Source organism: Pogona vitticeps, chromosome 1 (genome assembly GCF_051106095.1).
Source record: "Pogona vitticeps strain Pit_001003342236 chromosome 1, PviZW2.1, whole genome shotgun sequence".
Lineage (NCBI taxonomy): Eukaryota > Metazoa > Chordata > Lepidosauria > Squamata > Agamidae > Pogona > Pogona vitticeps.
The window spans coordinates 342,715,556-342,787,644 of NC_135783.1; positions in this window are offsets into that span (position 1 = coordinate 342,715,556).

Below are 72,089 nucleotides of genomic sequence, written 5' to 3' on the forward strand. Positions count from 1 at the left end.
GGTCCATGGTCAGTAGATTTCATTCTAACCTCTTCTCTGACGTAGGAACTTATAAGCATTAGCACCTGATCGTGTACAAAAAAATGCAAGGGCATCTGATTTGTGGTGGTGCTGCGGGTTAAACTGTAAAGCCTCTGGACTGCAAGGTTGAAAGATCAGTGTCAATCCATGTCCCAGCTCCTGCCAACCTAGCAGTTCGAAAGCATGTAAAAATGTGAGTAGATAAATAGGTACCACCACGGTGTGAAGGTAACGGCGTTCTGCATCTAGACACACTGGCCACATGACCACGGAAACTGTCTACGAACAAAAGCTGGCTGTATGGCTTGGAAACAGGGATGAGCACCGCCCCCTAGAGTCATGCCCAGTGTGGTGTAGTGGATACAGTGATGGACTCTCGAGAACAGAGTTTGAATCCCCTCTCAGCCTTGAAAAACCCACTAAAGGCGTGAGACTGATAAAACCATTCCTTAAATATTTCACTTATTGGGGTGAGATATTCTAATAAGTCTATTAGGGTCACTAATAAGTCAGTTCTGACTTGACCGCACATAACACACAAACAAGATTATGCTGAGGACAAAAATAGCTATTCCACAGCTGGAATGGTGTGTGTGATTAGCTGGGGCTGCTGTTGGACAAGAATCCCTTCCATTGTGAAAGAGAGGTAACAGGTGTTGATAGAGCAGATGCTTTTCCTATGCAAGGTCCCCGATCCAATTCTGGTTACATCTCCAGTAAAAACTATCTGGTCGCAGGTGGCAGGAAATATCTTTGAGGCCCTGGAGATGCACTGCTCATCAGTTAGTAGTAGTAGTAGGCATCCTTCAGTCTCGAGAGACTATGGTAGCGTGCTCTTTACAAAGGTCTTGGGACAACGTCTAGTGTGGCTGAGAAGGCCAATACGAGAGTGACAATCTCTTCCACATTGAAGACAAATACAATCTGTCCCCTGTCCAGCTCCCTGATTTTGCTGGTTTCGGGACTGCCTCTTTGCCTTGGCCTGCTGTACAAGTGTCTCTTCAAATTGGGAGAGGCCATGCTGCACCGCCTGCCTCCAGGCTGAACACTCAGATGTCAGGGTTTCTCATCTGTTGAGGTCCATTCTTAAGGCCTTCAGATCCCGCTTGCAGATATCCTTGTATCGCAGCTGTGGTCTCCCTCTGGGGCGATTTCCCTGTACTAATTCTCCATACAGGAGATCTTTTGGAATCTGACCATCAGCCATTCTCACGACGTGCCCAAGCCAACGTAGACAGCGCTGTTTCAGTAATGTAGACATGCAAAAAATGCTCATCAGGTAGGGTATGATCAAACAGTGGGAAACATGTGTGTCGGATTGCACCAGAAAGGTCACTTTTCAAGGAGCCATCTCTCTTACAGTGACCTTTTGGTCTGTTGTGGAATCACCCGAGCCTGATCCCCCAAACGTCACAGCCCTACAGCTGGATTTTAAAAAGTCCAGTGTTGGCATGGATTGGGTTCAAGCTGGGGCACAATTGTACATTGCACCGGACCACTTCAAATGCTGTCCAAAATGTCATCTATTTCTATGTGTGATCACATCCTTCATCTCTCCAGACCCTTTTCAGAATGCTTCTGGCCATTGTTGATTTGAGCTTTAAGAGATTTGCCCCTGCATGTCTGAAAGAAGAAGTCAGCAGGAAGCCTATACGTACAGCCGTAAACATGGAATACAACTTTTGCATACTTACTTGGGTGTAGACATGCATAGGGTTGCCTTGCCTATTTCACCTTTTGCTACTGGGCCTGTGATAGCCCCAATTCTATTGTCTGGATTTCAAACCAGTGACCAGATTTCTGGTCTGTGCCAATATCTTGTGTGTTTATTCATACATTATTTTATTCTTCTGCACAGCAGATACCATATGGCGTCATATATGCAAAACAGTCAAAATTTGAAGAGCTGAATTCTGGTGCTAGTGGAGCTTCCAGATCTTTTTAAAAGGTAGGTCAACATAGAATACTTATTAGTAATCTCTTCTATAGGTTATGGATGCATGGATAATTACAGTGAGCCAATGCTTGTAGTATTTGCTTTCAACCATCTTTGAATACAGGGGAGCACATTTACTGTGTGAGATGGATAGTAACTGGCAGGACTGTGTGCAGAAGATCCCTTACCTGCTTTGTATCTGTGTAAACAATGGACATACAGATCAGGGCAGATTAACATGAACTGGCGGCCCATTCGGAAAAATACAACCTGCAAAAGGTCAATGAACTGTATTCGCGAAGGCTTTCACGGCCGGGATCTAATGGTTGTTGTGGGTTTTTCGGGCTTCTTGGCCGTGTTCTGAAAGTGGTTCTTCCTAACGTTTCACCAATCTCTGTGGCCGGCATCTTCAGAGGACAGCAAACTGTTGTTTTGTAATTTGTTGTTTTATTTTATTGTATTTTATCTTTGTTGTTGGCCGCCTAGAGTAGTCCACCGTGACTAGATAGGCGGGATATAAATTAAAAAAAAACAAAAAACTGTGCAGTTTGCTGTCCTCTGAAGATGCCGGCCACAGAGACTGGCGAAACATTAGGAAGAACCACTTTCAGAACACGGCCAAGAAGCCCGAAAAACCCACAACAACCATTAGGTCAATGAACTCTTGCTCAGCCACAAGGGCCAGAGATCATTTCACAACAAAAAAAAAAGACCAGCTAACGACACCCATCAACCACAGTGATAGATAATCTCTCCCTCTCCCCCTCTCCCCCCTCCCTCATCAAAACAAAAACATGCTAATCACCCTATCTCCTGAAAAAAGACAAAAAGCCGTTCCCACAACTATAAATACTATCCAACAAACACCAACAGAGCATGGACAGAGTTCCTACTCCAGTCCTCTGAAGATGCCGGCCACAGAGACTGGCGAAACGTCAGGAAGAACAACCTTCAGAACACGGCCAAAGAACCCAAAAACCCACAACAACCATTAATCCTGTACTGTTAGGAGGCATTTTGACATGCGACATTACTGTATCTCTTTGTTTCCAGATCTCTGTTTTAAAAAAAGAAATATAGACACCTATGATTTGGGGAAGTTCTGCAGTGTCTAATTATGTGACCCACCCACTCCAAGCACGAGAGTCATCTTTCCACAACTACATACAAATACATTCATAATAGTACCATATTTCAGCAAAACTGAGAACGTTTGAACAAGCTATAGAAGCAGACTCACTTCTTATAACCAAGTCTCATCAGAGCTAGACAAAGAACCACATTTACCCACCAAGGTGAAGGAATTCCTGTTATAAGTCTGTTTCTTAAAGAGACAAGTCCTGTGCCCTACAAACAATTTAGGAAAGGCCACAGCCAATGGGGTGAGATAAAACTAATGAAATGTGCTTGAAACCCTTCATGTGGGAACAAATTCCCACACCTTCATGTCATTAAGGTGTCAAGGAACAATGGTAGACACTTAGCCCGTTCCAAGTTTTGCACCTGCTCAAGGCATTAGGACAGACAGCTGAAATATGTGAGAGGGTGGGAACAAAAATTGAATGAGGAGGGGAACAATAGTAGAACATGAACATTTCTTGACACCTGGGAGGGGCAATTGACAGCATTAAAGGTAAAAGTTCCCCTTGACATTTAGTCCAGTCACGTCCGACTCTAGGGGGCGGTGCTCTTCCCCATCTCCAAGCCGTAGAGCCAGCGTTTGTCCTTAGACAGTTTCCATGGTCACATGGCCAGCGGGACAAGACACAGAACGACATTACCTTCCCACCGGGGTGGTACCTATTTATCTATTCGCATTTTTACATGATTCTGAACTGCTAGGTTGGCAGGAGCTGGGACAAGTGACAGGAGCTCATTCTGTTGCGTGAATTCGATCTTACAATGGCTGGTCTTCCGACCTTGCAGCACAGAGGCTTCTGCGGTTTAACCCGCAGCGCCACCGCGTTCCCTCAGATAGGCATAAAGACAGTCAGAGAAGCAATTCAGACCCTGTGGTTACTTTGATATCCTTCCAGACAGAAAGAGACACTGAGCTGGAAATTTGGTTAGGTTCAAAGCACCTCGCCTAGGGATGAAGACTGATTGTCTGCTAAAAAAAGGCTCTTTCCCACAATGCTGTACTCCAGGTTTGGTCTGAGACAACCTAAGCCTTTAATAGTAATAATAATATGGTGTCAAGTCAGTTCTGACTTATGGTGAACCCTTTTCAGGCTTTTCCAGCTAGAAAATTCTCAGAAGTAGTAGTTTGCTGTTCACTTCTTTTTGGGGCACCCTGGAACTCTGCAGCATGCCCAAGTTCTGGTTCTTCTGGAATGTTCTGTGGCAAATTCAACTCCCAACCTCTGGCTCCACAGCCAGGTACCTAAATGACTGTGCTATCTAGCCACCTAAGTCTTTAGTGCTCTTTGATCCAATGGGGAGAAAGCTGTCCATACTTCCTTCTGACTGCTCAGGGTGGTGGGGCGTGCATAATAAATATGTACAGTCATAGCGGTTAGCCAAACTGCACAGGTAAATTTAGCTAAATGGTATGGGTGAATTATTAATAGCAAAACTGGATTCTTGTTGAATGTGAACAAAAACATCAGTAATTAGGCTGTGAGGCTGGAAAAGGAAGGGAAGAATGGTCTAAAATGATTTTCTTATTACAATTTTCTCCTGAGCGATTAAAAAAGATATTATCGCTGAATCGGATTTTCAGAAGCCAGAAAAACACCCTCTCCATCTCTCTCTCTCTCTCTCTGTCTTTCCTTTCTCTGCCTCTCTCCCTCAGAGATGGCCATCATTTTTTATAGAATAGTGTGGGAGTGAAAAATGAATCTATTGTTTTATCAATGCTAGTTCAGCATCACAAGCAACTGAAAGATAAGCCCCTATTATCTGGCCACGTGTAACTAATATTGTCATTATTCCATTTCTCTTCCAAAATTGAGGAAAAATGAAAAGCAAACAAGCATACTAGACAATTTAATGTAATTTCAAGTTATGGCAATTTCCCCTTTTCATCCATACTCATATTTATCAAAAAGCTAGTGCTGCAAGTAGCTAGAATAATTGAAGCAGGGCTAAGAAATGCACACTGTGCAAGATATTTGGAATGTAATCGTTGCCTTCCTTCAAGCATTTGCTGTGTGGTATGCATTTGGCTATTCCTTATTTTCCTGGTGGTGGTGGTAGCAGAAAATGTGAGATCGTTTTGTCTGAGTTACAATAGTTCTATTAAAGTCACTAAGGCTATGATGACATAGGCATATAGCTTTCATTTTGGACTGCAGGTGTCATGGCAATCCATTCCTGCCTCCCAGAACCAAGCCGGTCCACTCACCAAGATCCTTGTAGTGCAAATTTCCTAAGGCAGCAACATTGCACCAATTGCCCTAGTAGTCCCACCGGCACTGGCGTGCTTCTCTTCACAGCTCCGGGGAGGAGACAGAAAGATGAATCTCCCCACTCAGCTGCTGAGTGGTTGACTGAGGAGAGACGTTTCATTTCGTTTAGTCGTTTAGTAGTGTCCGACTCTTCGTGACCCCATGGACCAGAGCACGCCAGGCCCTCCTATCTTCCACTGCTTCCCGTAGTTGTGTCAATTTCATGTTGGTTGCTTCGCAGACACTGTCCAACCATCTCATCCTCTGTCGTCCCCTTCTCCTCTTGCCCTCACACTTTCCCAACATCAGGGTCTTTTCCAGAGAGTCTTCTCTTCTCATCATATGGCCAAAGTACTGGAGCCTCAGCTTCAGGATCTGTCCTTCCAGTGAGCACTCAGGGTTGATTTCCTTTAGAATTGATAGGTTTGTTCTCCTTGCAGTCCAGGGGACTCTCAAGAGCCTCCCCCAGCACCACAATTCAAAGGCATCAGTTCTTCGGCGGTCTGCTTTCTTTATGGTCCAGCTCTCACTTCCATACATCACAACAGGAAAAATCATAGCTTTGACTATTCGGACTTTTTTTGGCAAGGTGATGTCTCTGCTTTTTAAGATGCTGTCGAGGTTTGTCATCGCTTTCCTCCCAAGAAGCAGGTGTTTTTTAATTTCAAAATTAAAGGAGAGACACATATTTGCAATCCTGGCAAAGCAACCCTTTTGGGTGTGACCAGATGTGCACCTTTCTCATGGTCTGACTGCACCGTAAGTGAGCATCTTGGCAGAAAATTAAGGATAGGAAAGTCAAGATTGGCTGCCTCAACACCGTAAGATAGCCAGACAAGGAATCTCCAACCCCCCATCTCAAGCCAAAAATAAGGATTTTCCCCTTCATTGCCTAGGCTCTCCAGGAGAGGCCGTCCCTCAGCCCTGCCATCTTCAGAGGCTTACTCAGCAAAGATCTGAGAGAGGGATGATTTCTCTGTGGCTGCTTGCAGGCTTTGGAACCCTGTGCCAAGCGATGAAGCTTCCTTCCACAAAAGCTCACAATGAAAAATATTAAAAAGCTAGTCTTTAAAGTGCCACCACATTTTTGTCTTTTGTTACTTTTTATTTTATTTTCACTTACAGTCGGTTATGCGGACTCCATATCCATCAGCCACTGCTCATCCTAGCATATATGCAGAGGGGCCAATGGGGTAATAACAAGAGCCATGCTCACACGGGGATCGCTCTACTGATGTGGGGCTGCTTAAAATCGAATAATCTTCCATCAGCAGTTCTACTTCAGTCACAGCAACAAGGCTGAGACAGTCCTCAAGACAACAGGGCGTCCATTTGTCCCCCTTTTGGCAGATTTAAATTAAAAAGGTGATATCAGAGCTGTAAATGTGTCGGCCACTGTGACTTCTGTTATAACCTTGTAGACTGAATCCGCCTTTAAAATCGTTAACAGGACTGTTGAGGCACAATGGTTCCAAATGCGAGATCAAGACGTACTCTCCTCCCCCAGTCATTAACTCCTTTGCACTTTTAAACAGGCCATTAATTATACCTCTTTGCATCCTATTATTCTTCCACCGGATTTGCTGGGCTTTCTGACCCTTCTGCTTATTTATTTTCCTTAATGGGGACCTTGTCAAAAGTCTTTTGAGAACTCAGATAAGTTACACACCCACCGGTTCCTTTCAACCAGCTATTTAATGAACTGGTATAATGATTCTTAAGAAAACAGCTAAAGAGACAAGCAATTTCTTTCTTTTGCCGGAGCTGCGCCAACTCAACCTATCACTTCCTAATTATTACACTACAGCACTACTCTTGTCCTTTTCAAATTATACTTGTTTCCTACATGTGGAAGTTTAAAACAAGTCCAGGCCACTGTGTCTCTCCAGATAATGTTGAGAGACCAGATCCAAATATTCTTCACCATTAGCTCTTCTGGCTGAGGCTGATGGGAGTTGTAGGCAACATCTGGAGGGCTGTACTTTGCTTGCCTTCCATGGGATGACTGCTCTTTCTAAAGGAGGACATCTTAGTCCAGACAGTTATCTGCACTTCAGCAGTTCATCTGGCTCTGGAGCCTGAGGCTGGGAGTTCAATTCCCCACTATGACTCCTTGACAAAGACTTGACTTGATGATCCATAGGAGGCGGGACAGAGAGTCTCTCAGCTCAGCTGATCAGTGGTTAGTTGCACAGGGAGGTGAAGAAGCATTGGCTGGGCTCCTGCCAGGATTGGTGTGACGATAATGATGACGAAGGAGTGTTGTGCCATGTGGAGCCTGGCGAGTGGACCTGGCTGGTTCTGGGAGGGGCAATTGAGTATTGGGATACAAATATGAAGTGCTTATGTCTAATCAGGAGTATTTGTACGATTCTTAGGTGACTACAGGGCAGAGTAAAGAGCCACTTTTCAATCTCAGGGTGGAGCAACACCACAAGGGATCCTTCTTATTGCATTTGGTGTTCCCAGAGTTATAAAGGGAAATGGTTTGAATTGAGGAAAGGGGAATTTGAAAGTAACACAGTAGACTGGGCTGTTCATACCAAAGGAGAAGGTGAGTTGCAATTAAACCCTTCAATAAAGCCAAAGAACTTTTCCCATTTATTTTAATTTGAATTATGAGCTGTAATAATCTGTACTTTTTGTATCTCATTATGTGAACACAGTATTCTGCTTTTCATACTTTATTGGTCGTTATTTGTTCACTTACGTCAGACCTTTTGATGAGCAACTTTTGAGCCCCACAAAATCCTTGCCTCCAGACAAGAGCAAAAGGGACAGCTATTTTTTTTCCTGTCAAGTACCTCAACATTTTGCACAAACTGCTTGCACAAAACTAGCATCCTTTTCTTTGAAGAAGCAAAGCATACACAGAAACAGTAGACACAGCATGACTTAAAATCCATGATTTGTTTAGAAGCCTGTCAGAGTGTCTCTCCTTAAGATTCTCCATCCCAGGCCACCCACTTATCCAGGCTTTACAGCCGCATGTGGTCCTCTCAAGGAAGACTCAGAGAATGACTGCTAGGAACAGGGCTTTCTTGATGGTGGCCACGATGTTATGGGATACATTACCTACTGATATACACCAGGCTCCCTCCCTCTTAGCGTTGAGGAAACAAGTATAAGTTGAGCTTTTCAAAGAGGCCTTCAGAAACAACCTCTCCCTTTGACACTCTCGCAGATCCATAAGTCTGAGTTTGAATTTTGTTTGCCATTGCTTTCAGGGCTTTTTTTTTTTGGAGGGGGGGAATGTTGGCTTTTATTATTATTGTGCTGTGTGGTTGGTGGGTGAGTAGGTTTTTTAAATCGTTGTTAGCCATCCAGAGTAGTGGCTTGCCACTAGATGGGAGAAGTATGAATCAAGAAGTCAATAAGTCAGTCGGTCACTCAGTCAGTCAGTCAGCCAGCCAACCAACCAACCAACCAACCAACCAACCAACCAACCAACCAACCAACCAACCAACCAACCAACCAACCAACCAACCAACCAACCAACCAACCAACCAACCAACCAACCAACCAACCAACCAACCAACCAACCAACCAACCAACCAACCAACCAACCAACCAACCAAAGATTTACATCCCAGTGGATCGAGTGCAAGATTATGACTCAGAAGACCTGAGTTCTAATTCCAGCTTGGCCGTGCAAACTCATTGGGGATTGACAAAGGCAAACAACTTCTTGAACACCTCACATACATCAAAATCCTACTACAGTCTCCAGAAGTTGGAAGTTACCTGATCCTGATAGCAAATCACATGGCAACATTTATCTTGTGTCATTTCCGGCTGCCTTGTCCTATGGAATCACAATCTTGTGATCCTGTCAGCTAATCTCTTTTCAAAAATAAAATGAAAATACATTTCATTTCTCCATTAAGCCTGTTATTTTGCATTCTTGGAGCGCTGGAAGGCTATCTTACTTTTTCATTTAGTTAACTGATCTATTTTTTTTTTAAAGTCTTTGGCCCTACTTTGTACAAAGTCACAGAGTGTCTAAAACAAAAGTACTCCAAGCCCTTGATGCTAACAGATATGAACTTTGTGATGAAAATTCACTTCAGACATAATTAGCACCAGACACATTAGACACGTCAAACAATGAGTGCTGTTTGTCATACATGGTTAAACAGATCAGTTGTAGATGCTATAACTAATTTTAAACCATGGAAACAGGCAGGCTGTTGACAATCTATAGTAATTGATTCATCATTTATTAAAATGTCCATTAATCACTGAGAAGCTTCACACACAGGGCAGCTGACTGAAGCAGTTACAATGCCTCCATTGAAACCCTCTGAATAAACATGAACAAGAGCAAAGACTGGTGGGCATAATCTCAGACCCAGACTTGCCCTTTTATAAAGTGGATGAATCTAAGTCTTTGTGGGGAGGGGAGGAAAGTTAAGCATTCCAGAAATCTGGATATTTTCAATGTAAACTAGTTTCTTCTGATATGGACTTGCTGTAATAAAACCTCACATTGCCCCAAAGGATAATGGACTGAAAAGAGAAGTAATAGCAGAGCTCATGTGTACATATGTAGGACTTTGTTGTTGTTGTTTAGTCGTTAAGTCGTGTCTGACTCTTCGTGACCCCATGGACCAGAGCACGCTAGGCCATCCTGTCTTTCACTGCCTCCTGGAGTTGGGTCAAATTCATGTTGGTTGCTTCGATGACCCTGTCCAACCATCTCCTCCTCTGTCATCCCCTTCTCCTCTTGCCTTCACACTTTTCCAAACATCAGGGTCTTTTCCAGGGAGTTTTCTCTTCTCATGAGATGGCCAGAGTACTGGAGCCTCAGCTTCAGGATCTGTCCTTCCAGGGAGCACTCAGGGTTGATTTCCTTCAAAATGGATAGGTTTGTTCTCCTTGCAGTCCAGGGGACTCTCAAGAGTCTCCACCAGCACCACAATTCAAAAGCATCAATTCTTTGGCAGTCAGCCTTCTTTATGCTTCAGCTCTCACTTCTGTACATCACTACAGGAAAAACCATAGCTTTGACTATGCAAACTTTGTCAGCAATATAATATCTTTGCTTTTTAAGATGCTGTCTAGGTTTGTCATCACTTTCCTCCCAAGAAGCAGGCGTCTTTTAATTTTGTGGCTGCTGTCCGCAGTGATCATGGAGCCCAAGAAAGGTAAATCTGTCACTATCTCTGTATCTTCCCCTTCTATTTGCCACGAGGTGATGGGACCAGTAGCCATGATCTTAGTTTTTTTGATGTTGAGATTCAGACCATTTTTGGTGCTACCCTCTTCCACCCTCATAAAGAGGTTCTTTAATTCCTCCTCACTTTCTGCCATCAGAGTAGTATCATCTGCATATCAGAGGTTGTTGATCTTTCTTCTGACAATCTTAATTCCAGTTTGGGATTCCTCCAGTCCAGCCTTCCGCATGATGTATTCTGCATATAAGTTAAATAAGCAGGGAGACAATATACAGCCTTGTCCTACTCCTCTCCCAATTTTGAACCAATCAGTTGTTCCATATCGAGTTCTAACTGTTGCTTCCTGTCCCACATATAGGTTTCTCAGGAGATGGATAAGGTGGTCAGGCACTCCCATGTAGGACTTCTGATATACAAAACAGATATATGTACTAGCACCAAAATTTGGATTTGGAATTTTAAACATTCAGAATTTCCAGATATTCTGGAACTCCACTCTATGAATATGAATACCATGTAGTCATTATTTTCATCTTTGAAAAAAAAACACAAACAGGCAACATATTTTTAAAGAATTTTCCAGTGTCCTCTGGCAATACTTACTCCCTGTATTGGGCTGGGATTTCCCCTCCAGAAATACATCAAGACATGCTGGGAAATAATGAATGAAATAAAGTAATAGAGCACCAGACCCACCCACTCCATGGACACCAACCCCTCAGATAGTTCATTACCATGAGATGCCATGTGGAACTTCCAGTGACCAGTCTGAGGGAGTGAGAGCGATAACACCTGATTCCCCATCACACCCGAGACTTGTGACACTAACGGGTTTTGTGACACCAGGGAGGGAAAATGGCTATTTGGGCCCAATTTGGACATTGTCACTTAGGGGTGTATTCACTTTTGTTGCTAGCGGTTTAGACATTAATGGCTGTGTGTTGCGCTATTTTGAGGGAACAGCATATTTACACTGTTATACAAGTTGTATACACAGTGCTTTACATTGTAGCCAAGTGTCATTTCTTCAGTCTTGTCACATGAAAAGATATACTAAAATATTTATGAAATATGAGGGGGTGTACTCACTTCTGTGATATATTGTATATTATCTTATAAAATTGTTCTAAAACTGTTTCCATAGATTTTCATGGTGAATCAGATGGGCATGCATAGCAGTCAGTGTTCTTAAATAATGCAAGTTCATTGCACTGACATTTCTGGACATTTGAAAATAGAGTCAGATATCCTTATCCAAGGGATTAGTATCCATGGAATCACTTATCCGAGTACTGAAAATATTAAAAATATTAAAAGAAAAAATTCAGAATTTTTTTTCATATGTATTACCAGAAACAGGCCACTAGAGGAGCTAGAGACTTTGCTATGAATACATGTTAGTGATGAAAAAATAGCATGGTCTCTGGCACCCTCTAGTGGCCAGATCTGGTAATACATTTGAAAATAAGTTCCTATTTCCTTTTCCTTTTGCCATGCTGTACACATAGTGTTTGATATTATCCATGGATTTCGGTTCCCATGGGTGGGGGTTGGGGCTTGGAACCAATCCCCAGTGGATATGCGGGTCCTACTGTACCTTTTGGTATATTGTTGTAGGCATCCTTAGTCTCGAGAGAATATGGTAAGGTGCTCTGAATAGGGGTCTTGGAACAGCATCTAGTGTGGCTGAGAAGGCCAATTTGAGAGTGACAATCCCTTCTGCACTGAAGACAAATACAATCTGTCCCCTGTCCAGCTCCCTGATTTTGCTTCTTTCAGGATGGCCTCTTTGCCTCGGCTTGTTGAACAAGTATCTCTTCAAAATGGGAGAGGCCATGATGCACTGCCTGCCTCCAGGCTGAACGGTCAGATGTCAAGGTTTCCCATCTGTTGAGGTCCATTCCTAAGGCCCTCAGATCCCACTTGCAGATGTCCTTGTATCACAGCTGTAGTCTTCCTCTGGGGCGATTTCCCTGCACTAATTCTCCATATAGGGCAGTGGTCCCCAACCTTGGGCCTCCAGATGTTCTTGGACTTCAACTCCCAGAAATCCTGGCCAGCAGAGGTGGTGGTGAAGGCTTCTGGGAGCTGTAGTCCAAGAACATCTGGAGGCCCAAGGTTGGGGACCACTGATATAGGAGATCTTTCAGAATCCAGCCACCAGCCATTCTCACAACATGCCCAAGATGTTGCTGATTCAGTAATGTATACATGCTACAAATTCCAGCTTGTTCTAGGACTACTCTGTTTGGAACTTTGTCCTGCCAGGTGATACAAAAATGCGTCAGAGACAACGCATATGAAACGTTCTAGGACTACTCTCCTGACATGCACAAAGGGTCCAGGACTCACTGCTGTACAGGAGTGTACTCAGGACACAAGCCCTATAGACCTGGATCTTGGTATATGCCATCAGCTTCTCATTAAGTCATACTCTCTTTGTGAGTACAGAGAACATGGTAGCTGCTTTGCCAATGTGTTTATCCAGCTCAACATGTAGAGAGAAACTCTGAGAGATCATACACAAAATCATGAAGAACCTCCAATTCTTGTGTGGAGTTGGGGGAGGTGATTCCACACCCTGGCCCATGACTTGTGTTTTCTTCAGGCTGATTGTTAGTCCAAAGTCTTGGCAGGCCTCGCTAAAACGATTCATAAGTTGTTGGAGCTCTTCAGCAGAATGGGCAACAACAGTTGCATCATCGGTGAAGAGGAAGTCCCGCATGCATTTCAGTTGAACTTTGGTCTTCGCTCTCTTTTGACATAGAACTAAGGATTTCACATCTCACCCTCTAAGTCACTATATAATAGGAACTTTCTAAAATCAATCAAGTTCTAGGATTTTGCTGATGATCTTGTAAGAAGTGTTCTCACACTGTATCTAACCATGTTGCAATATCAATCTGATTTCAGTGCATATTTTTTAAATAATGAATGCTGCCCATTGGATATTGAGACGCATGGTGACGACAGCCTCCCTCCCATTAATTCCTACCTTCATTTGCCCCCAAAAGTTTTGATATGAAGTTTCTGTTCAGCAAAGGTAGTTCTGTCTAGATAGTTTAGAGATTTGGCTGCAGAGATAGAGGTTGCAAGTTTGATTGTCCCATTGTGTCTCCTACAAATAGAGCCAAGCTGTGTGGCCTTGGGCAAACTGCACAGTTCTAGGGGTCTCCCAGAAAAAGGGAGTGGGAAATTACTCCTGACTATTCTTTACATGGAAAATCCTGAAAAGGGTTGCTATAAATCAGAATTGACTTGATGGCATGTGATGATTATTATTTAGTATAGGTCAGTCCTAGAGAAATCAAACCCAAACTTTCATTAGAATCTAAAAATAACCAATCTGAAACTATTCTACTTTGAATACATAATAAGAAGGTGAGACTTACTGGAAAAGACAATAAAGTTAGGAAAAGTTGAAGACAGTAGGATAAGAGGAATATGTGACATGTAATGGATTAACTTAATCAAGATTGCCTCAACAAAGACGTGCATAGGGACATTTTTAGAAATCATGAATTCATTGGGTTGCCAAAAATCAGAAGCAGTTTGAGGTGCTGTAACACACACAAAGTTTTCTCTTTCTCCCCTTGCCTTCTGTGGGTAACCTCTTTCCATGTATGTACATGTTACTATTTCTTTGCCTCTTGGAATCGCCCCCACACTTTGCCATAGCTGCTTTAGCAGTATGAGAAGCTTTTCCAAGTCTTTAAGGAATTTGCAAGCTGATCATGTACCATATGCCTTTGAAACGGGTAGGAAAAAAAAATACAAAGACAAAGACGGAATGTGATAAAATTTTATTTAATGCATTGGCATGAAGTGTAAATACATATTGCATACAGATATTAAAGTTCCCTGGCTCTGATATGAAATAATTACCCTGGGGAAACTCAGTGTAAAATAAGGCCTGTATAGCCATTCAAATATGCATGATGCTATTCGGGTGACCTCTACTTAATATGAAAGGTCAGCTCCTGGGGAGAAAAGTGAATGTTTGCTTAGCAGCTATATTTTTTCATCTAGAAACAGGAGGCGCTAATGTTTAAAAGAAACAAACTGGACTGCACTTTGGCCGGTATATTGCCCCCACTTATTTCATTGTGGGATGGCACAGATTCTTCTCTTGTTCCCGTAATGTCAAGAAACACTGTTTCCAAAATTTTACCTTGCTCTTTAATATCCCAGGTTGTAGAGTGCCCCCCCTCCAGATTAGTGTCGACACTGGACAGGGATGTAATTTTCTTTAGAAAAAAATTATTTGTTAAGGGTGAAAAATTAAAAGTCTTCTCTCCTGGACAAAGTGCAGAGCATTTGTGTCTATGTTTACTGCTTAGGAATATTTTTTGCAAAATAATTCATAGAATAATTTTTTTGCATGTGTTTTGTGCAAAATGCAATGGGTTTATGTGTGTGTGTCAAATCCGAAATCTTTGCAAGATGCTGCTGCTGATTTTTTAAAAGCCCAGGTCCTTTCATCTCATGTGGGAGCCAAAATCTTGCAGCAGTTGGTGGGTTTGTGTGTGTGTGTGGTGTCAAGACACATTTTTTTCATGGAAATTGCAAGTAGCTGTTACCCCTTACTTGGGGCTCAGTTTTTGATGCTGAGCAAAAACTTGGCTCTTTCCCCAAACTTTAGGCATTCACTGACCACAGCTTGACCAGGCTGTTCCAGATTTCTGCTTTATCTTGGGGCATTGTTTTAAATTATCCACTTTGTGTAGTCTGTAGTAGGCATGTACATCCTAAGGAAAAAAAATTCTCTGTGTCTGCAAGACAGCAACGTAGGTTTTGCCAGCTTTGCCAAGAGTTTTTGTGTTTGCAAATCCTTTCTGTGCAAATTGAGTGAATCACCCAAATTTCGTAGCTAGACTGAAATAGCGGTTGCTTTGTTGTTCAGACTTTTAAAAACCTGAAGCAGGAGCGATTGTCTGCATCTTTTTTAAAAAATCAATCTGCCAGTCCTTCTGCATTGCTGGGTGTGTCTTGTTGTATGGGTGCTCAGCTACACGAATGGAAAATTCACTTTTTTCCCCCCTAGAAATAAATTGTTCAAATTGCAGAAACCTGAATCTTTAAAAAGTGCTCATTGTCTCATTCTTCCACATGAGAAGTCTCATGAGGTTTACTCATAGAGGACAACAAGTTTAATGAGGGTTTTGTTTGTTTGTTTGTTTGTGATATAGGGAGATTGTTAATATTGTAGTTAATAAATAGATATTAGCTAAAATCCTCTCGTTTTGATTATGCTCATGGAAGGGAAACAGCGTAATGCATAGTGGCGAATTGCATCTAAAAAAAGAGGCAGGAGTGAACAAGGCTTGTGAGGGAACCCGTGGATGGGCCAATGATGCTGCTTGGAGCAAATCATGGAGTAAAAGAAACAGCGTTATCCCATCCCTGACCTTTCTTGTCACACGAGTCATGGTGATAGTCATGTGGGGATTAGAACAATAGATTTCTCTATGGGCTTGCAATGACGCTACCACAAGCCCATGTAGCAGCACAAGACCTAGGGGAAAAATGCCACGTGTGTCAGGAGTGCAGGAGATAAGGCTGCACAAGAGGCAGGCCCTGGTGAGAACAGCTGCTGCCACCACAGTTGTGAGGTGCCATAGGCTGTGTGGTTCTCAAAAAGAAGTTCTGCCCCCTCAGCTTTAGACTCCCATATTATTTGGTTAGCTTGGCCCATTTCCTTGAGTTCCCATTTCCACAAGTGCTTGGTGCAAAATCAGGTTTTTCCACTCTGGCCTCTTGCCTGTCCTTCCCTCCCCCCCCTCGTGACATCACACAATCCTGACCCCCTCCAGTCTCAGGTTTTATTTGAAACCTCAGAGAATGGGACATGCAGTTCCCCAAGTGAAACTAGCTAGGCTATTCTCCAAAGTGAATAGACCCCGAGGGACTATTAGAAGAAAGTGGGATTAAGGCAGAAGAAACCTTATAGGTCTGAAACACTCTTAAGTAGAGATGGGGGGGTTATTCGTATATACTCACACGCCTGGAGGCAGCATCCTCAATCAGCCTTCCAATCGCTCCCGGAGCCCTGCTCTCTTTCCACTCATCTTGGCAGCAGTGCAGGGAGACTCGTCTGCTGGACTCATGAGTGGACAATCTGGCCCCAGGGGCTAGAACCTAAGTCCACCTGTGCAGGGGTGTTCGTATTCATATATGAGTATGAATAAACCCATCTCTACTCTTGGGCATGCTATGAAATGTTCAGACATCTTAAGGATGCAACCTGCTAGACTTGCCTGCCATGGCTATTCACTACTGTCAAAAATTCCTTCTCCTTCACAAGGTACACAGATTTGGGAAGGTGGGGTGCTGAAGGAAGCCATGGCTGACGAGGGACTCATTATGGATATCTCAGACCATTTATTTGGGCTGGGCTCCTATCAAGTCTTCTGAAATGAAGGAGCCAGTTCTGAAGATGGCCATGCTCTCCAAAATCGGTCATACTGGACCAAAGAAGAGAGGTGCCCCCCCCCGCAAATTTGAGGATGAGGGCCCTCTTACTCATCCCAGCAGCCACAACTGAATAGGCTCAAGGCAACTATATCACTACCCATCCCACACGGTGAGGGTGGTAGTGATGGAAGGGCATCAGAACAAAGGGCTGACACAGCATGAAGAAGGGCTTGCTTAAGTGTATATCTACCTCTCTATTCCTTTTTAGCTGTGGAAACATGAAAGAACATTTCGGCTTTTCGAGCAAGGAACAGGGCGTGGAAATGTCAATACTTACTTTGCAGTCCCTCCCACTCTGGCACAACTCAACCCATTTGGCAAACGTGGGGCCGAGGAGGCACTGCTTTGTAATTGCACAGATTCCGGGGGTCACGATTAAGGTGAGGCGGCGGCAGACAAGTCTGCTTTGTTCCAGTCGATGTGGTGCACTACATCATTAATCACTTCCTTTTCATGGAAGTAAAATTCATGCACCATTCTACAGTGACTAACAGTAAGAAAGACTGCAATCATTCCCAAAGGGTAGCTATTTTGTAGTAACAGTAATAACCAACAGCTCTGCTCTTCATGAGCACATTTTAAGACCGTGATGTTTTGCTAACCAAATGCTTTACACCAGACATAACATCTGCTAGGCCTATTATATATTCATGTTCAAAATAGGATTAGTCAATAGGCCTGTACAAATGACAACCTGCCCCCTCCTTCCCTCTCCCCTGAAAAAAAAAAACAGAGGGAAATTAACACATTAACTCTCCATTTTATTTCTTCCCCCCCCCCCTGCAATAAACTGTGTCCTCTGTTTTTAAGTGAATTTGTCTAAATCCTGAAAATTCAGTCTGTAATATTTAAGGGTGGCCTAAATATTCGTGGCATTCTTTCTTCACTTTGAAATGACACATTTGCCACAATTTACACATTTACGGTTAATGTATGGAATTCAGGATTGTGATACTGGTGGATACTGTATCTATCTATTGTTTTGACACGGGGCTCATGCAGGCTTGTTTTCGAATAAATGAACATGGGAGCCAAATGGGCTTAATTTGATTCAATTTTCCTGTATTCCAACATGAATTAGAAAAGGACAAATGGTACTCTGATTTGAAACCTTTTATCTATCATTCAGATTGTCGAATGAGAGGTTTCCTGTAGTAGTTTTTATGTTTTACCATCATAAGCTGCCTTGAGCACTACATAACAGCGGGAAGACAGGACAGAAAATAAAGAAATCAATAACAACAATAATTGTATTCCCAAAGGCTTTCATGGCCAGGATCCAATGGTTGTTGTAGGTTTTTTGGGCTGTTTGGCCGTGTTCTGGAGATTTTTCTTCTTAACATTTCGCCAGTCTCTGTGGCCGGCATCTTCAGAGGACAGGAGACAGAACTCTGTCTGTGTTCTGGTGTAGTGTGCGGGACAGTTGAGTATTTGTAGTTGTGTGATAAGCTTTTTGTCCTTTTCACAAGATTGAGTGATTATGGTGATCAGGATGTTTTTTGTTATGGTTGTATTGTTGTGATAAGGGGGGAGATGATCTGTCACTGTGTTTGATGGGCATCGTTAGCTAGTCTTTTGTGTGCTGTGATCACTGATCCGTGTCCCTGGGAAGAGTCTGCTGACCTTTTTGCAGGCTGTATTTTTCAGTGCTGGGAGCCAGGCTGTGTTGAGTTTTAGACTTTCTCCTTTTTTTTGAAGCTGTGCTGGTGTTTGTGGATTTCAATGGCTTTCCTGTGAAGTCTAACATAATGATTGCTAGTGCTGTCCAGTATTTCTGTCTTTTTAATTGGATTTCATGTCCAGCTTGCTTCAGGGCAAGTTCAGGTACTGCTGATTTTTCCCATTGTTTTAGTCTGCAGTGTCTTTCATATTCTTTGATTCTGGTGTGGATGCTTCGTTTTGTGGTCCCAATATATACCTGGCCACAACTGCAAGGTATCTGGTATAAAGGAATTCTTTCAATTAGTTTTGGAGCTGATATAGACCAAAGAAAGGTGCAGAAAGTATAAAGAAGCTAGCTCCTGAAGAAGGCTTCACTGAAATGCATTGAACCAGAGCTTTTTAATGATCAATTTTAAGAATACAGAATAAAGAGCTTGATTTTACTTTCGGCATCCTGATACCTCCTCCTGAGAGTTTAATTTATAATCTGGAAATGTTAAAAAGAAAAACTTCCAGAACACAGCCAAACAACCTGTAAAACCTACAACAACCAACAACAATAATTGTTTTTCTGGGCACTGGAGCCCAAAAAGTGAATTTCTGGTCTTGTTAGGGCCAGAGAAAATATAGGGCTAAAGGACAGCAAGGTAAAGGCTGTTGTGTCAGGGTATTTTGAGACTGAACAGCTTGATGATCCCCTCTTAGCCTCTCTTGGCACCCAAAAGGACAGCAAGGTTAAGGCTGTTGTGTCAGAGTATTTTGAGACTGAACAGGTTGATGATCCCCTCTTATCCTCTCTTGGCACACAAAAGTAGAGGTACAGGCAGGCCACTATGCAAAACAAACAAACAAACAAAAACAGGTGAGCTGTGAGATGGTCACTCCCAGCATCACTGCAAATCAGCCACTTGCACTGATGGAATGTTGACATTGGCCATTGATCCAAGAAATTTGGTGGAGGCTGACAGATTCAGGTTAGAGATGGGCATGTACCAGCACAATGGCAGTTTGTGATGGTTCGTGGCTTGTCAGTGCCCAGGAACCACAAACCATGCCGAATCCTTTTTTAAAAATCAGACTGGTTGGTGGTTCATTTGGTTTGGCCCATCTCTACTCAGAAAGCCCCACTTCTTGGGTTTTCCATTCCATGTCCCACTCCCTTCATGGGCCCCAGCCTATGTCTTACTTGCTCTGGGCCTTCTCCTCCCCTCTGCAGTTGCCACTCTGCCCAGCTAAGTAGGATAGTGGGCCGTCTGGGGCCTACTTCTTCTTCCATGGCTTCCTGTAGGAGTATTGTGAGAAGTAAAGTTCTTTGAGGGTTCCCTATATAGGCAAATGGGCATCAAATTTATACTTCTGGAAGCATTGAGGCAGAAACAAAGCACCAACCAGTCTGGTTCACAGTAGTTGGGTTTTTTTGGTTCATGGTTTGTCTGATGGAGATGGTGCTCTGCTTACTATTAAGCCATCATGCATTGGTGTCTTCCCTGTATTAGCCATGCAGAGATAAAGTTTTGGCTGAGTTATGGATGACAGAAGCTCAAACCCGGTGTGCTTCTCTTCAGTGCTTTGGAGCGGTCACAGTAAGGTTCATGCTGACCTTTGAAGCACATTGCTAGAAGGAGTCTGGTATGACAATAGCATGGGAAAGCATTGCTGGAATGGTGAAGGCGGAGAATAGGCAGAGCCCTTTTCAGCCACAGACTAGACTAGTCTCACTCATGGGTAGAAGCCATAGTTGCCCTTAACTGAATGCTGGAGAAGTGACTATCAGAGGAGAAACACATCTGCAGCTCTGGCTGATTGTTACTGAAAAAGGCGAACACCTCCTGCATGAGCTCCTTAAAAGTCCATGCAAGAAAGCAGCTAGAGTTGTTTTGCTCCATCTCCACAATTTGCACCAAAGTGTGAATTTGCACAGTTTTATTTACCTTATTTTTCTGTGTATAAGATGCCCCCATGTATAAGACGCCCCCACTTTTTTAACCCAAAATTAAGAAATCTAAGTGGGGCTTAGCAAGTGGAGGGGAAAGCAGGGATCAAAGCCCTGCAGGATCGCTTTGATCCCTGCTTTCCCCTTCCACTTATTTTTCTTCTTTCCTCAGCTTACATCCGTGTATAAGATGACCCTCAATTTTTAGTTTAAAGATTTTAGACAAAAGTATAGTCTTATACATGGAAAAATACGGTAAGTTGTGCCTGTTATATGCACGGAGGCGAGAAGCAAAGATTTAGAGTGACACCACCTTTCAGCTTCATGCTTCTGCCATACATCACATGGGATGTATTTTCTTTCCTGACTGTTCAGGAAAGCAGCCAGGAAGGCTCCAACACAGTGCCTTCCAGAATCTGCTACCTGCAAGGGCTCTGTCCCTGTGCATCATGGCAAGACTGACCCAGCCTTGCAATGGAAGATTTATCAGCAGATTAAAACCAAGCATAAATGTTCCCCTTGGAAAAATGCCTCTGTTAGTCAAACCAATTTTTAGGAGCCTTTCAAAGGCCCTTCAACATAGTCTTTTATGACTCTTATGAGAAAGGATTGGACGTCACTCAAGAACATCCATATCTTTGCATGGGGAAGAGCAGAAAGAGAAGACTTCTTCAAGTTTCCTAGACTGTCCTTTTTCTGCTTTGATCTGTGCTGGCCTTAGATTGCTATTCTTTGGGTTCCTGATGTCATTCTCTTCCTGTTCACACCTTTCTCTCCCCCCCCTTCCCAGGAGGAAACACCTTGCTTTCAGTCTCTAGAGATGATAAGAATAGTCGTGGCTTCTGACATCTTCAACTTAACTGTAACCAAGACTTTGAACCCCTTTCCTGCCTATGTGCATTTCTCTAATTAACCTTTTCTTGTCTTCTTAGAAAGAAGTGCATGCACCATTGATTCACAAAAGGTAATGGGATCAGGGAATCATTTCAATTCATTTTTGCAGTTTCTATTCATTCATTCATTCATTCATTCATTCATTCATTCATTCATTCATTCATTCATTCATTCATTCATTCATTCAATTTATACCCCGCCTATCTGGTCAATTACGACCACTCTACGCGGCTACCTGCTCCCACCCTCTGTCTCCTTTGACACCCACCCACCCCTTCCGACTGCCCCATCACCTCTCTACCTGGTCCTGCTGTCGCCTCCTCTGCTTCTGCCATTCCGTTGCTGTTGCCACCATCTTCAATACAACACGGTCTTAAAAAGACATGGCCCCAGAGGACCGCTGTGCACAGTGACTTTTTCTTTACGTGCCCAGTGTTGGTTTGGCTTGTGCTAGCTCTTCTGTCAGTCTTCCTTGCAGAAGTAGAAGTCCCACGATAATAAATATGCAGAGGAAAATAAAAGAGCTGAAGGAGCTGAGCAGAGGAGCCAAACAGTGTGCGTACAGTATGTGTGATGTGTTTAGGTTGGAAGGAATTAACAGGAAGGGCTTTTCATTATCACTGACGGGAGTATGAGATGTGTTTTTTGCACTGATACTCTTCAGTGTGTCAGCGGACCACATGATGCATCAAAAGGCATCAAGCAAAAATGGTGATCATAGAGTTTTTCAGGAACATGTAAATCTTCTAGTGGTGGGACTGAGAAGGAAACAATCACGAGCAGCAGATATTTAATCATCACAGACAATTTGCAGTCATTTGCAGATGGTGAAATTCTAAAAGGATGGACACAAATAAGATCTTTAAAAAAAACTGGTTATTTTCATCTGATGTTACCATGCAACTTGCAAGGGACTGTTGGTTATGCTTTAGGGTGGTGGTCTTTAGCTTTTAAGATGTTCTGAACTTCAGTTCTCAAAACCCTTGATCTTTCATCATGCTGGCTAGAGCTTCTGAGAGCTGCAGCCTACAATCCCTAGAAGGCCCAAAGTGGAACTTAGGAACCCTCTTTAAGGTAAATTCTGTTTTTAGCAGGCATTGATGAATGCTAGAGAGCCCGACCAGCAACTTGCATAAACCTAACAGGCATACAGTGGTGCCTCGCTTTACGATTGCCCCACACTACGATGAAACCACTTAACAACAATCTTTTTGTGATTGCAACTGCGATTGCAAAACGATGGTCTGAAAGGAGAAATTTCACTTTGCGATTATCGGTTCCCTGCTTCCCAGGAACCGATTCTTCGCAAAACGACCATTTTCCAACAGCCGATTGGCGGTTTCAAAATAGCCACAGGGTAAATAAAACGGCTCCCCGCTGTGTTTAGGGACAGATTTCTCGCTGTACAGGCAGCGAAAATGGCCGCCCTGTGGAGGATCTTCGCTGGATGGTGAGTTTTTACCTCACTGGAACGCATTGAACGCTTTCAATGAGTTTCAATGGTTTTTTTTCTTTACAAGGTTTTCACTTAACGGCGATTTTCCTGGAATGGATTATCGCCGTTAAGCGAGGCTTACTAGAACACTTGCCAGTATCCTCTGCCACATGCAGTGTTTTAGCTACAAACTTGCAGGGCACCCTTGGCAGACTAGTTGGCGTTGAAAGGTCCCCCGGTGCTAAGAAATGTTCAATTGCTGGTGCAATCCAGCAGCTGGGGTGTATAGCTGGGTGAGCCACTTCTCCATGGAAAATGGGTTTTATTCACCCAGAAAAGTCAGCAAGAAGGTATACAACCTCAAGGGTTGCCAAGAGCAAGCCTTCAGATGGCCACTCTGGAGGCCGGCCAGCAACATGCTGATGAGGGGGAAAGAGTGGGGTTAAATAACGAGACACAGATAAAAGCATCTCAGCAGCAGTCCAGGAAGGAAGCTCGCCCGGGAAAAGCAAAGGAAGAGCCCTCTCCTGAGAGTTATGAGGCTGTTGGCTGGGGAGGCCTGAGGGCCACTCAGAACTGCCAGCAATCGGCCAAAAATGCACCGTTTTGTGTGCACTTTGATAAGGTCTTTGAGGCAAAATATCGCAAAATTCAGAGAAGAAGAAAAATTCCAAAGGATAGCTACATTTTAATCCGTATGTCCAGGTTGGTTCACGAAAAACTGAGGAGTGAAGAAAATCCGTCTCACTTTCATAGCACCAGCAACAGTTTCTCAATATAAAGCCATTGTGTGATTTTGACTAACGAATGGGGTGTTGTCTGATATTAGGCTTGGAAAAATGTCACTCTTCAAGTAAATGGGGAGATTTCAATTTCTTTCAGCTGGAAAATACAGACATAAACAAAGCATCTTGGAAATGTCACCCCTCCTATCTTCCAGAAACTGAGCCACATAGATAAATGCACACATATAATGGAAATTAAGAGGCTTTATGGAGAGGGTGAGTGGATTTCCTGAGTGTGGAAAGTTACTTGTACGAATAATTAGCTACAGTTGCAGTTAGGAGCTTTTACAATTGCATTTTGAAGAAGTAACTCTTTATTTGTTAGTGAAAAGTAAATGTAATTAATTGCTGGGTGGTGCCTGGCTGTGTTTTAGGTCACTGGTGAGGAGATTCAAAGGGGCTGCCTGGAAGTGAGGACAAGGGTTGCGATGACTCCTTCCAGCAACAAGTAAGGGCTGATGTCGCTGCTAGTGAAACGAAGGCAGGAGAGTTGAGTGGCAAGAGTAGTTATAAAGGGCTGTGTCAGGTGGTTTGAAGGGAGAATGAAACATGGCTGAAATTGGTCAGCTTAGAGATGAAAGGCCGGGTAGGTGGGGCTCGTCAGCCATGGAAGGCAGCCCATCTAGGAGAAGGAAAACTCCGTTTTCAAACCTCCACTGCCTTGTGGCTAGATCCACTGATGGAAAAGGCTTCAGGAGTTAACCTCAAGGCAAAATCCAGAGCCGGAGTCCCAGAGGCAGTTTGTGTCGTTCTGGCAACTCCTGTGACGTCGCTGCAACCAGTTATATTGGCTCTTGCCTTTCCATTGGACTATTTCAGCAATGTGGAGAGGGGGGATTTGCTGCTTGGGTAACAGATTATCCTCCATATTATTTTACCCAGGCTTCATGCTCTGGATAGGACACTCCAGCTTTGCATACAGTATCGAATAGAAGCTGTTCCAAGTCCTCCATACAGAGCACGTTACCATAGTCCAGGGATGGTGAATCTATGGCACATGTGCCACATCTGGCACGCAAAGCCCTTTCTTCTGGCACGCGAGTGAGTGGCCCATCCAGCCACCCTTGTGTACACAAACCTTTTGAAGTGGCTATAGCTCGGATTCCCCCTTTCTCTTCCTGTTCTGGGTTCTGTAACTTCCTGTCCGTCCCCATGATTCCCCCTTTAACTTCCTGTCCGTCCCCATGATTCCCCCTGAAACTGCCACTTCCTGTTCCGGTTCTGGTCTTTCAGCCACTGGTTTCTTCCGCACCCCCTCATTTTGGGCACTCGAGCTGAAAAAGGTTTGCCTCCACTGCATAGTCTCTCGAGACTGAAGGATGCCTATGAATGAAGAGATGAAAGTCTGGCAGGATGAGGGCTGCTTGGAGAGGCCTCTGGCAAAAAGGACGGCCAACTTACCTGTTGCCTACCAAAATGGAGATACTTTCCTAGCAGTCTCTGCTTGTTAACTTTAATGAAAGGAAGAGGCATACATGACTACACAAGCAAAGAAGCTTCACATCTTCCATGTCACGAAAGTCAGCAGGGCTTACTCCAGCGGCAGGAGAGTGGTGACATTAAAAGAAAGAGAAGGTGTGAAGGAGAGAGAGTGAGGGAAGGGGAAAAGGAGAAAGAGAAAGTTCTGCCTTACTCCACCCCATTTTCACCTCAGCCCTCAAATGTTCTATATCAAAAACTGTATGGAAATACACATTTTGATTACTTTTTCCCACCCAAACGGATACACTATAATGCTCAAAACAGCCGACCTACAATATAAGGCATGTCTAAAGAGTGAGGCTACGCCCTTCCCTGTAACAAGAGAAATAACTAAGAAGTCACAGTTTCACCATAGCAGGAGTCACATCGCCTCTCACTGTTACAATGAACTTTGTGTGACTGATTTCGCCAAATCCCTATTCTGGAGGCAAATCATATTCGTCCAGACTGGGTCTGAAGCAGATCAATTGCCAGATGTTGTGCTTCCAAAAAAAGCACCCCATAATGAAAGTACGAGAGTAGTGTGATGAGGAGAAAGAGAACTGCATGGCTTTTTGACAGCTGTGACTTGTAATATTGGACACAATCTAATCAGTACTTTCCAGTTATAGTGTGGGATTGGATACAGAGTTTGTTTCTGTCGCTGAAGTTCTATGTTCACTTATCTCATGGAGCTCATCATTTTATGCTTTTCTTTAGTTGATCACTGAAAAAGCTGCAGGAAGGGATGTTATGGCTGTTGACAATCATCCGTAACTTGAGTTTCAGTCGCTTTACTACCACCCTTTTTGTTTTATTAATTTAAATAATACAGCCTGCTCCTCTTTTTTTACTTTTCTTATTAATTTGTTTATTCAAGTAGCACTCTGCATATAATGTGTGAATCTCAATGTATTATGGAGTGACCCTTAACCTTTAGTACTGCCATTCTTTTAATTTCCAATATAAATTAAACAAAAATCTCACCAACACTCTCTGATTACACTTTTGAAAAAAGATTGAGGTTTGGTGGTATTTTTATGTTTACTGTATCTTACTGTGTTTCTCCTTTCTTTATCTGATACCCAACCCACAATCCTCCTTTCCTAATTCTTTCCTAATCCTTTCCTAATCCAGTCCCACATGTTCTTCTTACTTTTTATATTTGTTGTTCATTTGAGTAAGTCTGTGTATTGGTGTCCATGTTATTTTAGTAGTCCCGTATTTTTCTGTTTATAAGACTATACTTTTGTCTAAAATCTTTAGACTAAAAATTGAGGGTCGTCTTATACACAGAAGTAAGCTGAGGAGAAAAAAACAAGTGGAGGGGAAAGCAGGGATCAAAGTGATCCTGCAGGGCTTTGATCCCTGCTTTCCCTTCCACTTGCTAAGCCTTAGCAAAAGGAAAGCAGGGATAAAAATGCTGCAGGATCACTTTGATCCCTGCTTTCCCCTCTGCTTGTTACGTCTCATGGGGCTTAGCAAAAGAAGGGGGGAAGGATCAAAGCAATTCCATGGCTGTATAAGGGAAAGGGATCAAAATGATTGTGCAGTTGTGGAATTGCTTTGATCCCTTTCCCCCTCCTTTTGCTAAGCCCCACAGGGCTTAGCACAAAGGGATAAAGCAGGGATAAAAGCCATCCTGCAGCACTTTGATCCTTTTTACCCTGCATTTGCTAAGCCCCACTTAGATTTCTTAATTTTGGGTTAGAAAAGTGGGGGGTCTTATACATGGGGCATCTTATACATGGAAAAATACGGTATTTTTTAAATCAAGGAGTGGCTCTTCCTTTACCCACTTATGTTACTCTCCCATATCCTGGTCCCAGCATTTTATATTTAATTTTGTTTTCAAGCTGAAAATTTTGTTATAAAGCAGATGATACAGGTGGACAGCACAGTCCCCTCCCCTGAACCTATTTAATGTGAATTTTCTCAGGAATCAGCAACCCAGAAGAGGCTAAACTGTTGTCAATTGATGGATTTTTTTTAACTAAAATGTTAACAATAGCTAGTATATTTTTAAATAGCCTAGACCTTTTTTTTTGGCCTAAAATCTGGCAGGAATAATGTTTGTTGATGAGGCTATAGTATATCCTAGTCTCATGCATACCTGAAAAGAAAAAAGAAGAAAAAAGGAAATAGCACTATTTTAATTTCCCAGTAGAAATCAAAGGTATGAAGATACAGTGCGGTCTTGACTTAAGAATGGCTTGAGTTAAGAACATTTTGACTTAAGAACCGCTCTCATAGGAAAATATTGACTTGACTTAAGTACTTAGATTTGAGTTAAGAACTGAAAAAAAAACCACGTGGGAGGCAGGGAAAGTGCAAAATTTGAACTTTCAGTTAACTGTTGGCCAGTGAAAAGGGTGCCTGTCTGCTTCCTCATTCCTCCCAGCATTGAGAGAGTGGATTGGGAGACAGTCTTCAGACTGCCAGGTACTGCCTGGACTGTATTTTCCCTGCCTTCCCTGAACCTTTCTTGACCTAAGAAAAAATGAAACAAAATATCCCCCTCTAGTGGCAGAAGGTGGAATAGCAGCTTCCCATTAGTTTCTATGGACGGAAAAGAGCAGATACGGATCAAATGGTTTTCAATGCATTCCTATGGGAAATGCAGATTTGACTTGAGAACATTTTGACTTGAGAACCGCCTTCCAATACGGATTAAGTTCTCAAGTCAAGACCCCACTGTATCAGATTCCTGAATTTTGGCTTAGATTCTGTCCAAATCATATCAAGTCTGAATCAATCTAAACCCAATGAATCTCAAATCCAAATTAGGCCCTTAACCATGCCAGGGTGCCTTTTCACAGTCCCAGTGACTGTCGTAAGGTAAATTACTTGTACCTTAGGCAAGTAACTAATGGCAAGTAACTCATTATTTGTATTATAGTAGAAAAATATGAAAGAAACAAAAATGTGGTGTCACCTTAAAGACTAATGTATATTTTTTAATGTGAGCTTTCATGTACAAGTCCACTTCATCAGACATTTGTAATTTGTTATTTCCAAACTGTTTTGTTTTACTTTTGGGGGGGAGGGGGTACATTTTACCACAGCTGGCTGGATAACTCAGTGGTTTAGGTATGTGGCTATGGAGCCAGAGGTTGAGAGTTCTATTCCTCCCTGTGCCTGGGAGAAGAGCCAGCCTGTGTAGCCTTGGGCAAGCTGCACAGTCCCAGGGCTCCCCCTAGAGGAAGGGAAGGGTAAACCACTTGTGTGTATTCTCTACCTCGAAAACCCTGAAAACTGAGTTGACGACACCATGATGATTATTTTATTATGACAGCAACACTATTAATCTACTGATGAATTTGGAAGGACAAAAAAAAGGGATTCTCCTGGGGAATGTGTATATCATTCATTAAAATAAATTCACCCATTCCCATCCACACTATAAGGGAATTACCATGTGCTGTAGGTAAAAAGCTGTACTAGTGCAGCAGGAGGTGTAATGTATTCCATCTCTTCTCCCCCACCCCCACTGTTAAAGGGAAGCTTCAGATCTTCTCAACTCAAAAGAGGCTGTTTCTGCCCATGAAATATTTCAGACTCATTTCTATTTAACAGACATGGAAATTACCTTTTCTTTGTTTGAGTGGAAGGGATGGCAAAACCACAGGGCAGGGAGGGGCACAGGCAGGGGCTGCCATGAGAAAAGAGCAATGAAGAAGTGGGCTGACACAATGACAGGAAGACATAAGATCCTTTTAATTGCTCGTTTTCTACCTGCCAACTGGAACAACGGGAGGGACAAAAAGAAATTGACAGAACTGTTGTCAGAATCATCACAAGTAAGAATTTTTAATTTTCACTACACTGCATCCAGCAAAAGCTTGCTGCTTATATACCACCCTATAGTACCTAAAGCACTCTCTGGGCAGTATACAAGTTAATGATGCAGGCTACACATTGGCCACGCCCTTCCCCAGTGAGCCGGGAACTCCTTTTACCAACCTCAGAAGGATGGAAGACTGAGTGAACTTTGAGCCGGCTACCTGGGATTGAACCCCTGGTCGTGAGCACAGTTTTGGCTGCAGTACAGCGATTTAACCACTACACCAGAAGACTCTTAACATGAGCATGACCTGGTGCAACGTTGACATGTTATTGCCTGGTGTATCGGCAGCAATAAATGAGGAAACGTTAAATAAGCAGAAATACATTCCCAGCACAAAGTTTTTGATCGTGTCGGCTCCTTTGTGCAAACTTCCTGGTTGTTAGAGATCCAGTCAGGTGAACCAGGCAGATCAACAGAAGTCTGTTAAGCAAACTTCAGGTTGGTCATTTACTGAACTGGAAATTGTCTGATAGGTGACAATTATGGTATTAAGATAGAGGCGTATCATTTATCCATAGTCCTATGCAGAGTGAAAATAAAGCCATGAAATCACATGCTAGTGTAAACCCTGTGATATATTGTTTCAGCTCAAAGAGGTGGGTTGAAGAAAGTGCAGGGCTGTGAGTAGGAGATTTTAATCAGATAGAGCAAGATAACTGAAAAGGCCAAAACTGCTGTTGCAACTTAAACTGCAAAGGCTCTTGCCAACTTGATCTAGGTATAATTCCTGTATGTTTGTGTTGGAGGGGTGAATCCACATACTGAATTCATGCATATACAGTGGTGCCTTGCATAATGAGTGCACCGTTTAACAACGAATCCGCATAGCGATCTATTTTTTGGGCTCGCTAATGCGATCGCATTGCGATGTTCTGAATGGGCAAACATCGCATTGCGATGATCGGTAAGCGTTTCACTTACTGATCTTCGCATTGTGATGTTTTTGGAACAGCTGATCAGCAGTTCCAAAATGGCCACCGGGTGCCCAAAATGGCCACTGCAAGCATTTTCACGCGCTGCCCTTGCTTACCCAGGTGGCGAAAATGGCAGTGCTATGGAGGATCTTCGCTGAACGGTGAGTTTGGGCCCCACAGGAATGCATTAAATGAAGTTTAATGCTTTCCTATAGGATTTTTAGTTCCGTTTAGCAATGTTTCCGGAAAGTCACGATTAATCTGGAATGGATTAACGTCGCTATGCAGGGCACCACTGTACAATTCTATTGGTGATGTTGCCGAGGGCTTGGGTGCACAGAATTCTAGCATTTTGTTGTTCTATCTCTTCATGTTGTTTGTTATGTAACTGTGAATTAGAAAAGACTCATTTTGTGAAATTGTGTTTGCAAAGTTCATAAACAGATGTCCAAGTAACTAAATAGCCCCATAAAACTTGAAAACGTTACTAGCCAGCCTCAATGCTGCAACTGATAGGGATTAAATTTTAATTCAGTTTAAAGCATAATGGAAGCATGCAGTAGGGAATCTGAATCAGAAAGTTTTATCTATGTCCTTCACAGAAGTGAGAGAATAATATAATGTTGGAAACATAGCAATCTAAGGAATATGCATCACTCATATCTAAATCAATCAAATATTAAAAGCACAAAGTTTTTTTTTGCAGGATTGTGCCCATTATCCTTATACTAGCTTATCTTTCAGGATTATTTCTGAAAAGGATCATAGCGACCAATTATTTACCAGATCCTAGATAGTCCTCAAGTATAAAAATATTATTGCTCAGGCTAGAAGTTAACAGCAACAGGAAAGTATATGAGGGTGGCAGTATTCAGACTCAGAGTCCTCTTCAACTGCCATTTGCTTGGATTTTTTTTTAAAAAAAAACGCAGAAACAGTGAATTATTTCTTGATCCAATGGAGATTCTGATGTATTGATGGCTAGTGGTAGTGTTAAAGCATATGTGAGCAGCATTAAACGTGGCCTTGTGCATGTCCCTCCCCTCCCAGAAGCATTTTTGGGACCCCGAAGGCCAACAGAGAACCCCTCCATACAAATATTTGCAAACCTTTTTTTCAGCTACCTTTCCCTTCTTGGAGATCTCCATGAGCAGTAGTTTGCATTAGGGGTCTTGGGAAAGTGTCTCCTAATCTCCCCCAAAACAAAAGCACTCAAACCAGAAGTGTATTTTTTTTAATGGCTTAAAATAGCCTTTCGGAGGTTTGCTGAGGCATGTATCAGGGTCTGAGGTTAAACATTTGATGGCCAAGCCTGCAAAAGCTACCCAAACATTTATCAAAATTAAGATTAGATTGCAGTTAATACTAATGGTTTAATACTAATCCCAAACCGGAATTAAGATTGCCAGAAGAAATATCAACAACCTCAGATATGCAGATGATACCACCCTGATGGCAGAAAGTGAGAAGGAATTAAAGAACCTCTTAATGAGGGTGAATGGGGAGAGCACCAAAAATGGTCTGAAGCTCAACATCAAAAAGACTAAGATCATGGCCATTGGTCCCATCACCTCCTGGCTAATAGAAGGGAAAGATATGGAGGCAGTGACAGATCTTCCTTTCTTGGGCTCCATGCTCACTGCAGATGGTGACAGCAGCCACAAAATTAAAAGACGCCTGCTTCTTGGGAGGAAAGTGATGACAAATCTAGACAGCATCTTAAAAAGCAGAGACATCACTTTGCCAACAAAGGTCTGCATAGTCAAAGCTATGTTTTTTTCCAGTAGCAATGTGTGGAAGTGAGAGATGGACCATAAAGAAGGCTGACCGCTGAAGAATTGATGCTTTTGAATTGTGGTGCTGGAGGAGACTCTTGAGAGTCCCCTGGACTGCAAGGAGAACAGACTGATCCATTTTGAAGGAAATCCACCCTGAGTGCTCACTAGAAGGACAGATCCTGAAGCTGAGGCTCCAATACTTTGGCCATCTCATGAGAAGAGAAGACTCCTTGGAAAAGACCCTAATGTTGGGAAAGTGTGAGCGCAAGAGGAGAAGGGGACAACAAAGGACGAGATGGCTGGAGAGTGTCCTTGAAGTGACCAACATGAATTTGACCCAACTCTGGGAGGCAGTGGAAGACAGGAGGTCCTGGCATGCTCTGGTCCATGGGGTCATGAAGAGTTGGACATGACTAAACAACTAAACAACAACAATAACTAATGGTTATGTTGTGTCAAATCCATTCTGATGTATGGTGACCATTTTCAAGGTTTTCTAGGCAGTGACTACTCGGAAGAAGGTATTCCCTTCTTTTGGGGACATCCCAGGACTGAGCAGCTTGCCCAAGGCTCCACAGGTTGGCCCTTCTTCCAGGAGGCACAGTGGGGACTTCAACTCTCCACCACGCCTAAACCACTGAACTATCCAGCTAGACTGCAGTTAAGGTTAGAGTTAAAGTTACCTGCACACATGTTATCCTTCCTGGACCACTATGAATTCCAAAATCTTTCTGAGTAGAACCTTAGCCCTTCCACTGTCTCATCTGTGTCTCTACTCACTGTCCAGATGTTTTGCTTGACACCCCCCACTTTGAGGAGGGCAAACACCCAGTTCTATTTTGTTTTTTCATAGAGCTACATTCCTGGCTGATGCTTTAGAAAATAAGGCCTGTGCTGTAATAAATAATAGTTCTTCCTTTCCTCAATCATTTGGGAGAGAACGGCCCTATTCAGGCACTGATTTCTCAACACGAGTGGAGAAGAACTGGGGGCCTCACAATATTTCCATATTGAGAAGGTTGGAAAAGAAGCTGTAACCATACTTGGCTGTATATGATTACAAAACACCATGTCATTTAAGCCAAGGTTTCTGATCCAAACTGTATGAGGCAAAGAACACATTTTTTTCTAGCTGGACTCTCACCAGCATTTCAGAGGAGTGATTCCAGCAGGCTTCTGTGGCTGAAAAAAAATCAGTCTTTCAAATGAAGCCCATATTTATCTCCAGAAGACCAATCACAAAGGAAATGAAGCTAGCTTGTCTGCAGACCACAAAGGATGTGAAAAGCTCCTTCTGTTACAACCAGATGTTTCAGCACTGATGGAATATTATCTTTATTTTCAGCACTTATGGAATTAGGTCTTCTATATTTTCTATATAATGTATGGTTTGAAACTGGGGTCACGTGGAAAGATGAAATTAGAGATGGGCATGAACCAAACTCCGAACCAGAAAAACAGGGGCAGAGAGAGGGGAAGGGGTGGGTATCTCATTTCACCAAAGCAAAACAAAGTATTGAGGGGGGAAATGGTGGTGCTCACCTCTGGCATGAACCTGAAAACCATACTGCAAACCTTAGGAGGGGTTCATGATAGTTCGTGTTTCATGGTTTGTCGGTAGCCACAAACCACGAACCATCACAAAACACAATTTTTGCCAATTTGTGCCCATCTGTAGCTGTAATCATGTCCAGCTGAACACAGTTAAAACTCACCTAGAAATAGGGATGAGACTTTGATATTTCAAGGACTTTCAGTCCCGTAACTCAATGAGAACCCCATACTGAATTATCAAAGTGAAAGCCTTTAAATGAGCAGAAGTTAGAGCAACCCTTTCATGACACACCATGCAGAAGGTAGAAGAAGCCTCCTTCTGAACTTGCTCCCCTAGGCATCTTTACAACTCTGAGGGAATCCTTATGACTCCCACAACATAATGGGGCACTCCACACACACACACCCACTTCATAGAGAAGGGCCATGAAAATAGTAGAAAGATGAGTGGGCTGCTCTACTGCAAGTTTGAGGGCTTTCATTCCCATAATTCCTCGGGGGGTGGATTCTCACAGACTTATGGGAGTAGAAGTCCTTAAAATATGAAAGTCCCTTTGCTACCCGGCCAAAAAGGAAAATAAACTTCCCCCTGAGGTGTACTAGGCTCCATCCCTCCTGATTTTAAGGAAACTACCAAAGAAAGAAATTTATAAAGCAGGCTTCAAGAACATATGCCCCTGTTGTCAACTTTCAATTTTTAAGTGGTGGTATACCAGGTAAACAAACACACACGCACAAACAAACAAGCAGGAAGGGCAGGACTGTCTCCCTCTATCTATGTAGGGAAATGAATGCTAGAATACAGCTAGCCTTTTGAAGTTCCATGATTCCAATGTTACTAGTTTCATTTATCATCTCAATACAGAGAAATCATCGGAGAAAAATGCAGCATACCTGTGCATTTCTTTCCTTTTTGTGAACTTCTCTTCCTTTCTACCATGACCTCATTTAGAACACAATATCTATTATTCTATATCTTTTCATTCTTTTTATAGCTTTAAAATCTAATTCAGGAACAGGCAAGGGAGTTTGTCTTTTTCTTTCTCACGAAGATGCTTTGTACTCTGTCGTCTTGCCCACACCCCCTTCTGATTAAAACCACATGTTCTTCCTTTCTTACCTGGACACTTTTATCTATAAAAAGACAGAGTCCTCCCTGCATTTTACATCAAGATATTCTCCTCCTCCATTTTTATTATTGTCAAATAATTTTCTGCTCACCCTGCCCACGCTCGCTCTCTCTCTCTCTCTCTGTTTGTTCTGTTTCTGAATGCTGCTTACTTTCTGAATGCAACTTTTTTCCATTTTAGTACATTTTTGGTTTTCTTTTCCCATCTGGGGCTGTACTGCATAAATCAAGAAGAGAGAAGAAGGGAGAGAGAGAGAGAGAAGAAAGAAATTTTGGCTTAGTGGAGAATGAGTCAGTGAACCCAGTTTTCTGAAGACTTCCATTTCCCTTTAACCCCCTGTTCATTGTGCATCTGTAAATGATTGGCAATGAGAACTGGAAAAATCCTTTAACTCCTTTTATGTCTCTCTGTTGAGTTGAAAGGTCTTTAATCATTCCTCCATGCACAGATTAGCTTGTGTTGTTGCTGCTTTATGTCTTGCCGAATCTTTAATCCTTCAGCAAAGCCTTTGAGTAAAATTTCTGTGGCAAAGCAACGCAAAACAAGGACAACTTTAATTTACTTTTTCTTTTAGCAAATTGATCTGCAAATGCTGCCTTTCTTCTAAATGCCAAATTTTGGTCCTGGGTTCTGTTTTTCAGCACCTGTAGAATGGGCCTGCCAGATCAGTTGGAGGTTGTTTCCATACTTGCAGTTTAGCTGGGAATTGCAAGTCTTTGTTCACACATTTTTTAAACAGAAAATCAAGATGATGTTCTTAAAGAAGCCTTTAGTTAGAGGGTATGTCAGGAATCCCAAGCCAGAATTAAGACTGCCGGAAGAAATATCAACAACCTCTGATATGGAGATGATACCACTCTGATGGCAGAAAGTGAGGAGGAATTGAGTAACCTTGTAATGAGGGTGAAAGAGGAGAGCCCAAAAACGGTCTGAAACTCAACATCAAAAAAACCAAGATCATGGCCACTGGTCCCATCACCTCCTGGGAAATAGAAGGGGAAGATATGACAGATTTCACTTTCTTGGGCTCCATGATCACTACAAATGGAGACAGCAGCCACAAAATTAAAAGATGCCTGCTTCTTGGGAGGAAAGCAATGACAAACCTTGACAGCATCCTAAAAAGCAGAGACATCACCTTGCCAACAAAAGTCCGCATAGTCAAAGCTATGGTTTTTCCTGTCGTGATATATGGATGTGAGAGCTGGACCATAAAGAAAGCTGACCGCCGAAGAATTGATGGTTTTGTACTGTGCTGCTGGAGGAGGATCTTGAGAGTCCCCTGGACTGTAAGGAGAACAAACCTATCAATTCTAAAGGAAATCAAGCCTGAATGCTCACTGGAAGGCCAGATCCTGAGGCTGAGGCTCCAATAATTTAGCCATCTCATGAGAAGAGAAGACTCCTTGGAAAAGACCATGATGTTAGGAAAGTGTGAAGGCAAGAGGAGAAGGGGATGACAGAGGATGAGATGGTTGGACAGTGTCATCGAAGCTACCAGAATGAATTTGACACAACTCCGGAAGGCAGTGGAAGATAGGAGGGCCTGGCGTGCTCTGGTCCATGGGGTCACGAAGAGTCGAAAACGACTAAATGACTAAATGATGATGTCAGACAAAGGTGTATTTTATCCCCTTATCTGTTCAATCTGTATGCAGAACATATCACGCAAAATACAAATAGATTCAGATGAAGGAGAAGTGAAAACTGGCAGAAGAAACATCAGTAATTTAAGATACACAGATGACACCATCTTACAGTCAGAAAGCAGGAATGAATTGAAACAATTTTTAGTGAAAGTGAAAGAAGAAAGTGACAAAGCAGGACTGCAGTTGACCACGACGAAGAGAAAAATCACGACTACAAGGAACTAGATAACTTTAGCATTGATAATGAAGAAAATTAAATAGTTGGGGGGGGGGTTGTATACCTTGGTTCATCATCAATCCAAATGGGATCTTGAGCAAAGAAACCAGAAAAGAACTGGACTTGGAAGGGTAGCAATGAAGGAATTAGAAAAGATCATGAAGTGTAAGGATGTGTCACTGGAGACCAAGACCAAGATCATCCACACTCTTGTATTCCCTGTCACCATGTATGGGTATGAAAACTGGACAGTTAACAGGGGGAAAAATTGATTCATTTGAAATATGGTGCTAGAGGCGAGCTTTGCAGATACCCTAGATTGCCAGAAAGGTGAACAAGAGAGTCCTAGATCAAATCAATCCTGAACTATCTCTGGAGTCAAAAATGTTGAAACTGAAACTGTCTTATGTTCAGCATGTCATGAGAAGGCAAGATTCTCTGGAAAAGATAATAATGCTGGGAAAGGTGGAAGACAGTAGGGAAAGAGGAAGACCAAATACAGTACAGGATTGACTTACTCCCTAAAGGAAGCCACAGGCTTGGCAAGAGCTGAGTGGAGCAGTTGAGGACAGGGCATTTTGGATATCACTCATTCTTAGATTGCCATAAGTCAGAGGTAAATTGAGTCCACATAGGCATTTTGGATTAAAGAAAGCAGAGTTTGGAAAAGCTGCCTTTTGTTTGGATCACAGCTCCCAGGATCCCTCCACTATTATAGCTACTGGGGTTTGTAGTTCAGCAAAGAAAGGAAAGAAGGAAGGAAGGGAAAAAGGAGCCGATGCTTGATGGACAGACAGACGGAAGGAAGGAAGGAAGGAAGGAAGGAAGGAAGGAAGGAAGGAAGGAAGGAAGGAAGGAAGGAAGGAAGGAAGGAAGGAAGGAAGGAAGGAAGGAAATTTTTTCCAAGCTCTGAAAGGAGGCTGTCAGGAACCAGATCTCCATAAGGAGCATGGATCCTTCGGTCAGGGAATTCCTCAGCCACAAATCTACCACCTTTACACTAGGGAAATCCTCAACCTCCAGCAGTGCGTATCCTTTGCACCTAGAATAAGCCTGACCTTAAAATAACACTTTACTTTTACTCAGTACTTTGCAAGTACAGACACATGGGCTTTGTAGTTCCTCAGAACTCAGAACAGCTCAGTTAATTAGGAATTCTCTGGTTGCTAGTCAATGGTCATTACCACTCCTCAGGATTTAGCCAAACCCTGCTGATCCAAGAAACACTTTTTGAAGATTTTTATGATTGATTTTTTATTAAGAAAATATATAGTTTCACAGAAACAGTTTGTTTTTGCTCAAGCATAGCGTAAAGAACATGTTAAAAATACACAGTCAAATACAACAACTAATTCCCATTAAAAATAGCAAATACTAAACTGGACTAAGGTGGGCTAGCCCCACCTCCTTCTTTCCCTTACTTACATTCGCTTTCTCTTCCAAGCCACAGACTCAATCCATCATCTTGGATCTCGAATAGAACAGGAAGTCCACAAAAAGTTCACAAGACTCTCTCCCACATAACCCATCATCCATTTTCTACATTACTCAGACCTCCTTCTTCTTGACCATAAACCAATCAACTCAAAGAGGCATAGCTGTCCGTTCCACCCACAATTCTCATGAAGATGCAGGTGGTTTATCTCCATTCCATTTAGAAAAGAATTTGTTTGTCTGTGCTCTCTGCGCCTCCCGTCCTTGTCCACTTATCAGGATTCATGCTATATCAGACTGGCTGTAAATTAAGAAAAACAACCTCTCTGCCTTTCTCACATTCCGATGTCTTCCTTTCACTTTTAAAACCTAACAGACTCCATTTTCTTTCTGCTTTATTGACTACAATTCCTATTTTCCTTTAATCTATGACTACAAGTCCCATTCTCCTTCAATCTCATGACACAGGGAACATGAATGACTGTGTCTTTTATTTGCATTTGTATCTGATTTTTGAAAAGGAATGCCTCAACTTCAGATCTGTAGAACTTCTTTCCTCCCGTTGCTAAACTCCTTTCACAGTCTTTTGAGTTTGGATTGAGCTTGAAAACCAGAAGACCATAGGCTACGCATGCCCATCTTTGATTTAAAGCCATTAAGCCAAGTGAGGAAGTCATAGAATCATAGAATAATGGACTTGGAAGGGCTCTATAAGGTCATGGAATCCAACACCCTGCTCAGTGCAGGAAGTCTATCTTGGTCATTGTGTAGGAGTCCAGCATTAGGGAGAGGCGAGCTGTTTTTCTGTTCTGCCATGCCAAGAACAACAGGTAATGTCAGAATTAACCAATCAGAGAAGATGGATAAGAACAAGAAGAGGAGGCAGGTGGCAAGTGGGGAGGAAGAGAAGAGTCTCACCCTTTTTGGCTGACAAAATCTGCTCCCAATGGGCTTTCATATGCCTTCAAATGTCATCTACCTCTGAAGGAAGAGACTGAGGAATGTACAGTATGGACCACCCAACGTTGCTGGACTGCAGGTCTTGTCATTTCTACTTATCACCTCTGCTGACTGGGGATAATGGCTGACTTTCAGTGACAGGTCTCAACAGACTGATTGCAGCAAACTGACTGCTTTCAATGGACAAAAGAGGGATATAATGCAGAGAAGAGAGGCAGTGGTCTCTTTAAATCAGAGGCAGGGAAAGAACTATTGATTAGAGCTGTTAGTGATTGGCAGTTACCCCAGCCCAGAACGGCTCATCCCAGCCACACCTACTCCAGGCAGCATGCAAAGTTGCAATAACTCCAACAACATAAACCTTTGGATTTCTAAATCTTGTTCCACATATCGGATGCACGTCAAAGTAGACTGGCTCTGATCTGATGCGTGCTATTTTCTGAAACACCGGATAAGGTTCCAGACTGCACCTTGTTATCAGTGTGCATTATTTCTTAGAAGTAAGGATGTATTGAATGTACAAATAATGTGAATGCACATTATTTCCTGCTTGACCAAAAACATGTATAAACATATTGAGAAACCACATTGAAAAAAATGGTCAACTGCTGGTGCATTTTCATTCTATGAGCACAAAAAGACCAGGGATATTAAGATATACGGGCATCCTACCCCATATACATAAGAAGTGCACAAAAATTATTCCATAGCAGAGAGGAAAACATGAAATTTTTCATTGTCACCAGTGAGAGTGAAAGAAATGAAGAATTTGATTGGATGCTGGTTTTTTCACAATTTCTAATTCAGATTTTTTTAAAAAACAAAAACAAAACCCTGACCAAATAGATATACACACAGAAAGATATACCTCTCTTAGTTGAAGAGCTTTAGCTAGCATTTCCTTGTATCATGCAGATCACTTGGGACTTTAGGCTGTGTGAAGAATGAAGGATAAGGTCTTAGGCAGCCACTTAACTCTTTCCCCCCTTGTGTGCTCATTTCGTACTTGGACTTAATAGAAGCTAAAGACAACCCAGAATATTCAGAGCACTAGAGATGTTCCAGGGTTTGCTAAAGCTAAGCAATGGGGGTGGGGTGGGGTGGGGTGGGGGGAAGGATCTCAATCAAAGGATTGTTTTCCTATCTATCTCCACACTCCCGGTCTCTATAAACTACCCAAGCTACCCATCTGGAATGGCTGCCCTCTGGGGAAATTGCCTGGCTATATCTGAAGATGCGCTTAAAGCTAATTACTGTATACCCGCAGTTTTGGATTTTGTAGTAGAGACCTAAAAGGATCATATGGGGAATATTCACCATATCCTACATGTTATCAAGAAGGGTTCATCTCCTAGAACTAATCACACACAAACTGTATTTACCTTGGAAGTCAACACAGAGGAATGTTATTTATGCCTTGGCAGTTTTACCTTTTCGGAAAGCTTCGTTTTCACTGATAAAACCACTGGAGACCCTTTAAACATGTAGCCGTGTATTTATCCAACTGATAACAGAAGTTATCCATCTTTAACATGTGCTGCTTTGGGGTTATTTGATAAGGACATAAACAGGGTGCACAGATGCACTAACAGTCTCGGTAATCATTGTATTGTGCCATTAAGGACACAAGGGCTTCATTCTTTCAACATATATTTTTCCCCTTGTAATTGGAAATCTGTCATGATGTGTTTGCTGGTAGACAGAATATTTATGTACCAGATTCATTAGTGCAGGGATGGTTTGTAAGAGAAGCCCCCGACTCCCAGTAATGAAACCAGTTGGAAGGCATAGTATGATCAAAGATGGGATATATTTGCAACGATGGCTCTTATTCTGTACGTATTTAGTCTTTTTGCCTTCTTACCAATTGTGTGAAATGAGAAGCAAGAATGATGTATACTTGAAAACTGTTTCTTTTGGGCCATGTAGCCTCCGTTCTTCTTGCTCTGAGCAACGAACAAGGAGTGTGAAGACCCACAAAAGGAAGATAAAGCCAATCCTCCTCTCTCATTTTGGCTTGACGAAACATATCCCTTTTTGTCAATTTCTGGGATTTTAATTAAAAGACAGCGGTTGGTTCTAAACCCAGCCCAACCCAAAGCCTAATTACCACAAGTGTTAATTGCAAATCTTGCTGTTTAACCGGATGACTAATAGAACAGGATGGCAAAATGCCTTCCCGACAGCAAACAGATTTCCTGACAAATAAAGCAGGATGCAAATTGAGGGCATCTCTGAGCCTTTGAAATCCTGGTGCACAACTGCTGTGCATAATAATTGTGGAGGTTTGGTGGTGCCGGTTTGGGGGAATGTAGATCATGAAATCCAGCCCCACAATTAGAAGGGTGAGAATGAGGAAACAAAGGAAAGACGGGCGTAGAAATGCTCAAATGTGCCCAGCAATCCATTAAAAACAAAGAGGATATTTCCTCAGAGACAAAGGAGCTTTTGGTCATAGCCAATACTGCTAACAAGTACCTGGTTTGGGACCAGGTTCTCTGAAGGAATTCCTGAGTCCCTCTGAACCTGCTTGGGTTTTAAGATCTGCATCTGAGGTCCAATTCACTTGTCTACCTTTAAAATCAGTTTCTCTGATTCCCTCTGGCAGTTCGTTCTGAATGTGAGGTATAGCATGTAGCTGTAAATTCTTCTCAGACTGGTTTAATCTTCAGTTAAAGTCATCTAAGCCAGTGCTTGCCAACATATCATGTGGTATTCTGAATAAGCACCAGAACCAGGCCTCAGCTCCCCTGCTGTAAAATGGTTTGGAAGTAATATGTTAGAAACTAATATTGTCCATTGGCACTTGTTCTTTTTTATGGGCTGGGGGCAATGACAACCAACACATCAACCAGCCAGCCAGCCAGCCAACCAACCAACCCACCCACCCACCAACCCACCAACCAGCCAACCCACCCACCCACCAACCCACCAACCAGCCAACCCACCAACCAACCAACCAACCAACCAACCAACCAACCAACCAACCAACCTACCTACCTACCTACCTACCTACCTACCTACCTACCTACCTACCTACCTACCTACCTACCTACCTACCTACCTACCTACCTACCTACCTACCTACCTACCTACCAAAGTTGGTTTGGTAAACATTGTCTGATATCCAGCAGCTGATACACAACAAATGAACCCCAAGGGAGTCTGGAGACCTTCTGGTGAAGAGGGAAGGGTCAGATTTTTTTTATTTGAAAAAAAACCCATGTTGTCATACTTAACCTGAATTTGAAGGGCTCTGCCCCAAAATACACTGACATCCTGGAGGAGAAATGGGCCCCTAATAGGGTTGATGACATCACCCACAAAGAGCTTGGAAGCACAATTTGCCAATTCAAACATTTAAACACCAAGTACATTTTAGACCTTCAAAGGCCCTTTTAAAAGAAACAGGAAGTGACTGGCTATGGTCCGTGAGGGGAAGATTTTGGACCCTCTATTTTGGTAAATAAATAAGGAACTGTAAGCAAATGGAGAGATGTCAGGCATGGTGTTCCCTCCGAAGAGTGAGGCCTTTGTTTTTGAACTTGTCCATAAATAATCAAACATCAGAGACAGCAGTTAGATGGTCAGAGTGGTAAAAATGCAAATAGGTTGTGAAAGGCCTTTTTCTTTTTCAGCCCTTTCAAAATGAAAGAGTTTTACAAGTGAACAGGTGACTTAGGGGGACAACTGCATTGACAAATAAGACAGGGGATATTCCAGGTCTGGGAGGGTCAGATTCACATTATTTTACATTGACTACTTGACATACAAGTTAATGTGAATAAGCCCAGAGTCTCCATTCCCCCCCCCGGTTTCCCCTCCCTTCAGCTGCGGGGGCTTCTACAGTTTTGAAATCAAATGCAATCACATTGATTTGAGCAGTATGGTCACTTGAGCCAATGTAGAAGGGTTTATAGCTATTCTATTTCAAGCTAATCCGTCTGGTTACAGGAACAAAGGGAGAGGTAGGGATATTTTTTAAAGAAAAGGTATACTGGGTAGTGTATTCCTGTCAGTGTAGGTCAATGCACACTGGGGCAAAGGAGAACAAAAACCTTATCACACATATCCTGAGGGTGTCTGTTCTGGTAGGCGTTGGCTGAGCAGCAAAGAGAGTTCTGGGTCGTGGTGGGTATGAAAATGGGGTCTTCTATAGCTGGTGGAGATGCAGAAACAATATCGAGGACCAACCATTTAGAAATATAGTGAACAGGGGAAAAATCCAAGAGTCATAGGAGTCTAAATGCATACCAAAGAAACAAATCCACATCTAAAACAAATTGCATAGAATCACAGAATTATATAATATGTAATTAAGTTGGAAAAGGCCTATAAGGCCATTGGGTCTTCTTTTCTCAAGGCTAAACATGCCCATTTCTTTTAGTCTTTTCTCAGAGAAAGATGACTGTATTGTGTGATTGTTGGAAAATACCTTGCACTGGACTGTGCCACAAGAGGTCCAAAACATGACTTGTTTCTCCACCTGATTGCACCCTTACGTACAGAATATTGCACATAAGGGGAAAGAAAAACAGGAGACACAGAATGCCCTATTCCATCTCTTCAGGGTTCGTCATATGACCAACACAAACAAGGTTGGTTCGCTTGCTGGAGAAGTCGAAAGGAAGGAATTAAGGAAGGGAGCACAGTGTAATATTTTGTCTCTGATCCCACTTCTTATTTTCCAGTCTTGAAGTATACCCATACTGATTATGAAATATATCCTCACAATGCTTCTTGCAAGAAATGCTACTATGCCTGAGAAGATATAATTGCTGAAAGCAAAGCCATCCTCTGATCCTGTGGCTGCTGAATACAGGTCAATATCCAGCATGCTACCCTTTAAAGCCTCACCAGATTTACAGGATTCCTGTGGCTGTTCATCAGTGCCCTGCAGAAGGGTATGTGCCAATGGAGCAAAAAAATTGGCCGTTTCCCCTTTAAATGGCAACTGTTGCAAAGAACGATGCCTCTTGCCAGGACGCTAACCCTGATCCTGCTGTTCATGCCTAAACAAGCAATTTCAAGTCTTAATCCAGCCAACACTGCTGGGAATTGAACCGTGTTTCTCCTCCATTGCAGGAGCATGAATGGCCGACCCACTTGAGCATGGATGATGCGCCGGCTACTAAGCACCTCTTGTTTTCTACCATTTTGATTCATTTGTTGATTAAGACCCCAGTATGATTTTTATGCTGACCTCCTCTAAATTAGATTAGTGACAATCAATTCCATTCCTCCACCCCCATCCCTGATCTTTTTTTGACATGCGTATTTTGTTGCAATTCTCTTGTTCGCTCAACGGACAAAACAGAAACATGCAACAAGGTTTATCATCGGAGATCGTGTGCTCGTTATCTCCTAAAGATCAACTAACTGCTGATGTTTTTTTAAAAAAACACATGATTTTGTTATTTTGTTTTTAAAAGAAAAGGCGTTCTCCCCCCCCACACACACAACTACTCCTTCTTTCATCCAAAATATCATTATTATTGTTATTTACTCACGGCGGATACTAATTTTGCAAAACACTGTGTTGGAACTCACACGAGCATCTGCTCCGCTGTTAGATTAAAATAATGTAAATGTTTAGAAAATGCAAATGATGCCTGCGATAATTAGCGATGATGCTTTCTTACTTTTATTAATAAGGCTGCGCTGCTGGCAATTGCATTTACATTTCAGATGAAGGTTCAAAGCCCTCAAACAATTTCCTGTTATCTAGAAGACGGGCATTGAAAGCCAACCTGCTCGCAGTTATCTGTAACTCAGGCAGTCTGCTTGGATAGGCATAACCCGGTCTCGATCTCTGGCAAAGAATGGCTTTTGTTTCCTTTATCATTTGTAAAAGAATGCAGACTTTCAACAGTTGTGTCCAGGTCTGACTGTCTATATTTCTTTCTTTCTCTCTCTCTCTCTCTCTTATTTCTCTAATTGGTTTGAAATAAATTGTCAGGCCTCTGGCAGACAATTATAATTTGGGGACGTGTTGCTAGATTAAAGCAACATCTGGTCAGAGATGAGGTGTGGAGGGAGAATGGAAAGATGATCGACACAAAAGGCATATATTTCAATTAATATTTCGATATTAGTGGAAATAGGTATTTTTCCTCTCCATAAAATGACCTGATCTCATTTGACCTCTATAAATGTGGGTTGTTCTTGGCATAGGCAGATCCCCACAATCTTGGCAGAGAAAACAAGCACAGGGAAAGCTCCTGGTTAACAAAGGCATCATTAATATTGATAGGGAGGTAATTCACATGGCAGTGAAAAGCTGCATTGTTAGCCACTGTTGTTATGCTTCTGGCATTAATATTCAATGAAGCAGAGTGGGTACTGAAATTCCCTGACTTCTGGGGGTACAATAAAAACACAAATACAGTGGTGTGTGTGTGTGTGTGTGTGTGTGTGTGTGTGTGTGTGTGTGTGTGTGTGTGTGTGTGTGTGTGTGTGTGTAGGTGTGTGTCTGCTTTTTCTCTCTGCCTGTATGTGTACTACTTGTTACACAAATTCAGTCACCCAGTATTTTCTGCAAGTACTCAGTGCACCCTGCTGCTCTCAGCATGATTGCTTGGTTTAAGAGGTTGTGTGTGTGTGTGTGTGTGTGTGTGTGTGTGTGTGTGTGTGTGTGTGTGTGTGTGTGTGTGTGTGTGTGTGTGTGACACACACACACACACACACACACACACACACACACACACACACACACACACACACACAGAGAGAGAGAGAAAATACCCCATCTACAGTACATACTGCAACATGAATAAATTTTGCACAAAGTTGTCCATTAAAGTAATGTAAGGAAGGAGGATTTTTTAATATAGAGAAATGGACTAACTCAGGCACCCAAAATGGTCAAATAATCAAATGAGTTGATATGCATAGCATGTATGTAGAAATAGTGTTCTTTTAAAAGATAAATGACATTTGTTTCTGTCCTAGCATGTGCTTTTCCTTACCTCTGTGCTTTGCAATCCAGCATGTTTTGTTTTGTGATTGGTCATTGAAAAGTAAACATGGACTTAAGTATCAGGAATGATTCCTGAGCTGTATAACCTGCTTGTCAGAGAGAAACTGTGGGGTGAAAATGAAATCCCCCTAACATCTATTTCAAACCCAAAGCTAAAAAAGATGGTGGGGTCAAAAGACACTTCTCTCTGTGTACCTGACCACCGTCTTTATGTCTATCATTTCCAGCTTCATGACATCCTTTCTGACTTATTTAAATCGGCTATTTATGAGTGACCGCGGCGATCCCTTCGGTGATGACATCAAGAGCAGTTGTAGAAATAGGCTCTTTGATGGAGCAACAGAACTTTGAAAGGAGCAGCATGAATGTAACACATGTGCCTCTGGACACCAGAGAGTTGGCTTCACTCTGTCAGTCCTTGGGGCACTGCCCTTATGGAGTCTTTACTGGGAGGCATGGAGCCCTGCCTCCTCTACCAGGCTGAGGACCCCTCACAGGAAGACCAGCCACGAGGTCCCATGGCAGGGGTGCTGGAGGCGTAGTGGGACAGAGGGTGAGGAGAAGCAGGATGATGTCCCTCTCAGGACTCGGGGGAGGGTAGCCATAGGGCTTTTCTGCCAGCGTCACTGGCCTCTGGTGCTTCTTCAAAAACCAGTGGCATGCCACTGGTTTTTGAGCCTCGGAGCCTCTTGGCACCTCGCTTGGTCCTGATGGCTTCCTCTGGCAGCTCCACCCAATGGGCAATTTCAGGACTGTCCCTACAGATGGTCTCCCAGTCAGCCTTTGACCTCAGCAATAGTGGCAGTGCCTCCTGAGCCGCAAACACTTCCCAATCTATGGTGTTTGCCCAACAGTTCTCCTTGCCTGTCTCTTTCTCTTCTTTAAGTCGAAGTACTACCCTGGCTACACCTGTGGCTTCAAGGTCATCATCCACCTTCACCTCACGAATACTGCGTTTCACAGATAAGCTGTGTGTAGAGAGGCTGGCCAACGTTCTCTGAGAGGTGGAGAGCTCACTCTTGGAGCTGGATGGACCCTCGCTGGTCTCACAAATATTTATGAATTTAAAATATTTCTATTGTTCCTTTCTGCCTGACAACAGGATTCTACTGTGCCTGATGATAAGTGAAAAGGAACCCATAAAGAGCATTTTTTTAAAGCAATGATGACATTGGGAATGAGGATGGAATATGCCTCTTCTGGAGACCACAGAAAAGCAGGTAGGTAAGGTTTGCCCTCCTTGATGTTGTTGGACTACAGATCCCACGATCCCTCAGTGTAGGCTTGGATGGGTGGGGTTGATGGGGGTTACCATTGCCCGTGTGGTGCGAAACTGGACCGAAACTGGAGTGACAGAAAAATTATAGATTAAATGGTTCCTAGGTCTTCTGTGAGATGAAGTTTATCTTTCCTGATTAGCCACTTTCAATTAACACAGTTTGGCTCACTGCCTAATGAAATTAAATGTGGATTTATGTGTTCCATCAGTTCTGAGACGAGACGACTATCTGGAATGGTGCCAGCATGGAAGGGAAACAAAACCACCACCACTTTGGATTAGTTGGCTGAAAAGAAGGGTGGTTGTCACCTTTCGCAGACAAACAACACCACCACACTCACCTGACCACATTTCATTTGCGTTTTGTTCCTAAGAGTTTTTTTTTTTCTGCCTCCTGCTGATTCACAAAAGCATAGAAGGTAGGGGAACTCAAGACCAGATTACAATCAGAAAATATTATGACTTAAAAAAACACACACACACAACAACAACAGTTTCCTGAGGGGGCCGTCACACTTTTATGCTCCTTCGGTCTTGCAGAATTTTCTAGAATTTCTACAAAACAGGTTTCTCATCCCCAAGCAGAAATGGCGAAGCAAACAAAACATTAATAAGTGACTACAGTGACTCCTGTAAATATGATCCTACAATGGGGATTACATCCACAGTTCATAAAAGTAATTTCCAGGAAGCGAGATTAGCCTGGTCTACGAAAATGCAATGAAAAACAGAAAAGAAAGAATATTTTTCTGGATTAGAACTCGCTAAACGATATGTACACATTGGTATCTACATAAAGACTGGGCTAGCCCTACCATTAGGAAGAGTGAAGTGGTTCTGTCAAGTGGAAGGTGCTAGGAACATGGAGCGACACTATGATGTTGGGAAGGGTGTTAGCCATACAACCAAAGCTAACTTTTACCTGACCTTTGCAGGGTTACGCTTCCCCTGGAGATTGGGTGTACTCTATGGAAGTGCAGATTTCTGCTGTGTCTAAGAATGGCTTTCATCCTCTTTGGCTGATTGCCCTACTGTGTCCCAACCTGGAGAAGAAATGGCTAACCATAGCAGTTCATGCATTGGTAATCTCTAAAACAGACTACTATAATACCCTCTACATAGGGCTGCCCTTAAAGTTAGTACGGAAACGTCAGCAGGTCCAAAATGTGGTGGCCAGACTGATAATAGGTACCAGCAGATGTGAATGCATATCCCCAGTGTTGGCAGGCCTTCATTGGCTCTCTGTTAGTTTCCATGCGCAATTCAAGGTGCTGGTCATGACCTATAAAGCCCTTAATAGTACAGTGGGGTCTTGACTTAAGAACGGTTTGAGTTAAGAACATTTTGACTTAAGAACCACTCTCATAGGAAAATATTGACTTGACTTACATACTTAGATTTGAGTTAAGAACTAAAAAAATCCACGTGGGAGGCAGGGAAAGTGCAAAATTTGAACTTTCAGTTAACTGTTGGCCAGTGAAAAGGATTCCTGTCTGCTTCCTCACTCCTCCCAGCGTTTAGAGAGTGGATGGGGAGACAGTCTTCAGACTGCCTGGTACTGTACTGCCTGGACTGTATTTTCCCTGCCTTCCCTGAACCTTTCTTGACCTAAGAAAAAAAGAAACAAAATATCCCCCTCTAGTGGTCGAAGGCAGAATAGCAGCTTCCCATTAGTTTCTATGGACGGAAAAGAGCAGATACGGATCAAATGGTTTTCAATGCATTCCTATGGGAAATGCAGATTTGACCTGAGAACTTTTTGACTTGAGAACCGCCTTCCAATACGGATTAAGTTCTCAAGTCAAGACCCCACTGTATAGAAGCTAGTGATTTGTCAGAATATCTCTCCCACAAAACAGCTACTCATCTCACTTGCTCTTTGCAATTCATGATGTTAAAATGGTGACACTGGAGGAGCTTAAAAGAGTCAACACAAGGAACTGCACCTTTTCAGTCCTGGCTCCTTCCCTTTGGAACAAACGTCCAACGGAGGATTGTCGGGTTCCTTCCTTCTCTGTTTTTAAGAAAATTATAAAACCAGTATTATTTGAAGCTGCCTTTTAGTAACTATCACATATGCTCAAATTTGTTTTAATTGGTTTAATTATATTGAAAGTCATGATTAAGTGGGGGACTGAGATTTATCTCTTCTATGTTTTTGTTGTTGGATATTTGTTGTATTTATATGTGTTTTAAATGTGTTGTAAACCAGCCAGAGAGCGTGTGCACTTTGGGGCAGTATTCGAAACAAACAAACAAACAAACAAACAAACAAACAAACAAACAAACAAACTTGGTGCACTCATATGTGTTGAAGAATCTTAGCTCATAACCAGATTTAAAGGTTACAGTCAACTAAATGCCCAATCAGCTGTTATACATGGAAAAAGGATTTGCAAGATTTATTGCCCCGGATAGAGGCTACAGAGGGCTCTTCCTGCCCTTACTAAACTGAAAGAAGAAAAACCTCAAAGAAATCCCTTCTGGGCTAGCATAACGATTAGAGATGGGGATATTTGCATTCATATACAAATATGAATATCCCCATCCCAGCTTGAGTCCGAGAGTGAGAGTCTGGTTGCTGGAAATGAGCCATCTACTCACACATCCCACTGTGTTGATGGGCCTGCTCATCCTGCCAATGTTACCTGGAGCTCCACTGTCTTCCTGCTTGGCTGGCCACACAGCAGCCATGCAGGGAGACTTGTCCTCCTGCCCCCTGCCTGGAGTGGTCAGTTGAGCAGGAAGACAACGGAGCTTCGGGTGCCATTGGCAGGATGAGCAGGACGATTGCCGCAGAGGGGTGGGTGAGTGGATGGTTCAGTCCTGGGGATTGGACCCTCATTAGGGCCAGCTGGGACGGGGATATTCGTATTCGTATATGAATACGAATATCCCCATATTTACAAACAATAGTTGATGACCATTTCGCCCTTTTCTGCTTACAGCTGTGACATAGCATATCTTAAACAAACACTGGCATTTAAAATATTTCAGCCTTTCCTAATGACTGAAGCTGATATCCTATGGCAAATTTTTCCCCCTTTGGATTGCTTTTTGGATGGGCTAGAATCTTATGGCTTGCGTATTTTTTTGTAAATAATTGGTGCTTGTTGATGAACTGCTGGGGCACATCTCATTTATGCACTGATAGCACAACTGAGATGTGCCCTGGCACCTCATCAATTAGCTGCTCTTAATTGCTGCAAGTTAAGCAAATCTTCAGATTCTGGCCAGAAAATATTTAAACACGACTGCTGATCTTGTCTTGGTTGCTGTCTAAGGAAGGCCATTCACATACAGCAGTTCGTTCATTTAGTCGTTTAGTCGTGTCCAGCTCTTCATGACCCCATGGACCAGAGCACGCCAGGCCCTCCTATCTTCCACTGCCTCCCGGAGTTTGGCCAAATTCATGTTGGTTACTTCGCAGACACTGTCCAGCCATCTCATCCTCGGTCGTTCCCTTCTCCTCTTGCCGTCACACTTTACTAACATCAAGGTTTTTTCCAAGGAGTCTTTTCTTCTCATGAGATGACCAAAGTACTGGAGCCTCAGCTTCAGGATCTGTCCTTCCAGTGAGCACTCAGGGTTGATGTCCTTTAGAACTGATAGGTTTGTTCTCCTTGCAGTCCAGGGGATTCTCAAGAGCCTCCTCCAGCACCACAGTTCAAAGGCATCAATTCTTCAGCGGTCTGCTTTCTTTATGGTCCAGCTCTCACTTCCATACATCACTACAGGAAAAACCATAGCTTTGACTATTCAGACTTTTGTTGGCAATGTGATGTCTCTGCTTTTTAAGATGCTGTCAAGATTTGTCATCGCTTTCCTCCCAAGAAGGAGGCATCTTTTAATTTCGTGGCTGCAGTATGGCAATGGAATTAATTACCGCAAGAGGTGGTGAGTGCTCCAGTACTGAAGGATTTAAGAGCAACTTAGACAACCACCCGGCAACTTAGACAACCACCCGGCAACTTAGACAACCACCTAGCCACCTAGAGTGGTCCTAACCCGACCAGATAGGCGGGATATAAATAAAATAAATAAATAAATATGCTTTGATTGTATTCCTGCATTGAGCAGAGGGTTGGATTCGATGGCCTTATAGGCTCCTTCCAACTTCATCATTCTGTGATTCTATGATTCAGTTGCAAATTTATTTTAGGTGAAATCAAGTACCATCAGCTTTAGGAAATGTGGCTCTCCTACTACTTGAAGAGTTTCCCCAAGCTTTCTGAATGATTATTTGGCCCCAAATTTGTACTGAGATGGAATCCCACATTTCTTCCAAATTTAGTTTCAGAGATTCTAAGGATGATGTTTCCATAAGTTCTAGTGTCTCCACGATTTCACAAACCATGTTATTCTTCAAGCCATTGCCTGTCATCATCAACCCAAAGTCAGAGCTACCTGAATTTCGCTTCCTCTGTGTTTAGACTTCTCTTACTCTCCTGCCCTTAAGATTGCGTGCCTAAGAAGTTCTATATCCCCATAGATACTGTGTGCTGTTTACCAGAGCTTACACACTTTTCTTGTGATTCATATGCCAAAAACCTTTTGAAATTTTCTACTGATAATCTGTCACCCAACTTCAGATGCCTGGCTCCTGCACAGAGTCCCCTCTGAAAACTTCAGCAAAATTGAGCCTTTCTCTTCCAAAATACAGAAGAGATCCATATTTATTTTGCATTCAGTAATGTCTCCGTTGCTGTATTCAATCAGAATTTTAAGTGTATCTACTCTTTGCAATCAGAGAGAGATTTAAAGAAAAATGTAAGATGCTCTTCGTTTCATACTCATCCTGAGTGCGGGTGTTCGGCAAGCAACAATGGCACTCCATCGCCTGAATCATGCACCTAATGGCAAACACTCAGCCAGAAATCGTAATATGGAACTGATGTTATGCCATGCAAATCTGTAATCATGTAAGTATTCTTCTGTGACTATAGACAAAGATTGACTCTAACTTGTTAGAGTTGCCAAGAAGTCTGAGGCTGGCAGAAAACCCAAATGTTAGCCATTTTGAGGAGTGTTGTGAAAAGCACTTCCTTTTTTTAATCTTAATTATATCTCTCAGCATGAAACCTTCTGAAAAAGTTGATCTGGCCACATACATTGCACTGACTTGTTCTCTCTCTTAATGGGCATAGTGAGTATGAACTGATAAGAACCCCGATTGATTTGGATTGTCTATGTCAGTATTCCAAGGAGGAGGAAAAGAAAAGGATGCTGGGGATGGGGGGTGGTGGAGGAACCTTGCCAGGCACTATCAACCAAAGGAAACAATGGCCCTGATCAGGAGATCAGATAGATAAAAGGGGGAAATATTCATAAGAACATAAGAGCTGTGATAGATCAAACAAAAGGCTTATTTAGTCCCATGTTCTGTTCACACACTGGCCAGCCAGATGCCTAGGGAGAACACAAAGCCACATTACCGTACTGTCGTGGTCTTAAGAGTGAAATTGCAGATCATCACTTATTTTTGTTCTCATAGATGAGAATTAAAATTCTCAGAAGTTCTCTGTTTGCCAGGTGAGGACACAAAAGTTTTCATGCATTTTTCGAGCATGTCTGCAGAAGTTTTTGATTCTGGTAGAAAAAGGTGTATTTTTTCCCCAAAAAAACTGTACTTTTCATAAAATTTAGTACAGAATACAAGGGAGGGATTGCACACAAAAACCCTTTCTTCTTTTTCTTTCTTTTCTGCTGCTACTGGAAAATATATTGGCCTTTTTGCTCTTGTGCAGCAGGAAAAAAAATCTCACATCAACGGGCCGTTCTTTTCAGTGTGATGTCTGAAAGTGAAGAGACGGTGTGATAAAATTTGCAACGGTGTATTACATCTTTACTTCTGTCTCTAACCCTGGCAGTAATTATACAGTCATTAGAACTGGTAGTTGTATTCTCTATAAATTTGACTTATTCTCTTTTAAATCCATCTAAGATGGGGGACATCACTGCATCATGTTTTTCCAAACACCAGCACACTCCAAGTATAGGCCTGTCCAGTCTGATCATTTTGGGGGTGGGGTGGATCAGGTTACAAAGCGTCTGTTGATGACAAGGGTGGGGGGAGGCATGATGTGCCATTTGGCAAGCTCCTCCCATCCAAACAAATGACTCCTAAACAATGAGCTTGCCAAAAAGAATGCATGCCCTTGGGCCAGAAAGGCACAGGACAGCTCTTAAAGGGGAAGGATGTCTCAATCTAAGTAGAAACACTTGTGGATGATATCTTTCATTTCAATCCAAATAGTGCCTTCAGTGATTCATATACTGTATTCATATGCCAGTATATACTATATCCATATGCCAAAGTTTTCAGCCACTTCAGCTGAATTATTAGGGCTAAGTCTGCTTATGATCATCCTAAAAGTACCCTTCCCTTTTGCCAGTGCCTCTGCTAAAATGCACCGAGCTGCCACATAAGGAAGCTGCATTTGAAAGATACAGTAGTGTTCTGTCCATTTGTGTAGCGCAATACTGCCTTGCAGATGAAAAGATGTTTCTTAGATATATTTAATAACTTGCACAGAAGGGTGGGGGGTGGGAAGCCTAGCTGAAGTTACATGACAATCATCTGGATGTTTAAAACCCATTGACCTGTTGTATATCTTATCCTTTTAAACACAGCTCCAAAGCAAGGTATAATTTAATCTTTGGGGCACAATAGCTCTTTATTGACCAAACTTCAAATGCAGATGATTACATGTTATGTTAGCAGCTGACACACACTGAAACCATTTGCTACCTGTCAACCAACCTGCATATTAATTCTAGTTAGGATCCCTACTGGTCTAATTCCCTAACAACAGGAAAGCAGAAAAGCAAAAAAAAAAAAAAATGCTAACCTGTAAAATAAAACCCCTTTAAACACACACACACACAACACAAAGCGAAGTGCATGCCTAGGATGTAATCAAGAAAATAGCAGTTATTTTTATTTGACAAGTTTCACTTTCATTGATAGCACGATGGCAGAGACTCTTAGCATATAAACAACCCAGCAAAATGTACTGGGATACCAACTGCAATGCAGAATTCAAGAGCTTCATTACAGAATCCAGAAGTATTCAGATGGGATTATTCTCCTTCTTTCCGCCCCCATCACCTGAAACCAAAGAAGAAATCAAAGTGGAATTTCAGCCTTCCGATTTATTTTAAAGTCAATGTAGCTTTATGACTTAGGATGCAATCAAGCAGCAGTATGAAGATTGTGTTGAACCATGCCACGAAGGGTTGCTTCACCCCATGTGATCTTTAAAAGGATCCTTTGAAGGGACCCTTTCATCCCTACGTGACCCAGCCTCTATTGCTCCAGCTCAGTTTTTTTGTTTTAAAAAAGAGCCCTGTTCAAAAAGTTCCAGATTGGGCAAAAAGCAGGGTTAGGTCCCTTTGTAATCTCCTGTATATCTTCTGATCACCAGGAAAAAGATCAAACCAGACAGCACTGTAAGCCAGTGTGTGATCCTGAAGGGGTGGGCTTGGCATGTACCCTAGCACTTCATCACTTAGTCACAATTAGCTGCTGCAATTTTTGCAATCCCTCCACAAACAGAAACATATTTTTGGTTTGCATGAAACTAACTTAATCATTGCAGAGCTGGAAGGGACCCTGTGGATCTTCATGTCCAGCCCCTGGCAAGGGGGCACAGTGGGGAATCAAACTCCTAGCCTCTGGCTTGCTTTGGCTGCTCAGCCAGATACCTTGCAAGTACCCATTCATTTCAGTTGCCAATTCTCATTTGTTTCAGTAGCACATGCGCAGAGGAGCAAATTACGCGATTTACATATTTATTCAAAAGTAAGTCCCACTGAGTTCAACAGCTGATGATTATGTTCTGTCAAGTCAGGTTCTGACTTATGGTGACCCTCGTCAGGTTTTCTAGGCTGAGAGTTCTCAGAAGTGGTTTACTGTTCCCTTGTTCCTGGGCCATTGTGGGACTGTGTAGCTTGCCCAAGGCAAGCTGGCTTTTCTGGGATCTACAGTGGGGAATGGAACTCTCAACCTTTGCCTCCACAGGCGGATACCTAACTGATTGAGCTATCACCCCGGTGAGTGGAAGTAAGGTTTCTACCTTTGAGGAACAGAATCTAGGTCTAGCATTTTCAGGAGAAGCTCTAGTGCAGGGGTGGCAAAACCTTGGCACGCCAGATGTTTTGGGCTGTAACTCCCACAAGTCCTTTACTTTCGGCTATACAGGCTGGGGATTCTGGGAGTTGTGGTCCTAAACCTCTGGAGTGCCAAAGGGTCACTACCCCTGGTCTAGCACGTATGCTGAGTTGGGTGAAACAGCATCACCACGGCTTTCTTTGGAGATCCTTGAGAGGAAAGCTGGATAGAAATGTAATAAACATTAAATACTTTTGCAAAAATTGAGAGCTTCTCCCCCCCCCCAAAAAAAAGGCATTGAGGTGAATTCACTCCGAAGTACTGTCTTTCTCTTTCTCTCTTGTTTTCCTCTTTTTTTCTTTCTTTTTCTTTTTCTCTCTCTTTTCTTTTCTTTTTTTGTTAGTATACATTAGGGACACATACCAACTATGAAAAAACAATGCCAATGAAGAAAAATTGTACAAACCTTAGCCGCCTAGAGTGGTCTTATAGGCCAGATGGGCGGGGTACAAATCAAATAAATGAAATAAAAATAAATATTTTAATGGAAGCAATGCTGCATTGTTCCATGGATGTTTGAGAGCATCAGAGAGAGCGTGTGTGTCCCTTTTAACAATTAGCCATTGTTCCGTGCTTGTTTGGTTTGTGTTTCTTCTCAAAAGGATTAAATTCTCCAAAATCCTCTTGTTTATGAATATGGGATATTGTGCTTCTTGTACCTATGATTCAAAAAGCCAGGAAAAAGGCCCAAGATTGCTGTGAAATATTGTTCCCATGTTGCCAGCAAGTAAAAGGATGCCAGGTACATAGCAAAGAGCAGCCTGATTGTTGACAGCACCAATGGCAGCAGTCAAGATGGTCTACAGCAGTGGTCCCCAACCTTTTTTAACCCCGTGGACCACACTCGTATGCTTGTGCGAAGGAGTGCGAGTATGTGTGCACGCTCGTGTGTATGTGCAAAGGAGCAGGAGGGCGCTCATGCGGGGGGTGCACACTCATGAGCATGCACTAAGGATGGTGTGGTGTTCATGTGGGCGCGGGTGCACTCATGCACATGCGCAAAGGTGTGGGGGAACACTTGCGTAGTCTGTCTCCATGGCCTGATCTGGCTTAGGCCACGGACCGGCACGGGCTGCAGACCAGGGGTTGGGGACCTCTGGTCTACAGGATACCCTCTTCTGCTCACTACCATTCGTCAAGTGACACCACACAAGGAAAAATCCCACATACTGACTCCTTTTTTCATCTGTTAGCCACTTTTTGCCCCAATACAAAGCGATTGTCAGGGCTGTTTTTTGACAAGTTTGAATCTTGATCTCAGCACCATATATTGGTGCCTTCCCAGGCACTAATCATACAAGTTTTGTTTAGGCTGTTGGCAGAGATTCTGGAGACTTTTGCCCTGTCCAGTTGTTCTTTAATCAGTGTTGTCAACACTGTTACAGAAATGCTCCCAGGTCTCTCTCTTTCCTTTCCCTTTGCTTTCCCTTTCCTTTCCCTTTGCTTTCTCCACACAGTAAGGGAAGAACCTCACTCGGAGAGGTTCTTGCTTTTGGGTAGACTCTTCATGTCAACCAGAACCCAGATTGTCTAGGAAAAGACCCTTGGTATTTTGCCACCTCTCCCCCATCCTGTTCTCTCCACCGGCAAGAGATTTGACTGCCAGTTCATCTTCAGTGCTAACAATGTTCAATAGTCAGGTACAATGCTAGTACTATGAATCTGTTCTGTTTCTGGAGGCTGGCAAGCTGACTTAAAGGATTTCATTCGAACTAGCCTAGGGAAGTGGGGGACCTGGGAGGATGCTAGAAGAGGGTCTGTTGCCACTCTGCAGCACTTCACGTGGAAGCTTCAGTCTGCCAAATGATAAGGCTGGCCCTACATGTAAAGCCCTACAGCCATCTGCACCCATGTCTAGATCGTTAAGAGCCTTGAGATTGATCTCAGAGCCTCTGCCTTTTTGCCCACCATTAAGAATGATCAGATTACTAGGTACTTACCGAGAAGGTCTTTTCAGGGATGGGCCCTCCCCTATCCTTCTTGGGGAGAGGCATATGATCCTTCAGTATCATTTAAAGGCATATGGTCCTTCTATCAGGATTTTAAAAATTAAACTACTGGATACTGGCCAGACCTGGAAGGGACCCTATGGATCATCGAGTCCAGCCCGCCAAGGAGGCCCAGTGGGGAATCGAACTTCCAGCCTCTAAACCACTGAGCTGCCTAGCCAGTTTTATACCTACTACTGCTATAACTCATAGGTTATTGATCTGGTTTTAATTCCTCCCTCTCTTTTTGATAAATTTATTTTACTTACTATAGTTAGCCACCTCTGGGGGGGCTTTCCCTGCAAGACATGTGTGAGCCAGCTACAGCTGGCTGGTGGGGAGGAACTAAGTTCCAGTGTGGGTAGGCCCCCTGGCCAACAGCAGAAGGACTGTTATCCTTAAGATAAACACCTGCGGCAAGGGAGAGTGGACATCCCCAGGGAAACAGCCGAAGTAGAAATAGAGGGGAGTGAACAGGGAGAGGAGGTGGCTTTGGAACTGGAACTTTTCGGAAGATACCCGGGAGCCCCCACTGCCTTCGGCTGAGAGGGAGAGCGGTCTGCCAGGGGAAATGCCGAAAGAAGCTTCCAGAAGGCTAATTTCTTCAGAAAACCATCTGATTAGCTGAAGCCCAGTATCTGCTCAGGGGAAGGCAGGTTAAAAGCTAAGGGAAGGAAAACTCTGAAGGACAGCCAGAACTGCATGGCCTCCCCTGCCTGCAGGCTTCAATCTTAACTACTTGAGACGCTAAGGGACTGGAAGGGCGAGGACTTGAGATGGAGGTATCTGTATTCATATATGAATGTGAATATCCCCCACAGGAGCAGTGAACAAGGGTCTGGCCCCCTGGGCCAGATTGAACACTCACGATTCCACCGTGCGATAGATTAGCCACACCTGGCAGAAGGCGGGATGAGGAGCCTCTCTGCCAAGTCACAGAGTGGCTAATCCATCTCGAGCAACGGAGCGATAGGAAGGCTCCATGGAACTCGCGGCAGAGCAGAATCATGAGTTTTCACTCTGGCCTCAGGAGGCCGGACTCTCGTTCTCTGCACCTGTGTGTGTGGGGGATATTTGTATTTGTATACGAATATTTGTATATGAATACAAATACCGCCATCTCTAGTGAGGACTGTTTGCTAGCCAGGATTTTTCCTATCAGCTATGCTGGGGTCCCTCAGGAGTGCTGAGGGGCAGAGACTGGATGTTCCCTTGGCCCTAAAAAGACTGAATACGCAGAGGATTACCATCCCCAACCTTTCTTGATAGAGCAAAAACCCCATCCTGCAAAGGACTGTAGAAACCTGTGTTTCCTTCCCCCTCCCCTTTGTGTGCTGAACCAAATAAACTGAAGTAGCCACCCGAACTTGCTGCCTCACTATGGATACAGTGGCCGGGGCCACTCACAGTGTGATACAAATGCATTAAATACATATTTGACAGAAGACATTTTAGAAAAGCTATTCAAAATCCAGCAGCAAAAGGGTTAAAAACTGTTCCCTTTTAAAATATTCTTACAGTAGACAGATTTTTATGAGAAAGAAGTAAAGAACTGGCTGTGTTTAACTATGCCTACAATTAATTAACTTTAAATGCTGTTAATTAAATTTCTTTATTGATTATTCACGGCCTTAAAATGATATTGTCATACAGTTAGAAATCAATGAATACAAAGTGGTTTGACTTCAGACCTGAGCTTCTTGAAATTTAAGTATGTTGGATCATTATGATACATTTTAACATACCGGCATGCTAAAGAGCTTAGCCAATTCCTGTCTTTGCAACAGTCCTGCAAAGCAGGGGTCCCCAACCCCCGGTCTGTGGACCAGTGCCAGTCCGTGGGCTTCCTTGAACTGGGCCATGGACACGGATATCTGCCCCCCACCCAGGGGCATGTTGCACTTGCGGGTGGGCGTGTTGTGCTCAATGCACATGCACGCAAGTGTGACGTGCCTCCGCAAGCACGGCGTGCCCACCCGTGAGCATGACATGCCCCTCCGCAGGAGGTGGTGCAAATGTCCTGCAGCTTCGCAGTTCTCTGATCCCAGGAGCGCCAAATAAATGATGAACTTGGAGCGCATAACCAGGTCATGAAAATCGCTGCTGCCCGCTGGTGGGAGAGGATCAGCGGCAGCGGCAGGGGGTGAAGCAGCAGCAGCAGCCAAAATCAAAGGCCTTTGTAAGATCTATAAAGGCCACAAAGAGTGGCTTTCGATGTTCCATACATTTCTCCTGCAACTGTTTGAGGGAAAATACCATGTTGGTGGTGGATCTATTAGCTCGAAATCCACACTGTGATTTTGGATAGACTCTGTCTGCAAGCACCTGGAGTCTCTTCAGCACAACACGGGCCAGCAGCTTCCCTACAACACTGAGAAATACCATGGTAGTTATTGTAGTCACCCCTGTCTCCTTTGTTCTTATACAATGTGACGATGTTTGCATCCTTCATGTCCTGTGGTACTCCACCTTTCCTCCAGCAAAGACAAAAGATTTCATATATCTCTAATACTTAGTCTTCCTAGGGCCTCTCTCCTCAGTCTCCTTCCCCTCTCTCCTGGATTTTTCACGGGCTGATGTTGTGCAGGCACAAAACAATTGCAGACAGCTTGGCACTTAGCCAGTGAGCCCTGTCATCACTACAAATTTATGGAGCTGAGGATTTAATAGTACCTCACACAGAAAAATCAGACACCCTCCTCCTGCAGCAGTTTTTGTCCTGCTTGGAGAAAGTTCCCTGAGATCCAGCCAGAACTCTGAGACCTGACCATCTCCTCATGATGGGGTCTAAAAACAGCCTTTACCTCTACAGTTCTGCTTGTCTGGGGTCTCTCATCACCTATAGAATCTCTATAGACCTACAGAAATACAGATGGCAGCTAATTTCTCTCATACTCCTATGAGTGGGCCCCAATTTTGATTAATTTTGGCAGGAGCGTGCTCCATGTTAGAGTTTAAGGAAAATCTTCTTCTATAAGTGCTTTTGCTTTCTATCTCCGATCATGCAATCACTATAATTAACCATAATTAACCAACCTCTTTCACCCCGTGAAGGATCATTATAATAATCAGCGATACTTGTGTTTCTACAGTAGACTTCATTTTAATATTCCTTTTCCCTCCACCTTTCCCTGCTCCAGCCCAATATGATTTGCAATGAATGAGAATCACTTTAATTTCAGGTAGGAATCAACATATATACCTAGGGGACCTGAGGCAGCTCAGAACAATTAAAAAGCAAACAATAATAACACGTTTAAATGCCGTGCAAAATTATATATATTAAAAAAACATTTAAACATTGGCCGAGATTAAAAACAATTTAAAAAAACACATTTTAACAAACATTTTAAAATATCTAAATTTCAAAAATAGAAATGGCTGCACATTCTAAAGCCTAGGAGCAGCCATTAGAAGACATAATTATATGTATCTATTTTATATTGATTTGCTTTTACTGGTCTTTGACCGTAATAAAGTATACTACATTAGAGGAGTGGAGAAGTCCACTCTCATGTCCTCCTCACCAAATGAGCTTGGGAAGGTGGGGGAACCAAGAAAAAGGCCCCCTCAGAAGGTTTTAAATGCTGAGAAGGCTCATATGGGGTGTAAAGGTTCCCCTTGACATTTAGACCAGTCGTGTCCGACTCTAGGGGGCAGTGCTCATCCCCGTTTCCAAGCCGTAGAGCCAGCGTTTGTCTGAAGACAGTTTCCATCGTCACGTGGCCAGCGCGACTTAGATTCGGAACGCTGTTACCTTCCCACCGAGGTGGTACCTATTTATGTACTTGCACTTGCATGCTTTTGAACTGCTAGGTTGGCGAGGAGCTGGGACAAAGCGACGGGAGCTCACTCCGTTGGGTGGATTCAATCTTATGACTGCTGGTCTTCTGACCCTGCAGCACACAAAGGCTTCTGCGGTTTAGCCCGCAGCGCCACCACGTCCCTTCTCATATGGGATGATACAATCCTTCAAAGAGCCAGGACCCACTCTGTATAAGGCTTTACAGGTAATAAGCAGCACTTTGAATTGTAGTGGATAGAGTGATGGATCAGGACTCAGAAGGCCTGGGTTTGATTCCTGGTTTGTCCATGGAAACTCACTGAGGGTGTGGAACTGGTAACACCACTCCTTAAATATCTCACTTGAAAGTCCTATGAAGGGTCGCTGTAAGTCAGAATCAGATGAGATATAAGGTGAATTTAACTAGACCTCTGTTAAAGGTCTAGTTAGAGACTGTCTAGTCAGCATTAGAGACTAATTTCTGGTTTCCATTCATTTATGGCTTCTCTAACACCACTTATATACTGGAGTTTTCTTGATTGTTTTGCAGTGGGTTCACACCCTAAGACATTGCAAAGTTGTCCCCCATTGCAAGGATATTTCCAAGTCTAGGTGATCGACAATCTGCATCAACAAATGATGTGGGCATTTCATCTGAAATAGGAAGCATAACAAATATCGCTTCTACTCTGGAAAGAAAATGAAAGGATTAATACAGGTAGAGTACAAAAAGAAGATCTCTCAAACCTAATTGCTTTTCTGTAAGAATAATTAGGAGAGAGAGAGAGACTTTAGAAATGATATATACTTTAATGAGTTCCTTTTCCAAGTAGTTCCTCTTATTGTCTCAATTGTGTCCCTTGTTCCAGAGTGTGATTTGATTGCTTTACGTTGTCTGGAATCTTAATTGCAGAAGTGTTGCAGCCTCTTTCAATTCCTATCCTAGGTGGCTGCAGAGAAAATGTTGTAGATGGAGGCCAACTTTCACCTGGAAGACTCAAGGTGATTATTGTTATTGCTATTGTTGAATAACCAGACTTTGGATGAAGAGGCTTCTGCTCATGTAACATAGTAGCCCCTTCCTCCTTTGCATTCTTCTATGTCTCCCTTGGATCTGCCTGATGTATCGCTCAAATGTTTATACTGTAGAGCAGATTTCATTTCTATGCATATGATTTATGTGAAAACATTAGAATATGCAACAATTAAGGAAAAAAGAGGGGTCTGCATTTATGGCTGCAGGGACTGAGTGATTTTTTTGCACTAGCAGCATCTGTTCCTCTGGCAGATCGATGTGGATCTTTGAAGCAAAACTAAGCAATCAAAAGGTTTGCGGCAAGACAATTCCAAAACAATCCTACAAGATAATAAGAAAGCTAGCTAACCTAACCTAATACTAACATCCTGCTATAGCTTCCATATGTGGAGTGCAAGTTGTACAGCAGGACAGCAGATGACCATAGCATTCTCATAAGAGATAACTAGGCTAAACTAAGTAACTTCTCTACCCATTTTTATACCTCAAATTCCAGGTTCCAAACTCTTCTAGAAAATCTGCCAATCAATTGTCAAGTTTGTCCAAACATCCATGAAGAAGAGAATAACTTCTCTCCCACTTCACTAAGCTGAAACCATTCTGCTAATTAGCTCTGTACCAAGGAGCAAGCACAGACCAGGTTAATTTTCATGCAAGCATTGCAGCTATTTCCCTGGGCTGGAAGATCTTGAGATCTGGCATAATCTGGCTCCTCTTCTGCCCATCTGGTCTGCACTTGTAAGAACGTATTTTGTTCTATGGAGCTATTTGTTTACTTAGATGTCTGTTGATGGACCTTGGAAATACAATTTTAGAAAATGCATCTCTTCTTATTCACAGTTATATAACAGACAACACAAGCAATTATAACAACAGCAAAATGCTACAATTTGTGCTCCTAGGCCCTTGGTAACAGCACCAATACAGAAATTGCTTATAGAACAAACAATGGCCAGGCAACTGGGAACACAACCTGCACCTCATTAATTAGTGGCAATTTGCCACAACAACTCATACAATTTCTCTTGCTCATGTATAGATCACCAGTAAGATTCTGGTCCCTGTGCTTTACATCTGCAAATATTGTCACAATCTATCTATTGTAATTCAGAGCATGTCTGCATGTGCTAAATTGAACCAAATCTTTGCAAAGCCTTGGGGTTAGCCAAAGCAAATATTTTATGTTTTTATGTTATAGTCTAGGGTAAGGGACGTGGTGGCACTGCAGGTTAAACCGCAGAAGCCTCTGTGCTGCAATGTCAGAAGACCAGCAGTCGTAAGATCGAATCCATGCGACAGAGTGAGCTCCCATCGCTTGTCCCAACTCCTGCCAACCTAGCAGTTCGAAAGCATGTAAAAATGCGAGTGGATAAATAGGTACCACCTTAATGGGAAGGTAATGGCATTCCGTGTCTAGTCGCACTGGCCATGTGACCCGGGAAACTGTCTTCGGACCAATGCTGGCTCTACGGCTTGGAAACGGGGATGAGCACCTTGCCCTAGAATTGGACACAACTGGTCTAAATGTCAAGGGGAACCTTTACCTTTACCTAATATAGTCTAGACCAGGCAGGCACAACTTCTGACTTGTTCTGAATGCAAAGAAGCAATCATGTCGTATTGTAGCCTGCCGTGTGCTTAACAACACTTCTTGCAGGCAGGCAACAAAAAGAGTTGCTTTTTGAGTGCTCAACACGACTCCAGTACGTAGTTGAGTTTTGGGGCACACGTGGTGGAAATCTCAGCTAGACAGTAAGGAAGCTCAACCGGTGAGTTCAGCTTCACCAGGAAACAATGCAAATAATCTGAACCTATGTTATATAATTGAAATCTGTGACCTCACAATACAGCTGGGAGGTCCGTCCTGGTCCGACAACAATATTTATAGCATCTTCATGTTACAAATGCCAAAATGGCTTTTGTCCTCCCCCCTTCCCTCCTTCCCTTCTTTATATCTGACACAACAGCACTTTACATTCCACTTATCATTCAGGCTGGAGTAATGCATAAATAATCTGACATGCGAATGTTAATATGTGGTTGCAGAATTCCATGCACTTCAGCTTCCTAGCACTGCCTTCTAAAGAGACATTTTATACACTCAATTGTTAAGGTTTTGAATGGAGTCTCATTAACTCGTGGAGAAATTAGCCTGGGGCACGGGGGATCTGCAAGGAACCTTAGCTTCATATGTCGGATAACTGTATTGTCAGGCATGTTAAGCCAAAATACAACAAATGTCTTAAGTGTTAATAAGTATTATGTGTCAGCTAATTATATAGATAGTTGACCTTTCAGTTCATTTGCCATGGACTGTTCCTGAAGCATGAAGAATCCACCTGTCTATTCTACCGGCTTACCAAGACTGCAAGAAATCTGATTTTCACTGCTAAGCTTAGTAGAGTCTATTTTTACACCAGCATAATCACAGTCTCCGGCTTATTCTGAAAGGCTTATAGAAATGTAAAAGCTTCATGGGGGGAGGGGGGTCACAATGTTAAACTGCCACCCTGAGGGTGAAGAAAATTACTAAGAATGAGCAGTAATGACTCAAGTGAACACGCTGCAAGCACCATTCAGTATTCCAGGTAACTTTATTAACTCTGAACATGGGCATGGGAGAAGGAGAAAGCCAGAAATAGCAAGAATCACAGAAAATTCTGACTAGAGATGGGGATGACTCACCATTTTGACGAGTGGTCCCGCTTCGCGAGTCATCAAAAGTTGACGATTCACGAAGCACGAAGTTGCCCTCATGAAGTGACGAATAAGGAAGTTATTCATTGATTCGTAGCATGGGTAATAGAGAAGATGAATAAAAACAGATAAATATCCATCCCTTTGTATTTGTGCGGGTCTCTGGAACCCACAAATATGAAGGGATGAATATTTAACGAATTGGCTATTCTTGTCGAAAAAGCCGATCTGTTTTTATATTCATCTCCATCTCTAATTCTGACTTTTAAAAGCCTGTTTTAAAAATGCAGCACTGATTTAAAAATAATGAATATTTGGAACCAGAGGTGGGAGTTCTATTCCTCACAGTGCCTCCTTAACAGGGGCTGGACTCAATGATCCATAAAGTCCCTCCTAGAAATGCAGATCTAATTTGTTTTTATTATTATTATTATTATTATTATTATTATTATTATTATTATTATTATTATTATTATTATTATTATTATTATTATTATTATTATTATTATTATTATTATTATTATTATTATTATTATTATTATTATTATTATTATTATTATTATGTTTTCCCTAGATGAAGTTGGTGGGACTGAGAGAAGAGGCTTCCCTGATTGTCTTAATATTTGTGGGTGCTCACATGGGGAGAACCAGTCTTTCATACAGTCTTCGATTCCTCTGTGAAAGAGAAGGGAGATGAAACTCTCCATTTTTTGATCCCTGACAAAGGCCCAAAAATATTCGGGTAAGCATCAATTATGTAAAAGCTGCCTTAAAATAGCACATACTGTACTGGCAAAAAGAGTAAGCCAACCTGTTCCCAACCAAGACCAAACTGTGGGAAAAACACCCATCTAGTCACACCCTCAGTATAGAAAGAGAAGCCCTTCCACTTTCTGTCATCAGTTCCTCTACACAAGGAGACTTGCAATCTGAAGTGGAAATCTTCCACCAGCCATTGAGGTATGAAGTTGAAACCTTGATTTTCTAGGGTTCCGGCTCACCTGAATATCATGCCTCAGAACTGCTCTGCTGGCTAAGATCTGCTGGCAGAAAAGTAGAAAGGGGGATAGAGAAGGAACCTAGCAAGCTGAATTACCTCAGATCCAAATCTCTTCCAGCGGAGGGGCACAATGCTGGCAGAAAGTTAAGCAGGGCCTATCATTTGTTGTTATGTGTTATCAATCACATCCCAGTTATGGCAACCCTAATAGTTTCCCAAGGTAGGTGAGATATTTAAGGAGCGGTTTTACCGGTGCCACTCCCCAGTGACTTTCCATGGCTGAGTGGGATTTGAACCCATGTGTTCGCTGTCCTGCTGAAGGACAATTTTATGGATACCACGGACTGCCAAAAACACAAACAAATGGGTCCTAGAACAAATCGAGTCTGAATTCTCTCTATGGATGAGACTGTTGTAATTTGGACACATTGTTGGAAAAGATAATAACGCTAGGAAAAGTTGAAGGCAGCAAGAAAAGAGGAATGTGGGAAGCCACGACCTTGAGTTGGCAAAAGCTGAGCAGAACTGTTAATGGAGGTCATTTATTCGCAGGGTCACAATAGGTCAGGGACACCATGACCAGCACATAACAAACACAGCTCCTGCATCCTAGTCTCTCACCATATCCATAGTGGATATATCCACTACATTGACTCTTATGTAATTCTAACTACTGTAATTTCTAATATCCTTAAATTGGAAGGTATTTGGATTCAGCAAAGCTTTAGCTGGATTAGTATCAGTTCAGTAGACTTATAGCAATCTTGAACAGTTAGGACTGCACTGTTTCTTAGTGACTCAGAAACAATCAAAGTCCAAAGAGATCTGGCAGAGTTCTACCCGGGAACTACAGATGAAAACATCCCTCGTATACGATGAGAATACTGTAGATGTAATAAATCGTGACTTCAGCGAAGCCTTTGACAAACTGCCCATGATGATCAGCAAGCTAACAGGAGGGGGCTGGATAGAAAAAACTGCCAGGCGGACACACAGTTGGTTACAGAATTATACTCAGAGAGTGCTTCTCAATGGCTCCTTCTCAAACTGGCAGGAGGTAACAAGTGTGGTAAGACAAGGGCCCGGTGCTCCTCAACATTTTTATTAATGACTTGGATAAGGGAGTGCAGGGTATACTGATCAAATCTGCAGAGGACACAAAATTGGGTAGAATGGCTAATACCTTGGAAGACAGGAACAAAATAATGATCATAATAATATTCATAAAAAAGACAAACAGGCCACAAATCACACACCCTCCGGTGTCTGTATATGAATGCCAGGAGTATGGGAAACAAACAAGAAGAACTGGAAATTTTAATTCAAGAGGGCAACTATGAATTGATAGGAATAACTGAAACTTGGTGGAATGACTCCCATGACTGGAATACAGCAATTAAGGGATATAAACTAATCAAAAAGAACAGAGAGAATAAAAAGGGAGGTAGAGTTGCAGTATATGTCAAAACTATGCATTCCTGCACAGAAATACAGGAGGACGAGATTGACTATCCCATCAACAGCATATGGATCAATCTAGTTGGGGCAAAAAACAAAAGGAATATTTATTTATTTATTTATTTATTTATTTATTTATTTATTTATTTATTTATTTATTTATTTATTTATTTATTTATTTATTTATTTATTTAATTCTCCATACAGGAGATCCTTTGGAATCCGACCATCAGCCATTCTTACAACGTGCCCAAGCCAACGTAGACGTCGCTTTTTCAGTAATGTGTTCATGCTGAAAATTCCAGCTCGTTCTAGGACTACTCTGTTTGAAACTTTGTCCTGCCAGGTGATACCAAAAATCCGTCAGAGGCAACGCATATGGAAGGTGTTCAGCTTCCTCTCCTGCCATGCACAAAGGGTCCAGGACTCACTGCAGTACAGGCGTGTGCTTAGGACACAGGCTTTATAGACCTGGATCTTTGTGTGTGGCGTCAGCTTCTTATTGAGCCACACTCTTTGTGAGTCTAGAGAACATGGTGGCTGCTTTGCCAATGCGTTTATCCAGCTTGACATCCAGAGACAGGGTGTCAGAGATGGTTGAGCCAAGGTACACAAAGTCATGAACAACCTCCAATTCTTGTGTGGAGATGGTAATAGAAGGAGGTGAGTCCACACCCTGGCCCATGACTTGTGTTTTCTTCAGGCTGATTGTTAGTCCAAAGTCTTGGCAGGCCTTGCTGAAACGATTCATGAGTTGTTGGAGGTCTTCAGCAGAGTGGGCAACAATGGCTGCATCATCTGCGAAGAAGAAGTCCCGCATGCATTTCAGCTGGACTTTGGTCTTCGCTCTCAATCTAGAGAGATTAAAGAGCTTTCCGTCTGATCTGGTCCGGAGATAGACACCCTCGGTTGCAGTTCCAAAGGCATGCTTCAGCATGACAGCAAAAAAGATCCCAAAAAGGGTTGGTGCGAGGACACAGCCCTGTTTCACTCTGCTTCGGATGTCAAAGGGGTCTGATGTTGAGCCGTCAAAAACTACAGTGCCTTTCATTCCCTCATGGAAATATCTGATGATGTTAAGGAGATGGGGTGGACATCCAATCTTGGGAAGTATTTTAAAAAGGCCTCCCCTGCTAACCAGATCAAATGCTTTAGTAAGGTCTATGAAGGCCACTAAGAGTGGCTGTTGTTGTTCCCTGCATTTCTCCTGCAGCTGTCGGAGGGAGAATACCATGTCAGTGGTGGATCTATTAGCTCGGAATCCACACTGTGATTCTGGATAGACTCTGTCTGCAAGCACCTGGAGCCTCTTCAGCACAACACGGGCAAGCAGCTTCCATACAACGCTAAGAAGAGAGATGCCAGGGTAGTTATTGCAGTCGCCCCTGTGTCCTTTGTTCTTGTACAATGTGACGATGTTTGCATCCTTCATGTCCTGTGGTACTCCACCTTCCCTCCAGCAGAGACAAAAGACTTCATACAGTTCAGTGATGATGATCTCCTTACAGCATTTCAGCACTTCAACTGGAATGTTGTTCCTTCCAGGTGCCTTGCCGGAGGCGAGGGAGTCCAAGGCCGCTTTTATTTCTGCTATGGTTGGTTCACTGTCCAGCTCTTCCAAGACAGGCAGGCACTCAATGTTATTTAATGCTTCTTCAGTTACTACATTCTCTCTGGAATATAGCTCAGAGTAGTGCTGTACCCAGCGTTCTCTAGCAGCATACAAAACCTGTCCTAGCGAGTACAACTTGCAAGCTCTTTGAGCTGCTCGTAGCCAAGTCCAACAGGCTGCCAGGAGATGCTCCAATGATTATTGGCTCCAGTTCTGCTCTCAGGTACAGATAGCAGCAGAAACAGGTAACATCAAAGGAATGTATGATGGTATCAAGCAGGCCTTAGGTCCAATACAGAAGAAATCTGCTCCCTTGAAGTCTGCTACAGGTGTGCTCATCCAGGACCGAGCACAGCAGATGGAACACTGGGTACAGCACTTCTCTGAGCTATTTACCTTTACCTTTTTAAATATAAAGTTCCTTGCTTCAATCAGCATTGAGCGCTGGTGCTGAATAAAACGCTGTGTGATGAGCAGCGCCATCACACTCATTGACCAGCTGAGACATTTGTTTCCTGCAGTAATTACCATCAGAGAGTTTGCTCTCCAGTCATCCACTTTATGCCAAGCCAGCATGAGAAAGCACAGTTGTTAGACTCATCCCATCAGCAAATGTGAAAGGCTTGGCAAAATGTGCTGCAGGTCATGACTTCTCCTGCACCTGGCTGTTGGCAGAAGATGGTGCAACAGTTACACAGCTGGGAAATGGTAAGTGAGATCTGGTGATCTGGGCACACAGGGGAAGAACAGAAGAAAAAGAGGGAGGAGGAGGAGGAGGAAGAAGAAGAGGAGGAGGAGGAGAAGAAGGAGGAGAAGGAGGAGGAGGAAGAAGAAGAAGAAGAGGAGGAGGAGGAGGAGAAGGAGGAGGAGGAGAAGGAGGAGGAGAAGGAGGAGGAGGAGGAGGAGGAGGAGGAGAAGGGAGGAGGAAGAAGAGGAGGAGGAGGAGGAGGAGGAAGAGGAGGAGGAGGAGGAAAAGGAGGAGGAGGAGGAAAAGGAGGAGGAGGAGGAGGAAGAAGAAGAAGAAGAGGAGGAGGAGGAGGAGGAGGAGGAGAAGGAGGAGGAGGAGGAGGAGGAGGAGAAGGAGGAGGGAGCACCTGAAGATAGGATGTAAGGTGGGTAAGAGTCAAGGCTGGTGGTCATTACTGCTGTGGATGTTCTTGGCTTCAGGATGCGGAAACCTTAACCCATATCTAAACATGATGGACTTGGGGAGAGACAGATGTTTAATGGGGCTCCTCCCCATTACTCAACTCTCTGCCCTTTGCTTCAGAATCCCCACTGGGTCTTCTTCATTTTGAGCAATGATAATGAGATGTGTTTGCAGCCTCACTCCAAATCTTCCTGATCAATGAGTCACCTCCGACACTGTCAATCACGCCGGCATCTCTGTGTGTCATTGAAGGACAATTCAGAGCTGATGCTGCTATACCTCTCTTTTTTAGGTCTCTGCCATGAAGTTCCCCAGGGGTTTCATCCATGGTCTGATCTGGAATATCTATTCATCAGCAAAGACAGAGGTCTGACTGAAAAAAGCAATAGCCCTATCAATTAATTTCCATCCCTTGTTTGAATATTCATCTCTTATATTCTCCCTTGCAATAAAATCTTTGTTTCCTTTCTAATTTAGTTAATGAGAAAGGGATGGATAAAATATAAGGCACCATGAGTTCCTTTAGAATTTTGACAAAACGTTGATTTCCATTTAAACCACTGTGCTAACCAGACATTCACACATCTCTTCATAAAGGAGATCAAGCATATCCATCCGAGTTTCCCCTTGAATCTTCAAGAAAGACCTGTCCCATGCTAAAACATTAAGGCATTAAGAGTAAGAACTTCGAAGACGTACAATTTATCCTTCACAATTTCCTTCTTGGTGCCTCTTTCCACGCGTACACACAGTGGTGCAATTGTTATGGAGCATACCCACAGGACATCACATGCATACATCTCTTGGTCTCTGTGAAAAATCTTCTGTGAACAAGAAGTTGCTGATCTGGCCAGTCTGTCTTTAAGAAGCGAGGGAAAGATGCCAGCTCCAGAAGTGGCATGTTTCTTTTCCCTACAGCTGGTTGTATGCTTAGGATGGCATGGCAGCCTTAAAAAACAGGAGAGGGATCCCACAACATGAATAATTATCATCATCTTATAACTGCATAGCTGGAGGGGGGCCCTGTGTATCATGGAGTCCATACCCTGTCAATGAGGCACAGTGGGGAATCAAACTCCCGACTTCTGGCTCTGCAGCCAGATATCTAAACTATGCAGAAGAAGGAACAGAGTGAGAAGCACAGTTCTGCTTGCAGATCTCCTGTGCACTGATCTCCTGTATGGAGAATTAGTGCAGGGAAATCACCTCAGAGGGAGACCACAGCTGCGATACAAGGATATCTGGAAGCAGGATCTGAAGGCCTTAAGAATGGACCGCAACAGATGGGAAACCCTGATCTCTGAGCGTTCAGCCTGGAGGCAGGCGGTGCATCACAGCCTCTCCCAATTTGCAGAGACCCTCGTCCAGCAGGCCGAGGCAAAGAGGCAGTCTCAAAAGCAGCAAAATCAAGGAGCTGGACAGGGGACAGATTGTATTTGTCTTCAGTGTGGAAGGGATTGTCACTCTCAAATTGGCCTCAGCCACACTAGATGCTGTTCCAAGTCCTCCATACAGAGCACGTTACCCTAGTCCCTCGAGATTGAAGGATGTCTACTATTGCTGCAGTGCAGGGACAGACTCCTCAGTGCCTGAAGCATGACAAGAAAGGCCACTGCACACCAACCCTCACAGCAATCACTGGGACAGGATGGAGAAGAGGAAAACGTTATGAGGATGGGTGGAAAAAGAAATACACTGGAACCTTGCTTTACGAACGCCTCGGTTAACGTAATGTTAAGTTTACAAACAAAAATCCATTGAAAATAATGCCTCGGTTTACGATTTTTCCCACATCCGAAGCAAGTTTGCATTGCACCTGGGAGGTTTATAGCATCGTCCCCATGTATGCATTCCTATGGGGAACCACATTTCAATTCGTGAATTTTTCGCATTACGAAACGTCCTGGAGAACACATTAATTTCATAAACCGAGGTATGCCTGTAACCAGTTTTCCTGGTTTGGGTGTTTTCTGTCTACCTCCACCCATAACGTCTTGGTTCCAAGGATCTGTCAGGTGGAGGTATTATTCACACCACCAGACAAGGTGCTCCCAGGGTATCGGGTTGGGTTGTGGTGGCTCATTCAAGTAGCAGAGAGTGGATAGCAGTTGTGACTCTCAGCATGTCACTTCCTGAGGCAACCACCTCCGTCTGACTAATAATGTATAATAAACCAGATTTTTTAGCCAGAGCTGGGGGAAAAAAGGGAGAGAGAAAAAGGGGGTGGGGAGAAAAAGAAAAAAAAAGGTCTTTCCATCCCTTTGATTATTTTAAAAAATGCTT